The sequence below is a fragment of the Musca vetustissima genome, unplaced genomic scaffold (assembly GCF_032173495.1).
Source record: "Musca vetustissima isolate MV318-11 ecotype Yass unplaced genomic scaffold, APGP_CSIRO_Mvet_v1 utg82064, whole genome shotgun sequence".
NCBI lineage: Eukaryota > Metazoa > Arthropoda > Insecta > Diptera > Muscidae > Musca > Musca vetustissima.
The window spans coordinates 1-55,607 of record NW_026876430.1 but is presented as its reverse complement, the minus strand read 5'-3'; the positions used below and the strand labels follow the sequence as shown (position 1 = coordinate 55,607).

The 55,607-nt window shown below is 33.9% G+C and overlaps 2 protein-coding genes across 15 annotated transcripts; one reads left to right on the top strand and one right to left on the bottom strand.

Annotated features, from left to right (window-relative positions):
* The first annotated feature begins 13,977 nt into the window (after nucleotides 1–13,977).
* On the top strand, nucleotides 13,978–27,572 carry LOC133320986 (troponin I). 14 transcript variants are annotated; one of them, XM_061530086.1, is made up of 10 exons: nucleotides 13,978–14,039; nucleotides 14,500–14,599; nucleotides 14,672–14,739; nucleotides 14,934–15,062; nucleotides 15,130–15,253; nucleotides 15,694–15,794; nucleotides 24,883–24,926; nucleotides 24,994–25,135; nucleotides 26,881–26,922; nucleotides 27,482–27,568. In XM_061530086.1, the coding sequence occupies exons 1-10, from the start codon at nucleotides 14,025–14,027 to the stop codon at nucleotides 27,512–27,514; spliced, it is 798 nt and encodes a 265-aa protein (XP_061386070.1). In that variant the 5' UTR covers nucleotides 13,978–14,024; the 3' UTR covers nucleotides 27,515–27,568. The 14 variants fall into 14 exon arrangements, with proteins under 14 accessions (XP_061386070.1, XP_061386063.1, XP_061386065.1 ...); XM_061530079.1 differs by lacking the exon at nucleotides 15,694–15,794 and adding an exon at nucleotides 20,957–21,057 and having other exon boundaries at nucleotides 14,500–14,739; nucleotides 27,482–27,572; XM_061530081.1 differs by lacking the exon at nucleotides 15,694–15,794 and adding an exon at nucleotides 19,827–19,927 and having other exon boundaries at nucleotides 14,500–14,739; nucleotides 27,482–27,572.
* A 4,661-nt stretch (nucleotides 27,573–32,233) lies between these two features.
* LOC133320989 (E3 ubiquitin-protein ligase highwire-like) lies at nucleotides 32,234–42,958 on the bottom strand (the record flags this gene model as incomplete). The annotated part of the gene is made up of 10 exons (XM_061530094.1): nucleotides 32,234–32,728; nucleotides 32,804–32,997; nucleotides 34,427–34,891; nucleotides 34,951–35,289; nucleotides 35,348–36,378; nucleotides 36,559–38,191; nucleotides 38,419–38,591; nucleotides 38,653–41,641; nucleotides 42,558–42,666; nucleotides 42,845–42,958. Coding segments are annotated over 10 exons (7,531 nt in total), but the record flags the coding sequence as incomplete, so codon positions are not given.
* Nucleotides 42,959–55,607: the final 12,649 nt, after the last annotated feature.

Below are 55,607 nucleotides of genomic sequence, written 5' to 3'. Positions count from 1 at the left end.
AACACCGTTGGAATTTTCGGATTCCGATGTTCCAGTGAGGAGTTATCATGCCCGCCATCAAAAATAAGGACTTTTCTTTGATCACAAAAAACAACAACAAAACAACAACAAACATTTTTTGTAAATTATTTTTCTTTCTTTTTAAATCTTCAAATATATATGTGCAAAGTTACAAACCTTAACATGCATTGGTATTCATTTAGCAGCCCATTAAAAATCTTAAAAATAAAAAATCGAGAATGGGGGGGGGTTCCCTTAAATCTAATAATAACCAGTGAGCAGAGCAGTATAGTCGGACGGGACGACCATATGATACCCTACCCTATCCAACTATTAATGAAGTCTTAGATTCTGTGGATCTCTCTTGACCGATTAGACGTCAACAACTCCTCAGCGGCATCTTATACGAATCATGGTTTCCAGGAGTATAAAAATATTCCATAATATTCCTTTTTTATATTACACAAAAAAGTTTTGGTTCTTTTGACTCGATAAATATTGACGTTCCTCTATGAAAATTCGTCATGTTGGGCTTATAATTGTGGCATAGAAACCAAACAAAAATAATGTTTTCGGTCCATTTCTTTCACGAAATATCATCTGATCATCATCGATAATTAAAGGCATCGTCCTTGACCATAGCTGGAAACTCATGTATAATTTTAAAGCGATCAGCGCGACATTTCCGTAATGGTAATACTAACCAAACAAAAATATATACACATCTGCATTTATCTTAGTATAACTGACACAGCCAAATATATACGCCAATATAATTGGTATCAAATTTAAATGTCAACCACTCCTCTTGGATATACTATCGTCTATGTCCTTCAGTAGTACGTATATGGTAAATTACAAAATTCTTTTAAAATTCCATTAAAAAAAATTGAAAATTTTGTTTGCGAGCACATTTATGATTTTTGGTACATAGGTTAAGAAAAATATGCTGATTCGAAATCTGTTGGCGTTCACAAATTCGGATGCTGCGTACAAAAGTTATAGCGGTTTTAAATCTTGTATTTCAAATATAAATTAAATTAATTCGTATTTGATGTAATTCGCGAATTTCTTAAACACGTTTGTTTTCTTTGCATGCTTGTCAAATCACATTGAAAATATCTGAAAATAAATAAAATGAATTTTTGAATTGTCACAACATGTTTTTTCAATTTGCATTTTTTTTGGTATGGTTAAGATAATACGATTTAGTCTTGATCTTCTACAACACGTGACGATTTCTTCTACAAATTCTATTAGATGATTGTTAAATATCGGCAGATTCCTCTGTTAAGAGTTTTGACTTTAAAAATGACCAAATATATTGCAGTTACAGTATATGAAAATGATCAACATTAAAAAGCATACTGTTCGCGTATTAGTTGAAATCAGTTGTTGCGCATGCGGTTTTCGTATAAATCGAATCGATACCTTCCAATAATTATGCATGTTTCGCTCGATGCACTTTACTATGCAAAAACACTAAAAATTACTAAAAATGGCGCAACGTTCATACGATTTTTATGTGCATCCGATTTCAGTAATCTCCTATGACAATACACAAAAGGACATCTATTTTAAAAGAATCGGTTAAGAACGGCGGATGTGCCTCCACAATCGATTTTGGATAAAAATACGCATATGATTCACACATAAATATATTTTTGACCAATTTTCACACAGACTCGCGAATATGATAACACAAGAATCAATTCGAAGAAAATAAGTCAAAATAAGTTTTGCAGTTTTTCCCACATTCAATATCCGCCGTTTTATTGGGCGGAATTGAACATGGATGGTATTATTAGATCCCGCACGTAAAAAAAAACTAAAATCACGAAGTCTACAACAAGTGTTCGTCAACCAGAAATTACGCCACCTTAGTTTATGCCTTACAATCAGTGTTGCCAATTTAGCACTTTTAGTGCTACATTTAGCACTTTTCAAATTCGTTTAGCACCAGCAAAAGTGATCTAGCACCTAGAACCTTTTTTAGCTTTTTTATTTTTTCTGCAATTAGTTAAAATTTGGAGTATTATTTCGATTGATAAATTAAAATATCCCTACGTTTCACGCTATGAGCTTGATTTTCAAATGTTAAAAAATACCAGGGCATCTGTAAACAAGTAAAAAATCGTAAAGTTCGGACGATCAGAATTTTTTATACCCTGCACCATGAGGAGTGTATTAAAAAAGAACTTCGGCTCGATGTGGAGTTGCATCATCAACAGAGCGATTGAGCCATAAAAAGGCAGAGGTTCAGATAGTCCTCGACTGCTCACCGAGGAGTAAGTGAATCTTGAGTGCTCGTTGAGCTTTTCCAATGGGGCGCTGGTCGACACCCAATGGTGCACCATGGTTAAAGCCGTTAAGGCGGGAATCATGTAAAACCCACAGGATTCAACATCGCATGTTGGTAGGTTGTTTATTTGGTAAAATGAAAAATCAAATTAAGAAGGCGTTTGTATGGGAGCAGAGATGGCCTGTCAGAAACAGTGACGTAAATGACATACAATTCCGACGTATAATACATACGTCAGAAACGTCGGAAACCTGCCCAAATCAATTAGGTTTTTGACAAAGTAGCCATTTCCATTAGTCAATTTTGAAATTACGCATGCTTTACTCAAATCCACATACAATTTCAAAATTTTCTTCTCAAAAAAATTTAGAAATTTTTATCAGTTTTAGTAAGGAGTAGTCAGATATATGTAAAAATAATATATATTCTTGAAAATAACTGTATATGCTGATAATATTGAAATAAATGACGTTTACTACATTTATTACATTTTATACAGGTATATGACTTTTTCGACGTTTACAAGGTGACACTCGAAAACCTAAAAATTCGTAACACGAACCATCCCTGTATGGGAGCCATGTAAAATTTTTTTATAAATAACACCCACATCGGCGAGAAATAGATTGGATCCTCTATGTGCAAACCTTCAACTTGACAATTTTGTGAGGTTTTGGAGAATGCATATCCAAAACTCCACAAAAACCGGCGTTAATAGTTTTTAAAAAAAAAGTTTCAAATTATAGTCAATTTGATGGAAATACGTGTCCGACGTCCTTAAATTTAGTTTTCTAGGGCCTATCACGAAACTTAGACCCACATTGATGATTTTTGGTAGGGAACTTTTTACCTAATGAGAATCAAAAATATGAAAATTGCAACCAATTCGACTAATTTCTCTTATATTATATTTAGCACTTTTATTTGTCTCTTTTTAAAAATTTTTAGCACTTTATAGCACATTTTTAAACAAAATCTATCATTTTTTGTAAACAAAGTTTTGGCAAAACTGCTTACAATAGCAATCTGCTTACAATAGCAACTTTATAGCACATTTTTAAACAAAATCTAGCATTTTTTGTAAACAAAGTTTCGGCAACACTGCTTACAATAGCAAATTTTTTCCGGCTATTTTTGGTACAGCCCACATATAACGGTAACGACCCATAATCTGTATTTTGAAGGGTTTTGCAACATTTCCCAACCGATGGGGCTTTATTTTAGTATTAGGGGTTCTTGAAGGTACATACATATATACAGATAATCACTGGGTTATAATCATTGAGTTATATCGGTTCAAACCAAACCTTGCACATCCTATTATCGTTACCAAGCATAGATCAAGTCCGAAGATGGGACCCTTGGGCCATTCCTTATGGTACCTCCCCCACAAATGGTCAACATTTCAATATTTATAAATCCAATAAAAAATCCAATTATCTCTACCAAACCTAGAAGATGAGACCCATTGGTCCAGTCCTTCAGGCACCCCCCCACAAAATAATCAAGTTCTCCCCCCCGAAAGGGTCAGGGTAAAATTGAAACTACTCATGAACGGACTTAAATGAATAATCTATTCAACATTGACAAATCGGTATCGATCGTAATAAGATCAATAAGTTCATCCGAATAAATTAACTGATCTGACGTTTTCATGACAACTCTTTAAAAAACATTTATGTTTTATTTATAAATTTCAATTTTCATGGCATATACGTATATATCCGTACATTAAATATATCATTGAATGAAATTATTTTCATATTTTTTTAAATCCACAAGTTAATTAATATTAATATTAAGTTCAAAATGGTGCAATGATATGTACTATTATTATGTGAGTAAATACCGAATAAAATATCATATGTTTCAAAATATAAATTTTATTTAGCATACGTTTATCTCAAAAATATCATTGTGTGTCTCTGTGTGAGTGTGTATTTCAAATTTAGTACATAAAAAAAAAAATAAATAGATGCTGAACCAATTAATTTCGTTGTGCTGTTTTAGAACAAAACATTTAGAAATTTAGAATCAAGGAAAGTCTCTATACGAAATAAGGTGCAAGTTTATGTTTGACTTTACGAATCATTTCACTGAATACATACATGCATACAAACATACATACATATGTACATGAACACAAATACTATGTGTTCGACTGATGTGTAAACAACACAGCCCACAAGTCTATTGAAAATTAGAATAAAAAAATAAAAATAACAAAACAGTTTTTACAAAATGAAAAATGAAAATAGAAAAAAAGTTTAAGAAACGAAACAAATAAATTAATAAGGAAATTCTTTCATTGAATATGAAAGGGCATATTAATACGTAAATGCATGCATGCATATATCGTACATTACAACAGTTTAAACTGTTTGTCTTTTTTAATAATAAAATGCATTTACAACAAAAGATCAACTCAACAAAAGATCGAACAATGGACATAATTATCATTAATGTATTTTAAAAAATCCTTATCCATTCCAAAATTATTGTCTGAACCTTCTTTTGGTTCAAATAGGATAGTCCGTTCGCATAATATTATAAAACAAAATTTTAACAATTTTGTGTGGGAGGTACCAGAAGGGGTGGACCGATATTCCCCATCTTCGAACTTGAACTAAGTTTGGAAGAAATTATAAGATGTGCAAAGTTTGGATGTAATCGATTATTCCTTTTGAGATTTATCTTGCGGTGCCAGACGGACAGCGGACGGACGTCCGTCTGTCTGTCCATGTTAAATTGTAAACAAAGTACAGGTCGCATTTATGATCCGAATTGGATGAAATTTGGCATAGGTCACTTATTCGGCCCAAGGACGAACCCTATTGAAATTGGGAAAAATCGGTTCAGATTTAGATATAGCTCACATATATATATTTAACCGATTTAATGTAAACGGTCCCTATATATCTTTCGATTTGCACGAAATTTGGTACAGCCTAATCATTTAGGTCTAGAATGATGTCTGCCAAGTTTCGTGAAAATCGGTCCAGATTTAGATATAGCTCCCATATATAGTTTCGTCCGATTTCATGTAAATGGTGCACCAAAGTCCCTATATATCTTTTGATTTGCACGAAATTTAGTATAACGTGCTAAATTAAGCCTAGAGTGATGTATGCCAAGTTTGGAGAAAATCGGTCCATATTTAGATATAGCTCCCATATATAGTTTCGTCCGATTTCATGTAAATGGTGCCCCAAAGTCCCTATATATCTTTCGATTTGCACGAAATTTAGTACAGCCTAATCATTTAGGTCTAGGTCTAGGTCATGATGTCTGCCAAGTTTCGTGAAAATCGGTCCAGATTTAGATATAGCTCCCATATATAGTTTCGTCCGATTTCATGTAAATGGTGCCCCAAAGTCCCTATATCTTTTGATTTCCACGAAATTTGGCATAACGTACTGAATTAAGCCTAGAGTGATGTCTGCCAAGTTTGGAGAAAATCGGTCCAGATTTAGATATAGCTCCCATATATAGTTTCGTCCGATTTGATGTAAATGGTCCACCAAAGTCTCTAAATATCTTTCGAATTTTGGCATAACGTACTGAATTGGGCCTAGAATGATGTCTGCCAAGTTTCGTGAAAATAGGTCAAGATTTAGATATAGCTCCCATATATAGTTTCGTCCGATTTCATGTAAATGGTGCACCAAAGTCCCTATATATCCTTCGATTTGCACGAAATTTGGCATAACGTACTTAATTGAGCTTAGAATGATGTCTGCCAAGTTTCGTGAAAATCGGTCCAGATTTAGATATAACTCCCTTTTATTATAGATTGATTTTAAGTAATTGACGTACTAAGGAACCAATAGGAACAAAACGTTCTGAAATTAGTATAACCTAACCTGTGACAAGTTTGTTTGAAATCCCTCAATATTTGGATAGAGCTTCATGTTAGTCAGATTGACATCAAATTTTGCACAACTTACAAAATTGAGCATAGAATTACGTAGTTGCGTTTTCTAGAAGTGCAGACATAGCCCAACGGATGACCTATTTATATTTGTTTGAAGTCGATTGACATACTTTATGGATAGATCTAAGTAGATTCACATTTAGATAAATATCACATTTTTTTCATCCAATTTTATGTTATAGTCCTGTTTAATGTACCCATTGTGGTGAAGGGTATCATATAGTCGGCCCCGTCCGACTTTACTACTTTCCTTACTGGTTTAAAACGGATTTGTTGCAAAGAAACATGGGGATTAGAACCAATATTTCATTGAGGCACTTTTTCACCGTATCAAAGTGTCAAATCTCATTAGCCACAACTTTAAAAAAAAAATACAAGTAAAACGATGTAAAGGCCCGGCCGAACTTATTATGCCCTCCATCATAAGGGCGACAATCAAAATTTTTCATTTTTTCCCTAAATGAAAACTAATGTCATGATAGGACCTTGAACATACTGAAAAATACGTGAGAAAAAGATGATTGAAATTCTCAAAATATCTAATAGTGAGGCTACCGTTTTCTGTGGTTATAATAAAACGGAGATCAATATTGATATTTTTGGTAGTGAGATTTGACAGCCACTGAAAATACCAAATTACAGCCAAATTCGGTTGAAAAACGTGCCCAAAATTCTTTTTTTGGCACTGAAAGGGTTAATAATTCTTAGTGCGGATATGCGGTGATACCGTCATATACCACCACCAAACTCTATCAGACGGACAGATAGGTAGGCATGCGTAAATCGACATAGAATTTTATTCTGATCAATAATATACTTTGTGTGGTCTCCGGTGAATATTTCGAGGTGTTGCAAACGGAATGACAAATTTAATATACACTCCACTTTAAGGTGGAGGGTATTAAAAAATAAATCACTTCTGGTATACATGTATACACACACCTTACGGTTTATAACAAGACCTTCCAAGTAAATTGTGCTAATTATACATTTTGTAGTGCACCTCTTGATGATCACCTTCCCATCCAGTCATGACATTTCATGTGACTGGTAATATGTAGCGCACGATGCATTTACATGTTTGTGTACTCGTAAAATGCGGATAATTTCTGTGTAAAGTTCTGTTTTCCCAAAAACTCTAATCCATATCAGGTTCCTTATTGAAGTGCAACGATTCACAGAAAACGCCATTTTTTTCAAAAAACATTTTTTGTCAACTATCGTGTTTTTTTTAAGGACGTACCTACTTTGACCCGAAGTATGTGAAATGTATGACTTAGTTATAAACCGAGAGAAACAAAAAAAGACGCAAATAAACTGAATATCAATTAATCCTTAACTATAAAATTTTCTGATGTACTATAATTATTATCTACAATGGGTCAACCATGGCTCCAACAATGTAAAAAAAGTGAGCGGAGCAGTATAGGTCAGGGCTGACCACGAAACTCTAAGTTTCTGCGGATATTTAATACAAGTCAACAGCTCCTCTTCCTTACACTGACATATTTTCCGAATATTACTAATATTAATTTTCCAGATTCCCCTCACCGTGGGTTGTGTTGTTATGTTCGGCTTCTAATTGTGGCCTATAGATTGACTCAAAGAAAAACCTATTTTTGTGTTTTTTTTCCAGTCGATTCGGCTTCACTTCATCCCAACATTTTTATCTGAGCATCGCTGAAAATTATAGGCGTTGTCTTCGACCATAAATGGAACCTCGTGAAAATTTTCAAAGCGATCTGCGCTATATTTCCGCACTCTAGTTTGGAAATGGGTTACTAAATAAGATCTGAATACGTAGGCACTTCAAAATATTTAAGTATAAGTCCCACATCCGAGTACATACTACAATATAATTGGTACCAAGTTTAAGGGCAATTACAACCACTGGATATACTATCAACTTTTCGAGTCTATATTTTTCAGTAGTAAATATATACGTCATAGAATACAAATTTTGTAATTTTTCACACAAAAGTCAGGGTCCACATGACCCACTAACTAATGACCGATATTTATCAAAACAATATTATTTTCTCCATGTAAAATTGGCGTTGTGCGGGCCACAATTGCGGCCTCTGGAGCGACCAGAAAAACTGACAAAATTAAGTATTTGGTTCATTTCACCCCCTAAATATTAACCGATCTTTACCAAAAACAATAGGGGTCTTTATTGGCCGGAACCTATCCTACATGCAAAATTTCTTGAATATTGGTCTATAACTGTGGCCTGTATCGTGTTTACAAATGATAAAGGACAGGCGGACACACATGCCTAGGTCGACTCAGCTGGTCGAGATATGACGATCGGTATACTTATATGTAGGTCTGGGACAAAGCTATGATACCCCTACAACATAGTTGTGTAGGGTATAAAGCATTGCCCATAGACGTTTTAATATTGTTGTGCCACTACTCTTCTTACAAACAGAACGGAAGAGGTAGTCCTTGACCGTGTATAATCCAGTTGCTCCGTATTGCAGATCCCCATTTGTAGGTTAACGTAGTATTTTTCTGTAGTATAATTTAGACCTTAAAATTTTCAATAGGAATTTCTTGAAAAATAAGTTTCCGATTATTGTTTCTTTAAAACGAAACTAAACATATTTTCTCTCAACATTCCTGTTGTTGTTAGATTTATGTTCTTCGCGTTTGTTTAGATATTCAATACAAATTTTAAGGCCACAAGGCAGCAACAAATTAAACGAATATTTTATTTATACCAAACGGAAAAAATACAAAAACAAAACCAAAGTATTGCATTCTATATGGAAGGCGACTCGAGAAATTCCTAATGGATCACTGAAAGTTGGATGAAACAACAAACAGCACACCCATAGCCCACATACAATTCGAGAGAGAACAAACAGAAAAATATTTAAATCGTTTTTTTATATTAAAAACAAAAAAACAAATTTAAATGGAAAAATAACAACAACACTGGTGGATATTCTCGGAGAAAATTTTTAAATTTTTAATATAAACATTCAGACACACAAACACACACAGCGAAATAAATGTGTGGACTGCTATTTTTTTGTATCTATTTCTGATTGAAGGCTATTTTTAGCCACTGTGCCCAGATACATAAGCGATAAAGTTTGTTGTATGTACGATAGGAAGAAGAAGAAAAAAGAGAAGAAGAAGCAGAAAAAGATTAACACACACGGAAAATATACACACGGAATGAAGCAATAGAATGATCAGAATATAATGCAAAATAGAGTGAAGAAAATTTTTAAAAGAAATCTATAAAGAGAATTGAGAGAAATTCGTTAAAATCCTATTGTAGAAGGCACAGTGGGTCTTAGAGGCCGTAAAATGTCTGCAAACATCAATGGGTGATCGCATGCGCTTTGATGATGGCAGAGAGAAAAGCCAAAGGTAATGATCGAAGAGCTGCAGAGAAAGAGAGAAAATATCCTACCATGCAGCGGCAGCATCGCCAGTAATGACTTTCGTCATTGCCTCTGCCCATGGGGAAAAATGATCTGCTAACATCCATAGACCAAAATATAGTCTGCCGTTAGTCGTCGGACCGTTCAGTCTTTTTCGTTCGAACAGTGCTTAACGAGTAGTGTGTTAGACCGCACACCTTTTTTTAAATTCCTTTAAGGTGAGTGCTGATGCTGCTGGTTGTGGTGCCAAAGACTTCATGATATTTTTTTCATCTGACAAAATGGAAATATGAAAAAATATATTTAAAATAAAAGTGCAAAATTATTGAAATCTTAAGAGAAAAAAATAAAAATTAAAAAAAAAAAACAAAAAAGAACTTAAAAAAATAATAACTGCTGCAAATATAAAATAATGTATAAAAAAATATTCAAATGGAGTTAACAAAATATAATATTTTTTTATAAAAGTGTTTGAATTTAAAAAAAATAAGAAACTCTTAACTATGTTTATTAATAAACTGTTGGAAAAAATATTTTTATTTGAAAAAATATATATAGTGCTTAAAAATTATGTAACTCATGGTGTTATATTCGCATCGGAATTGAAAAATTTTCAAATGCTGTTATACATACACACTTGACGATGAAGCGAAAAAATAGAAGAATTTTTATAGATGTATATCATCTAGCTACGATTTTACAATATTGCCAGCTGCCAGAAAATCTAATAAGAATTAATCAAAACAATATTTTCCATATGGAAAAAAAATTATTTATAATTCATATTTAATTGAAAAAAATTGGAAATTTTTTTTGAAATTACATTTAAATTTTTAATAATTATTTTTTTTTTCAATTACAAAAAATTTCTACAAATTTTTTGAAAGTCTAACTAGCCAACATATTTAAATCAAATTTATTTCTTTAAATAAAATAGATTTTATCCCTTTACAAAATTCTATTAACTTAACCTGTGTGTATGTATTTGAAATCAAATTTCAAATACTATTTTTAGACCAAAAATTCTACGAGAAAGTATCTTATAACCAATGAACAACATCATCATACAAGTGAGAGATGTATGAATATATACATGTGTACAATTTTTTTTTTTTCAAAATACATATACAGGTATGCGTGGGGTAATCATTTTTTGTGTGGTTGTGTTTGTTTTGACCTACATTGAAGATCCACAAACAGAACACACACTACACCTTCTTATACTCAACAGAATTGTTATATCTTCTCATAGAACACCTACACATCTCTAACATTCTCAGAGTTCCTCAAAATTGCTTAAATATCAACAGGATTTCTCTCATACAAAACACCTACATAATATCTATGTTTTGATATCTCCCCCACTACATTGCAAAAGAGACCCCCACGCACATACATATACACATTGCCCACGCATAGCTTTTCCACTTTTTATATCACATACTCATTTGTATATGTATTTGATGTACAGAGAGAGAGTGAAATGGAAAACTCATGAGATCTAATTGTGTTTTTGAGAGAAAACATTTTCAATATCACAGCCTCAATTTGTTACATTGGACCTGCGCAATTAACACCTTATACTCTTCCATATACGGCTGTCAGAGTTCACGAAAAATATAAAAAAATGATTTGTGAAAAAGAGATGGCTATATAGTCAAGGAGATCAACCACAACAACAACAAATTATGATTTTGGAAAATTTGTATATATATATATATATATATGTCGTAGTGTTGATTTCCAAAATAAGATATTTTGTTACTTAGCCACATTTATTTATATACTATTTATATATATATATATATACATACATATGTATTAGTATATATATATATCATGGAAAATATGTTGTTTACATTGAAATTAAATTTATTTTGAAACATCTGTTCTGTGTATGGATTTTTTATAGACATTTTATAATAATTATAAAAAATTACGAAGTAATCGAACACAGTGGGGGTTATCCAAAAATAAATGGATTTTTTAGAACAATAAAATCTCTTGACCTCACATTAATTTGTTATCAATAAAGATAATTTATTGGAATTAATTTAATTTAATAAGTGAACCTTAAACCACAGTTGCACCGAATGGGTTTTGATAAACATTAATTTAATCGTCATATCCGTCATTGCCTTCGTGCTTAGTCAAATAAATAATTTGGTTTCCGTAAACAGGTTGTGTACCCTTAATTCAATATTTTAAACACTTCATAAATAAAGCCCGCTTAAATAATTAATTTATTTCAATTACTATTTAAGCGGGATATACTTTTTACCTGCTTAACCCACTATATGAAGATTTATTTGACATACATGCAACGGAATTGACAATTTAAACCCACTGGGTTAACTAAATCCAGTACAATGTAAACGTACTATTACTCCAAAATAATACTTTATATTAAAACTTTACTTGTATACAAAGTAGACTTAGACGGCATATACATTAGAACTTTTTAACGGGTTAACTTACTTTATGAGGGTTTATTTTACATATATGTAATGGAATTGACAATTGAAACATACTGGTTTTAATATTGCACATGGTTGGCAACATTGCACATCGAATTCAAGTATAAATTACCCACTTTAACAGTTAATCGAGACATCAGCTACGCTATATTATTTATTGTGCCATGGTTTATTTTAAATCATAATCAAAATCACGATACTAATAAAATGCAGCACTCGTTGTGAACGAAAAAATACTTCTTATTGGAAAAGATACCAAAAGTTACAACCGTGGAGTTTAGTGGAGTCAGGAACAATTGGAAGAAGAAAATCTAACATTATACCTTAGTACAAAATCGGAAGCAACAATGTAATCAGGCTTTTATGGTTGATCCATTTTTAAATTAATTTTGTGTACGTGCCAACAATCATCAGCTGATTGGTATTTATGGCATCTAATCGGATAGAGTTTATTTCGGGATTTCGTCAATCGACTGTATTTAAAAAAAAAACGAGTAATCGTATTGCATTCAGCAAATGCGATCCGGCTTTATGAAATGACAATTTTAATTATCTTTCAGAACCTGAAATGTCAAATATCAGATGTCCGCTTTAGGTTGGCAACTTTTCGATACAAGACATACAAAATTTAGTTTTAATACTATGAGTTCAATTCGCGATAATGCTTTATTGACACCAAACCGAAGTTACGGCTGACTTTACTGGTTGACAATATTATAAGACAATATCCATCTATTGATAATGCCGTAGGACATTATTCTTTTATCGTAAAGGCAAGGACATTTTTTCTTTTTAAATATAGTTTTGGATTTATTGCCAGAGTTTTTTTAATATTGCCCGAATAATTGCAGAGCGCAATTGCCGCCACAATTTTTTGTACACCGAAACGTACCAATGCTCTAAAAATAAAACGTGCGCCATAACGCCGGAAGTTAATTTTCATTGTGCGTTGTTGAGTACAGCCAAAGGGAGTTTCACATTGTTTAACTTTTGAAGCGTTGACGCATGACATAAAGCAACGCTCAACGGAAGCATTTTAATTTTTTTTTTAAATTTTCGAGCGAATGAAGCTTGGAGTTACAGACACATTTTCTTATCAGAATTTAATCGTCTCATAGTCTTTGTCTAGCTACAAATCAGCAGATCCATATAATTTACAATAAATTTGTGAAATCACTAACAAGAAATTGTTGTATGCAGTTGATATATCAAGAAGGTGTTTAAAATAAATATATAATAAATAGAAAAATATATTGGTTAATAAAACCACCAAAAATGTGCACTCTTCATTCATAAAAAAATGTATTTGACAGCTCTATGTCTATACAGCTGATGTAACTAATTTGACATATTTCTCACAACATATGACAAACAAGTGATTAACGTTAGTGTGATTTATACGTAAGGATTTATCTTTAAATCGTAATATTAAGACACGGCTAGAATAATGTCATCTAAATCTACTCGATTTATAAATCTATACTGTTTAGACTAGTATCAGGATAATAATATGTCAGTCATCTTATATTTGTTTATATTTCATTGGCAACGTAGCTTGGCAATATTATCAAAATTATAAAAAAATGAATTGCTCATCATCAGGTGTAATATAGTAAACAAATTTAAATTTAAGTTAAACACGTTTTAATGCATCGTTTACATCAGACGCGATTTGTGATAAATCTGCATTTAAATTGTCATTACTTTTGTGTGTACAATATATGACGTGTTCCAGAAATTGCGATCAGTGTTAATGAAGTATAATTTGAATTGAGGATATTTCTGGATTACTTTTTTATTATTAAATTATTATTATAATTCAAAGAATTAAAAAAAAAACATATAAATTAATCAAAAATCTTTGTATCTTTCCCCATTACAGACACTTCACCTAAATCACAAAATCAAACATGGCTGATGAGGAGGTGAGGTAAGTATCCATAGCCCTCAGAAAAGGGTATCTCATGAAAAAAGCAATGAATATAAAAATTAATTAATAATTTCTTTCCTTCTTTTTTAGTAATTAAAAATACAACAACAAAAATGCAACTGATGCAGTATCTAAGCGGGAAACATTGTGAAGGTGAATATCCAAAAGAGTTTTTAGTTCAAAATGCCTTTTTTCTACCAATGCTTAAAACCAAATAACTAAAGCTTTTTATGATTTTTTTTTAATTTCTTATCTTCTTGGCAAATAAGAAGAAATTCAGCAGAAACCAAGGTTTACCAACTTCACGCTCTAACATGTAACGCTTATAACTGAAATCAGCAAATTTTGTTAAAAATAAAATATTTATACTTTTTATGCTTTCTATCCTGCTGCTTAATATAATATTATTTATGAGAATTTTTATTAATAATCTTCTTTTTATTTTGTGTTTGCAGAAAAAAGCAGCGGCACCGGCACCAGCTCCAGCAGCAGCACCAGCGGCAGCTCCCGCCGCTGCTCCTGCGGCGGCACCAGCTGCAGCAGCACCCGCGGCCGGTGCAGCAGCACCTGCAGCCGGGGCCAAACCAGCAGCTGCACCCGCTGCTGGGGCAGCTCCTGCAGCAGGAGCGGCACCCGCTGCCGGAGCAGCACCTGCCGCTGGCGCTGCACCAGCTAAAAATGGCAAAGTCGATGAGGTATCCAGCCCTGAATGTTGTGTGTTCTAATGTTTACGGCGAAGATCTTTGTCTCTGTGTAGCTCCATTGTGTGTTTGTGTGTGTTGGTCCGAACGTTTTCATCACAGTGTTCCCCGTTTCAAATTCTGTATACCAATTGGGCTTGGGCAATAATTTTGAATTCTTCCCTCCCCCCATCGTCGTTTTTTTTTAGGCAAAGAAGGCTAAACAAGCCGAAATCGAACGCAAGCGTGCTGAAGTACGCAAGCGTATGGAAGAAGCTTCCAAGGCTAAGAAGGCCAAGAAGGGTTTCATGACCCCCGAAAGAAAGAAGAAACTCAGGGTAAGTTTTTTTGGAGTTGTTGTTCGTTAATGGAGTTGTTTATCTAATTTTGTGTGATCTTTTACAGTTGTTGCTCCGCAAGAAAGCCGCTGAAGAATTGAAGAAAGAACAAGAACGCAAAGCCGCCGAACGCAGACGTATCATTGAAGAACGTTGTGGCAGCCCCAGAAACCTTAGTGATGCCAGCGAAGGTATGTTAAATCAGATCCATTTTCACAACTCTTTCTCTCTCGATCTCTATCTCTCTCGACTCGATTTGGATTTCGATTAAAAACGAAACAATTTGTTCCACCAAAAACAACAACAAACAATTTTATCTCACATAAACCCAAATTGTTTTCACACTTCACACAAATTAGTTTTCTTATTTTTTGGAGTTTAAAAAAAATCACAAAAAAGTATTAGTTTTTTAGATTTTGGATCTGGCTTTTAGTTGAAAAAAAAATCTCTTCTACAACAAAAAGAAAAACAACTATTTTTTATAACTATTTCTAATTTTCTCTTATTTTTATTATATAACAACCCTACCTACCTACAAAAAAACAACAACTACTTTCCCCGCCCCTCGTTACCTTGTTGTCCACCCATCGTATTATTATTCTTGTTGTTATTATTTTTGTTGTCTACACAGAGCAACTTAAGCAAATCTGCAAACAATACCACGACAGAATTTGCAGTTTGGAGAACTCCAAGTACGACCTTGAATACGTTGTCAAGCGCAAGGATGTTGAGGTACACACACTACTATATATACATAAACAAACAAATACCACTTGCCAAATTACAACAAACAAAAAATAATGAAGAAAATTCTAAATTTTCTTACGCCACTGCCATTAAATTTAAAAAAAAAATTACGCCACTGCCACCGCGCGCCATTTTCTACCACAATTACTATTTTTTTTTACTACAATTCAAAATAATTTTCAATATTTTTTTTCTATTCTTCAAATAATGCCAAGCACTTTATTCTTATTTTTTCTAATTTTTTTATTCTCTATATCTAATTTTTTATATAATTTTCTTTAAAAAAAAAAACTAAACTTGAGTTCAATATTTTTTTTTTCGAAATGAAAAAATAATTATAAACAGAATTTATGCAGCAGCCAGACACTGTGCAGAGTATAGAAATTGGGGTATTGATAATGTGGGGAAATGAAAAGAGTAATTTTTAGATTTCAGATTTTTTAATATTAAAAAAAAAATATTCAATTGGGATTTTATTAATTTAATATTTTTAATTATTATTAATTTTTTTTTTTGTTTTTGTAAGGGAAGTAAGCGTGGTTCATATTGATCAGTTTTTCTAAGGAGATTTACATTCCAATAATCAGATTTATTTTTTTCTTTTAAATTGTCATATTTTTTTTTATTTAAAAAAATTTATAATATTTTTTTTTTTAAATTTTATAAAATCATTTTTTTCACACATTTTTTGGCTACATTGTCTGGCTGTTTGTTAAAATTATCCAATAAAATGTAACTCCTTTCTCTTTGGCTTTTAAGGCACAACTATTTGCAATTTTCTAATTCAACTTCTTCTCTTCTCTAAAATCACATATATTTCATATTAAAAACCAATATTAAGCAAAACTCAAACTCAAGTTTCAAGCACTGATTTTGTACAGAGAAAATTAAAAAAAAGTTTAAAAAATCTACAGCACCGTAGCCCTACAAACACTACACAACTGGTGGAAATAAATCATATTAAGGTCCTAATTTCTATGGGGAAGTTCTATAAAAAAATTATAAAAAAAAATATTATAAAACAAAACACATTACATACACACACCACAACTACACACACACTCTCACCACCTTTCCCAAAAAAATATATATATCCCCAAATAACCTCGTGGATTCTCCAAATAAGTTTTTTTAGGTTTCTAAATAATTATTTTTTCTCTAAGAATTTTATATATTTTTATTAAGAATTTTTAATTGTAAGAATTTTTTCGATTTTATCTCTTTTTGTGTGCCTTTAAGGTATTTTATATATGTTTTCCCACCTCCAACAAATTATAATTTTTTGTTTTTGGTATTGATTTTATTTCTTTGTGGAATACACGTTTCATTGTTTAGCAACCCTGATTCAAATATGTAAAGACTATCACAATAAGATTATCAAATTGGAAGATCAAAAAATTGATCTTGAATATGAAGTTGGCCGTAAGGATTATGAGGCAAGATTTGTTTTCATTTGCTCATTTTCATTTTATTTTTCTTTTTGTCTTTTCGAATACCAACCAAGTTTTAATAACAAAATTTTTTTCTACTACTTTTTTTTTGAGGCCAAAAAATAATGTAGATCTAATCATAATAATGTTTCTTCAAGCCGATTTTATTAAAAAAATATTCATAAATATGTGTGTAGTATAATTGTTGGTGTTCACATAAATGTAGTTAGTCAATAACCCCCCAATCCCAGGAAAAAAGCAAAATATTTTCCCCTTGATTTAAACCAGTTAAAAAACCTTTGCTGGGCTTTTTTTCTACAATTAAAAAAACAGATTTTTTCATTTTATTCTCTGTCCATTTTTTGTAAAAAAAGATATTTCCCCTTTTTTTGATGGTTTTTCTTTTCCCAAAAAGAAGAAGAAAAACCCTAGGTCTTAATTTGTTAATTTCCCACCAAGCTGTATATTAACTTCAAGTTCCATTTAATTGTTTATCATTCACCTTTTTAATTTAAGTGATTTTTGCTTCAAAAAAAGCAGCAGCTAACCCCACGTTTTTTGCTTTTTGTTACGTTTTCTTTTTTTAAATGTAGAAGCTTTAACTGAATTTTTGAAAAAGCTTTTACTAAAAAAATTTTACTCAAAAAAAGTATTTTTTTGATTTTTTTGGGAGCCACAATAAAAATTTTTCTTGAATTTTTGTAACAAGAAAAATTAAAGATTTTTTCCCCATAAGATTTTTTGAGATTTTTTTTAATAAATTTCATTAAATTTTTTTTCATCATAAAAACATTCATATATATTTTAGGGAAATATTTTTTGTTTTCTTCGAAATATTCTGCACACAGAACTATGAATATGAATAGGTTTTTGTTTTTCCTAAAATCCATGAAATCATTTCATAAACAACATCCCCGCAGTGGTATTCTAAATTCTTTAACTAACAACAAGAAATTTGGCAACTTCAAAATTCATCCAGAGATAATTTTTTATCTAATTCATCTTTTTTATTAACAAGAACCCCCGCCATCCCTAAGTCAAGTTACAAATCATTAGCAATAATCAAATATGGTGCCTACTTTAAGGCGCCTTCATATCATCATCACAATTAAATACAGTGAAGAACAATAGCAAAAAAATATCCCAAAAGGTTATTGACTTATCCATTCACAATAGTGTTTTAAATTAATAAAAAAATACATCTTTGCATACTTTCAGGCGTCAAGGAATTAGTTAAGCTACATGGCCACATATTAAATTTTGTGTAGTAAATTTGTAAGGGTGTTAGGTCGCAAATTAAATTAGGTCGTATTGGTGGGATTAAGATCGGTATCAAAACCGAAGAAATGAAAGACAAGATTCACAGGACTGTCATAAATTATTAGATTTATGAATTTCAAAACTTTATTTAAAAAATAGATTATTCTCAATTTTTTCAGTCGAAAATCTTTATTCGAGGGATCTTAAGGACCATACTTCTCGCTTCCCACTTCTAATAAGCCCCTAATACATTTTATATCGAATATATTGGATATTTTCAAATAAACCTTTATAATCCTCTTTGAAGGATCGATAATCACACAAATTTTCTTAAAAATATTTCAGGATAGGTCAAAAAGTTATTTTATTGTTAAGAGATTGTTTATTATTTGTTCCAGAAAATATTTTTGCCTATATTTATTTTTTACAATTGGGTATTCGTAAGAAGCCTGGATTTTGTTCCAATGACCTTTTGAAAACATTTATACTTCTTCTTAAAAGACTTATTTAGGCTAGTATATTTGATTTATTTATTATAAATATCGCTTATTTGCTGCAAGACAGACATAAATCGTAGTTTTGGAGTTTTTGTGTAAAAAAATCAGATGAATATCTCTTACACACTTTAATTGAGAAGCTGTAGAAGTTCCTCTGTCACATATAAAGTGTGAGTAAATTGAAGACTTAAAACACATTTTCTGTAAAATCGTTTTTTAGTTATGCCTGTCTTGCTGCAAATTAGCGATATGTATCGAATTTAAATAATGTCTTGAAGATTTTTAAACCTTGGCTCAATCAGCATCCAAGTTCGGAAAATTATATAGTATTTTTACCTAAAACTACAATGAAGCCAGCTTCAATTCCTCTGATATATTTTTAGGCAGCATTGCCTACTGTTTGGTAGTGGATTAATTTAGAAACAATAAAATTGAAATATGTGTTGTCTTCTTTAGCCATTTTTTATAGGAAATAAATTCCAACTTTTTTAAATAAATTCCAACTATTGATTTAAAATGTTTTATAATTTTAAATGCAAACAAGAATTTATATATTTGTATTGTACTTTCCTCAGATTTCCTAGTAATATTCTTGTTGAGAGATTTATTTCCCCCATCTTCTTTAGAACTGAAAACCAACCTCTACAAATAGAGAAAAATTTTCCTCTAAAGATTCGAGACCTTTCTATATTTTTGTTGTTTTCTATTTTTATATATATATTTAAATTATTTATGAGCAAATAAAAAATTTCAATTAATCCTCTATATATATGTATGCCTCCTCCCCCTCATTGAAACCAAAAAAAATCTCTGGGTACAAAAAAAAACAGCCGAACTACAAACTGTATGCAAAGAATATTGGCAACGCCTTTACAAATTGGAGGGTGATAAATTTGATTTAGAGCATATTCAGAAAATCAAGGCACAAGAGGTAATTAAGCCAAAATTTGATATTAAAAAAAGAAATTTTGGTATTGTTTTTTTTCTACATATATATATTTTTTTTCTTATAAATAATCTTAATAATAATATTGTAATAATTTTAAAACCAAACTTTTTTTATAAAACCCCAAATATTTAAACAAAATATATATATTAAAACCCAAAATGAATTTACAAAATAATGAAAGGACATTTGTAAAGGAATTGCAATTATTATTTATGTGTGGTTGACATTTTATATAAATATTTTCTTTTTTTAAGTTTTAAAAACCAATTAATGTATGGCTACAACAACAATTACTGATTGTCAGTGTGTGTGCCTGTGTTATTTTGCAGCTGCTGCCCAAATTCCCCAATTACAATACAAAAAAAGAAAAATGTCAATACCATTCAAGACACCACACTCCAATTTTATTTTATTTTTTCTTGTGTAATTGTTTTTATCTTCCAAATTCTCTTACACTCTAGAACACATAACATGCCTTCTATGTTTTATTTATTTACTCGATATGTAAAACAATTTATCAAACCAACAATATAAATATGAATTTCAGGTGAATTAGTTGAAATCTGTGAAGAATACCATGAACGTATTTATTATACTGAAAGTTCGAAATTCGATTTGGAATATGAAGTCAGAAAAAAAGATTGGGAGGTACTGCCACAAACAACAACAAGAAATTAGATTCTTCTAATTTATTTGTCATATGAAATAAGCCTTTGTTTCTTTTTCTCTCTCTGTCTGTGTTACGTGTGAAGTAAAATGTTAGATATGTGTTGCAAGAAGAATTTGTCTAGGTTGTTAGTGGTGAAATTTTACAAAAATCAAAACTCCATGTGCAACATACAACATTATGTTTTCAAACACCATTATATATTATTATGTTTTTTTTTCTCTCATTACTTATTCGTAAAATTTGTCTTAACTCAATGAACATTTCCCCTTTATTTTTGTAAACCACCTCCAAAAAAAATTCAATATATACGTACGCATCATGTGTGTGTGTGTTATCCACAGCCCAATTACAAAAGATTTGTCAAGAATATTACGATCGTATGTATACTTGCGAAGGCCAGAAATGGGATCTGGAATACGAAGTCAGGAAAAAAGACTGGGAGGTACAGCTATCTATTATATTATTTATTCAGCAACACTATTTAGCTATTAAATACATATATTTTTGTTAACGTTTCCTTTTTATTAAAAATCTATATATAAAAACATGCTAAAGTTATTAGTTTTCATATATATAAATATTGTATTGATGAAACAAAACTCAATATTCCAACAATATAGAAATATTAATTAGCTTTTTTCAAAAACAAAGATACACATATTTCACCTTTGATTTTTGGTGAAAACCCCAATCCACACACACACTTTTCACACACAAGCTGTTCCCACATGCACAAAAACCAAATTTATACACAAAAAATATCCCACACCTTCAGCACACTTTCCACATTTAGCAAACACACGTTCCATGCTGCAAATACCAAACAGTCACCAAGATACACAAAATATCCCACACTTTCAGCTAACTATCCACTTTAGCGCTGAAAAAAAAACAGCCAACCAGTCATCAATACACTTCCCATAAATCCAAGACACACTATCTAATTTAGCCTTGCAAATACCAGCCAGTCACCAACACACTTCCCATAAATCCAAAGTCCACTCTTAGCTAGCCGTAAAAGTTATCCACTTCATTTTTTTTCTGACAGACCCACAAAACTGTTCCAAATCCTTCACTCCATCTCAGTAAAGCCTGGATCACATAGAGTCGATTTTTAGGCCATAACTGAGATCTACGCATCAGTCACAATCATTTGATAAAACAATAATTTCTGTTTAATTTTATTAGAGGAAAATAGTTTAATTAAATATGCAAATATTTTCAGATTCTGAATTACTCTTTTCTATAAAAAATTCATACCTCAGTGTTGTGAGATTTTCTACAGAGGAAAATATTTTTTATTTTATACGAAATCATTTTATTTTGAATCGACACAAATTTCCCAGCTCTTAATTGTCTGCACAATATTTCTCTTAAATTGTTTTCCACCTTTTCCAAGGTATTTTTTAGAATCGCAATTGAAAACACAAATGTGCCAGGACGATAAAATATTACAGAAAATTCACAAATATACTTACGACCAAACTCCTTGGTTTTGAAAAATATGTCATTTATTTTTGTTTTGAATCAGAAAAACTTTATAAACATAAATAAAGGTTTGGTCGTAAGTCACTCGAATTCGTTCGTTTGGAATTTTACAAAAACAGGCTGTTAGTATTTTATAATCTACTGTAGTCAATTCATATGAACCTCAAATAGTTTTTTCAAGGCTATTTGTTCATATAACTTAATTTGAATTCACACTAATTTAATTATTGGAAAATTCAAGAAGTTGATAAAGAAACTTAACAAAATTCCATTTTCAAATTCCAATGGTTAGATTTTTAATTTTTTTGTAATAAAAAATTGCATTAATTTCAAAAAATTAAGTCAATCATTCCCATCTCTGCATTGAAATCATAATTGTGAATTATTTACTATGTGAATTATTTATTCACTATTGTGAATTATTTACTAATTATCTCTACATATTATCTTGTTGATGATCAATATGTGTTGCCTATTTTTAGGCTCATTATATCAATAGAGACGATAGTTTAGATTAAAGCTTTGGATAAACAATTCATCTAGGATTATCTTTAGACAGTTACAAATCATATAAACTTATCTATACGAAGCATACTTTTAGGGATAACAATTATATTAATTGATAACAATTATAGAAAATTATTGTTAGAAGTTTTTATGAAAGAAAAATAATTAAAAAATAATAAAAACAGAATCATTTAATTAAAAATACAAAAAATATATATTTTATAAATATATTAATTATTTTTAAATATTAAAATAATAAAAAAAAAAATTGATTTATTTAAATACAAAGTAATATATTATTCCATCTTCCATAATTTCAACACCCTATCATCAATGCATCATCATTTCACAACAATGTACACCAATACATTTTCAGAAACCCACCCACACAACACAATTATTAAATTTAAATTCAAAATTAAATTTCAATATATATATTTTTTTAAATTACGTCCAATCCACAATTCCTCTTCCATAAACACACACATGCACACCACCCGCCAAAACACAAACAATTCGATTGCAAAATTCTTTTAATTGATTTCGAAACAAAAAAAAAAATTGTTGGATAATGACGTTTGTTTTTTCTATTCCTATATATTTTCATAGATGATATTAATGCAATGTGACATTTTATTTATTTTTTTTTCATATTTATATATAAATATCTCAATAATGTTTTGTGTTTTTATTTGTTTATCAAGAATTTCGTTTTCTCTAATTAAAACCAACAATAAAAAAAACTACTTTGTAAATCATGCTATTCATGAAATCAGAAAAACCGAATGATAAATGAAACACAGTAACACCAAGCACACTTGGCTTTTTGTTTTATTTTAATTAGTAATTTTTTTAGATAAAATCTATTTTAACAAAATCTCAAAATGAAAAAAATCTCTTACGCCACCACCCACCGCCATTAAGATCCATTGTTGTTCTTTTACTTATTATTTTTTTTTTTTGCACAAACAGAAATCTGTGACAAAAGATTTTTGGTTTTTTTCTTTCATTTAGAACATGCATACATAGTACAAAGCAAAGAAGAAAAAAATTATAAAAAAATACTTAGCACTAAAACGAGACATTCATTTATTTATAAATAAAAAAAAGAAATGCAACAGTATGGCGCGCATAGCACAATAATTAAAAAAATTATATTTAAAAAATATGTGGAATATTTGTGTTTTATTAAAATAAAAAAATCTATGTGTGGTTTTTTGTTTGTGCCTTTAAGCCCTTCTTTTGGTTAACAACAACAAAAACAAAAATCCAAAAAATAAATCAAACCAATCCATTTTGTATACAATTGGCAACTAGCAACACTTTATTTAACTACAACAACAGCAGGAAAAATAAATTTGAGAAACTATCCCCTACAAAAAAGCAACCTCTACTCCCCCTATTCCTATGAAAAACTGTGTTGCAATTGGCGAGTTAGAGATGCACTTTAATAATTGATATTATTTTTTTCATATTTTTTGATGGAAACACACAAACAAATAAAAACACAAATCATTAAAATTTCCGACATAGCAAATTCTTCTACTGGGATTTTTTTTCAAAGGGACAACACCAACCAACCATATCAACAAATATTCTTGTTTTTTTCTACTTCAGCGTAATTTTTTTGTGTGCCATACTGTGTGCAGTACCTCGTTTTTTTAATATAATTTAGAAAAAAATTCAACTTCACCAAATATTCACCAATTTGTCACGTACTTTTTTGTTTAACGTTCACTCACTTCACTTCACTGTAGCAAAAAAATTTTGTTTAATTCTCTACTCTTTTGTTTTTCGTAAACCAACACTTTAATGTTTAGTTATATTTTAGTGTTCGGTACACATTTTGTTTCCATGTAGTATCAGTATTTTGAAATTACAAAAAATGTTATGCTGTTCTAAGTAAAAAAAGAAAAAAATAATTAGATTAAAAAAATCAATCCTTAGATCTCCCTTTAACAATAACTTTACATTTGAGTAAAAACTGAATTCTATTGTAAATATGTATGTCAATTACTAATCCACTTAGCTTAGTTAAAATAAAATATATTATATATCTCTCTTTTATCTGTAACTAAGCTTTTGGCATGCTGTAGCTTTTGTTTTGTCCTAACAGAAAAAAATAGAAAAGAAAAATAATGCATGCTTTTGTCTAATCACAATGGCTTATTTTTTGTAAAAAAATCAATTGTCTTGTATACAATTATTCCAAGATATTAATCAATTTTATTTTTTTGTTTCCTTTTAAACAAAAATTATTCCTTAAATTTAGATCAACGATCTCAATGCCCAAGTTAACGATCTTCGTGGCAAGTTGTAAGTATTTTTAATAAGTTTACCAACATATCTGTCAAATACTAATTCAATTGTATTTTTCTTGTAGCGTCAAGCCTGCTTTGAAGAAGGTTTCCAAGTACGAAAACAAATTCGCCAAGCTCCAAAAGAAGGCTGCCGAATTCAACTTCCGTAACCAATTGAAGGTTGTCAAGAAGAAGGAATTCACATTGGAAGAAGAAGAAAAGGAGGTAAGTTCATTGATGTCAATTAAATTTATATAAAACACACATATTTATATAAAACAACAACAACAACACACGTTTATATAAATAAAATAAACAATGTAGTTTAGTAAATTCCCAGTAAATATTTATTTATACACAAAATACACAAACAACACAGATAAACAATATTTTTATACTCTTCTCTAACTAATTCAAAAGCATATGAATGATATTCACATCCCACAAATACATTATTTTCACAAAAACACGTAAAGAGAGTAAAACCATGAGTGATTTCAATAAAAGACTTAAGATACAAACTTGGTTATTAGAGTTATGAACAGTAAACAACAAAGGTAGAGACAAAAATAATCATGTTAAGCTGTGAGAGTAGATAAAGAACATAGGGAGAGAATGAGACAACATAAGCCGTAGTGTGTTTTTACAATTAAAAGCTTGCCATGTGAAACTCCATCAACGGGATTTAACATTTCCTCTCTCTTTCTACGTCTCTCTCATATGCAAGCATTTAATCATGCATAAAGAATTATTAAATGATACGAAAGACTTAAGACACAAACTTCATCACATAAAATGAAAGCCATATAAAACTGCTCTCTTCTCTCCCAAATGATTGAGAGAACTCCCTAGATCGTGCCTGTCTAATACAAATGACCTAAGACACAAACATTTTTTTTAAAACCGTGATTGCTTTTCCGCAACTAAAGACTTAAGACACGAACTCACGTCTTATTTGGATTAAACAGTTCTCTCTCACACAGAAGGAGAGAGGGAATAAATTAAAAAAATAATTTATGAAAACAAAATCAAATTAGGAAAAAATATTAAAATTAATTCACTTACTCGAAATTAGATAAACAAATAAATATTGTAATATAAATATTATTTAATTTAAATAAGAAGTAATGACAAATAAAATAATTAGATAAAATATTAAAAATTGGCTATAAAATTAAAATAAAAATTTTAAAAATTAACTATTAAAATTCAAACCATTCTCAGGCTTCATACACCAAGACAGAACATACATTACAAAACACACAAAATTTATATCTAAAAACTGTAGTTAATTCCAAACCCATTTAAAATATTAAATCCAGTATTTAGAAACATTTCACTTTTCTATAAATACACATTTTTCTCCTTTCCAAACCCATTTAAAATATTAAATCCAGTATTTAGAAACATTTCACTTTTCTATAAATACACATTTTTCTCCTTTCCCCAACTATTTTTTCTACACCTCAACACAGTAAAGTAAACTCTGTTTTTTATGCCACAACATACTAATGCTAATTTTTTATTATTATTATCATTATTATCTATAGAAAAAGATTAAAGATAGTGTATTAACTAAAGCCAAAAAGTGTAAGATATAAAAAACTAAGTGTATTGAATGTGAATTCAATATGTGTGTGTGTCTGTTCGTGTGTCAAAAACCAACATTTCACCAAATATTGATTTATATAGAACTTGAGAATGATTTGTGTAGTTTTGTCACCTTAGTCAAAAGCAATGCACAGGATTTTTTTTATGTTTTGAAACACTTTCCAGCACCCAACAAAAGAAATGTCCTTTATACTTATTTAATTTAATAGGTCTCTTAGGTTTCAATACCTTGTGTTGTTTGTTAAATAGTGTAGTTATTTTTACTGTCACTTGTTTATTGTTTTTTTAATTATTTTTGTATATTTTATTAATGTGTTTTTTTTTGTTTTCCTTCCATTTTCCCTCCACCCCCTTTGCAGAAGAAACCCGACTGGTCCAAGGGCAAACCCGCTGATGCCAAGGTAAAGGAGGAAGCTGAAGTTGAAGCTTAAGTGTTCCCGATTTATACTATTTTGACCGTATCCCGCCCTAATTTTTAAATAAATCATTTATAATTTTTTTCAACAAATATGTACATCTAAATTTATGAAAAAAGAAAAAAAAAACGTCACAAAAAAAAATTCACAACATTTTTATTTTCTAAATACAAACATACAATTATTTAAAAAACCAAGAACAACAACAAAAAGAAATCATATTTACATATATAGCCTTTCCAATGAACTCAAGAAATTATATAAATATATATACATATTTATTTCCATTCTGCCCCCGCCACCATATATACCCACACACAAAAAAACTTTATTTAGCATGCACATGAATGATAATGAAAAAGGAATGCAACCTGGCACAATTTCTGCGGAAAATTTCCACCCAAGTGCACCGTGGTCCTTGTAAATATCTTTCGTTAAGCTTGTGGCTTCTCCCTTGAATTTTTTAGATGATTTGTAAATAATAGATATTTACACTTTTCTTTTTTCCACCAACAACAAAAAACAACAACATTTTTGTTTATAGGAACATGCTCCAGAAACACCGGCTCCAGCTTAAATTGTCTTCAATAGGAATTGCAAATAGAAAAAAAATATTTTCATTATTTTTGTTTTGCTGTATTCAGTGCAAATTATTTGATATTTTTAAACCACACACACAAGAATATTTATTTAAAAAAATTTAAAAATAAAATTATATTTAACAAAAAAGCCAGAATGATATGTGGTTTTATTTCATAATACGGAATCTGAGATGGGAGATATATATGTGGCGCCTATGACGAAATATTTACAATTTTCTGTCACACCACAAATTGTCTAACCAGATTATTTATAAAAAAATTTAAAAAAAAACTTTAAATGGGCCGTTACCTGAAATTTTTAATAATTCCCACAATTTTTTCTCAGAAAAATTATACATATGTCCGAAGAGCTTATCAACCTACACACCAATAACGACCGATATCGATATCCTAAAGTATGTATATCCAAAACTACTTCCATATCTCAAGACTACACACCAATTCTAAACGCAACAATACTACATTTGGTATCATCTATTACCTTTTGTACTCTAGTTGTATTTATTTCCAAAAATCTTTACCTAAAACCAAAGCTTTCCAAATGTGGTATCCATTAATAAAATAGAAATCTTATTTCCCAATTTCAAGATTCCAACCCTAATGGTTTCCAAATTGTACCAAATTTAGTGCACATTAATAAAAATTTCTATTTATACCTTCTTCAACAATCCAATAGAAATCATATTTCCAAATTTTAAGATTCTAGATTCACATAGGTACGAATTTCAACAGTGGTCCTAACTCCAAATTTCAGTATTCTAGCACCATCGATGTACCCAAAAGTCAAATTGTACCAAATTTAGTGCACATAAGTACTATAAGTGGGTCGATTATACAGCCATAACATTGAAGAAACGGGCTGCAAACCATTATAACAGAGCACGCATTTTTATAAAAAAAAATCAATGATTTGAAAGGGTTGATTGTTTGTCTGACTATTCATCGTTAAATTATAGCCCGAACTGAAGAAGTTAGGCAGTGAAACAATACACAAAATATATGTAAACTATTAAAAATAGTGTTTCCAAAAAGATAATAGCTAAAAGATCACCCTTTATAATTGTAAATATATGGAATGGCAGTGTGTAATAAAACTTCAGAATTTCCTCTAACCATATCTGGCAACTTTATAAAAATCGGTTTAGTTGTTGCCGAGATATTTGTATTTCAATTCAACGATGGTCCGAAATACACCTCCTGCTTGATTCTTGTCGCCTAATACCTGAAAATGAAAAACCACACAAAAATCGATCTTTTAAAGAAGGCAAAAATTGTTTTCATAATGTCTGCTGCTGTTGTATGAAAATTATAGCATACTTGTAGGGGCAAATGGCAGTTCGAGGTGCATGCAATTTCTTGTTGCTTGATATGTAGGTGTGATTGTATGGGATTTATGCATATATGCCATGTAAAATATATTTACTCACACATACACACACTGTAGCTGTATGAAGAAAAAATTTCCATTTTTGCAAGATCGATATTTGTGGTGTTCTTAATTTTTTGGTAATAGGCGCCCAGCATCGAACAGAAAGTATATTTCGGAGTATGGTAGAATTGAAATTCGAATAACTCCGGAAATAGTTAACAGATTTTTATGAATTTTGCAGCAATGGTTAGAGGGAATTCTGTAGTTTTATTACACAATGACATTATATATATATATTACACCTATAAAGGTGATCTTTTAGCTATTATCTTTTTGGGAACACTGTTTTTAACAGTTTACACACATCTCGTGTTTTGTTTTTCTGTCATACATCTTCAGTTTGGTCCATATTTTAACGATGAATTGACATACAACCGATCAACGATCGCTTTCAAATCATTGAATTTCATCAAAAATGCGTACTTTGTTAAGAAAGTTCATTGCGCGTTCCTTCAATTTTAAGGCTGTATAATCGATCCATTGAAGCGGCTATTTGTTTACTCCATTTCATATAGATATATATATATATATATATATATATATATACCGATTTCAATTTCCTTTAAGACCATACAATTTGGCGAAATTTCATGAATGTAGAATTTAATGTCCTGGTTTTTGTCCCATAACTTTGGAACTACTTGAGGTATTGTAATAAATTCGATGAAAGGTAGGAAGTCTGACTATTTCGTGATCTATTCAAAATATAAAAAAATGTGAAATGTTTTATTTGAAAAATTATGTAGGAGGATAAATTTGTATGTTATTGCCTTACAAAAGTTTTCAAAATACAATTTGCCGATTCTATGTCAAATACCAATATTATTTATCCTTTTATTTGTGTTATGAGAGCTAGTTCAAAGACATAGAAACCGTAAAGACTCGACAAAATGCATTTTGACAAAATAGTTTGTGAAAAAATATCCAGGGGGAATCAGGCATAACAGAGGCATGTTAACAATAAAAACGCAAATACGCGATAATGTGTGTATAAAATATAAATAAAATCAGAGATCTGTACTCAAAAAATCTGTTTTTATTTTGTAAGCTTGCGATATAGCGTTTAAAACGTTTAATATTGTTTGCTCTGTTGTTATGATATCGTAACAACAGAGGAAAAGCCATCTATTGGAAATTGTTTACGTATCGATTGTCCTATCTTTATACTTTTATGTCTTTGGCTAGTTACAGGCTAGGGATAAGTAAATCGTCTTTCGGCTAATCGACTTTCTGTACTGAAAAGTCTAAAAGTCGACTTTTGATCTATAAAAAAATCGTAAAGTCGAGTTTTCAAGATCGACTTTCGATTCATAAATACTTGGTTTTTTATAACAAAGCTCAAATTGCCCAAAAAATCACTTTCCGGAACTTTACTTTTTCTATTCAAAATAAAAAAAATCAATTTTTAGTCGATTTTGCAGAAGTCAGTAAAAGTCGAAAATCGAAAAGTAGACTTTTTAGTCAAAGGCTAAAATCAAAAAGTCTAAAAATCGACTTTTTGGTCAGAGGCAAAAATCGAAAATTCGATTTTTGCACTCGACTACGTATCCCTATTACAGGCCATGGCAAAGACATAAAAGTATAAAGATAGGACAATTGATACGTAAACAATTTTCAACAGATGGCTTTTCCTCTGTTGTTACGATATCATAACAACAGAGCAAACAATATTAAACGTTTTAAACGCTATATTGCAAGCTTATAAAATAAAAACATATTTTTTGAGTACAGAACTTTAATTTTATTTACATTTTATACACACATTATCGCGTATTTGCGTTTTTATTGTTAACATGCCTCTGTTATGCCTGACTCCCCCTGGATATTTTTTCATAAACTATTTTGTCAAAATGCATTTTGTCGAGTCTTTACGGTTTCTATGTCTTTGGCCATGGAAGACATTTCTGAAGCAAAATATTTTGCTGTTACCAATCATTCCTTTCAATAGATGACGTTCATGTAGGGTCTTGTATGGTCATGTCGTCAATAGATTTGAGGAATTACTCCTCCGTGCGATCAAAGAAAGCTATTAATTTGTCAATCCTCAACACTGTTTCCATAAACATGATAGTGCGCCATAACGTCGGGCTCCATATCCACACAAATAATTAGATGGCTAAACCAGAAACTGCAGTGCAAAATATTGGTGTTGGTAGAGCAAGTTACCAGAAGGAGTGGGCCGATGGGTCCCATCTTCGAAGTTGATTTAAGTTTGAAAGAAATACTACGATGTGCGTATTTTGTGTCAAATAGGGCATTCCGTACGATTGATATTGGATAACCAACTTTTCAAAATGTTGACGATTTTGTGGGGGTACTAAAAGAAAGCCACCGATGAGATCCAGCTTCCCACAACATGCAGGTTTGGTAAAAAGATTATTTGGTGCAAAGTTAGATTCAAATCGGATAGTCCTTTCACACAGAATTACAAATGTAATTTTCAACAAAATTTTGAGCATTTCGTTTGGAAAGTACCAGGAAGAGTGGACCAATATTCCCCATATCCGAACTTGATTTAAGTTTGGTTTCTCCCATCGAGAGTTATTGTGCGCACCAGTCAGTAGCACAGGCTCAATATGGTTTCCATAAGCAGGGTAGTAACACAACAACGTTGGGCGCCATCTCCATACAAATAATTAGATTACTAAACCAGAACAGGCGTGGTGTTGGTGGTGTTTTACCTTTTAAAATAATTTGATTGATCCGCACTCATATGCACCCGGTCATTTCTTATAATACTACCGCAAATGATTTTCGGCGATTAAAAAATCATAATAATTGTCAATTTCTTGATCAATAATCGATTCAATTTTATTGTTTTAATTTTTTTATAATATTTGGTTTTTTTGTTTGGAATAAAATTTTTGCATTTAAAAGTAGATTCGAATATAAAACAAAACATATTCTTTAAGACATATGTTTGTGTGTATATTTGCAATTGCAATGCTTTCGTAATAATAATATAAATATGTTTATGTGTGTGTTTTAAATATCAATGGATTACAATCAATATTGCATATAGGTGAGTATCATGTGTATATGTATTTTAATAATTTATATAATTGTTATCACTAAATTCTAAAATCATGACTAGTCATAGTCGTCATCATCACTGGCCTCCTCTTCTAGCTGGAGACAATGACGATTATCCAATTCTTCCAATTGCACTTCGATAAACTCCTCATTACCAACAGCAGCATCACCGGCAACAATCATTTCGCCTCCGCCACCTGGCATTTCTGCGCCTTCCAAATTTCCACGCTGATCAATGTGATGCTAAAATGTTTGGGCATTACGGCAGACACCACACCCTAAGGCAAATTCCTCCCCCGTGGGTGGATGTATAACATGCAGTGGGCATTCTTCACCCATCAACTGCTTAGCCTTTGGTCCAGCCGGACATTGGGGTAATTTATTCTTCGGTATATTTGTAAGACGCTGAAAATCGTCGTGGCATGTATCACAGAAATGTGTAGTGCCAAAGCAGAAGAACACCGCCACCGAACAGCAATAACGACATTTGTATTCCAAGAAATCGGTACCATGTTTGGGACACATTTGAGCTCGGGCCACGTCGGAGCAACCACCGCATACCAACTCCTCGGGATTGAATTTCTCGCCAATTTCCACATCACAACGAGCCTCTCCACCATAATAAGCTTTCTGGCATTTGAAACACACATAGTAGGCATAACGTTCCATTGCCAAATTGGTTAAATCGCGATTTTCGGTATCCTTAACAATGCCCTCGTATTTAATGCTGCAAGGAGGAGGAGAATGGAAGTATAATTAGGAAATCGAGTTTGAAATGAGGGTGGAGATGTTGGAAACTTACCGCATTTGGGCTTTGCGTTTAACATCCTGCTTGAGAGCATTGATGGGTTCCAATATTTCTGCCAACATGGGATGTTTAATGTCTGCCTTGCAAATGGGACACAGGGAGAAACCAAATGTGATACGAGGACCACTCCAACGTTTCTCCAAGACGGCTTTACAACAGTGATAATGGAAAACGTGACCGCATTCGAGCTAAAAAACAATAAAGAATTATGACAATTGTAAGAGAAATAGTTAAGTTTTGAATAAATGAAATAAAATAAGGTTTTGGGATATTTTTACTGAAACAAAACTGAAATAAACAGAACTCATGTTTGTTCAACATGTCTATTTCACTCAGCGGTGTATCGTGGCAATATATACCCTATCTCTTTCTCATACTCAGGAAATTTATTAATTTGTAAATTATGGAGATTTCCGTAAGCAGGATTGTACTACAAGAACGTTGGGCGCCATCTCGATCGAAATGACCCAACACTGGCAATTAATTATTCGAAAGAAAAAAATCAGTAAGTATGTTTACGTTTTGACGCTATGGTACTCATTATGTCGTTAGTATGGCCAAAGCCTTGTAAATTGATAGTGTGGACCCACACCAGAATCCAGGAAAGAATGCCAGGCCAAAGGAAAATCGTGCCGACCGTTTTTATTTTTGATACAAGTAGAAAAGACTGTTGAGGACTCTCCATAGGATCAGGGAAAGCTATTAATTTATTAATCTAAAACTTTTTTCTATAAGCAGGATAGTAGCTCCAAAACGTTGGGCGCCATCTCCACACAAATAATAAGATGACTAAACCAGAACTAGAACTAGTAGCTCCATAACGTTGGGCGCCATCTTCACACAAATAATTAGATGACTAAACCAGAATTAGAACTAGTAGCTCCATTAGGTGTTAGTAAAGCTTGACCTATAAAAAGCCTCTGATATCGCCATTTAGATTTGGACAATCACACTCCTAAAGGGGTTCGATCTTATTCAGTTCGCTTCGCAAAATGAACTAGGTTGTTAAGTAAGTTCCATAGTTCCTTTTAATTGGCACACGTCAATTAATTCAGCTAATGAACGCAAAGATCTATGTGAACGTTGGGATCCACAGGAATGAGAGCTAACGGGACTAAATGAACGAATGAACAGGACTAACACCAATCGTTCATTATGAGGAATAGTTCCTTTCAACTAGTTCGTTACGGAACGAAACAATTCCGACTTGATTTTCTTGCGAGACAACAATTTTAAACCCGGTACAATGAAACAGGAAGTTCCTCAGGGTGGGATTATATCTCGAATCCAACAAAAGGTCGATGGAAAAATGGGTTAGAATTGAATTATTCTATGTAAATTTGTTTAGGGTATTGTAAATCGCAAAAGATCTGATGAATGCTACTATTGAATATTGAGGGCTGAAGGATAAACAAAAATCATCTGAGGAAAATTATTCGCATTGACTAGGGACACAATATATATAATAATGAACCAGCAGATTATTTGAACGATGTACGTCCTCCGTGCGATTTTTGTTTTTGTAGCAGCCATATAGTTTCTACACAAATCTGAAGTCCCGATGTTTTTCATTCCTAAAAATCTAACAACAACATGCAAAAATATATGTTTTCTTACCTGTATCGATGGGGCACATGCCAATGCCTCGACAAAACAAATCATGCACATATCATCGGCGTCCTGTGTCAGTTTGGGTTCATTCAAACCATCGGCCATGTTATTTTCCCGAGCATGGCAGACATGCTGCAAGCAGGGTAAGCATTTCTTTTCATTGACTACACCACCACAAACATGTCCGCAGGACTTGGTTTTCATACACGAATTGGCAGCATATTCCTGGCACTGGGCATCTGCACAAACGTTGCCAATTTCCAAGAGTCCTGAATTACCCGTTATGCCACAGAAACGGCAACGACCCACCGAATCTTGGGCACCCGAGATGATGGTATGGCTGCCATCACGGAATTCCACCATTGCTTTGAGAGTCTTTGAATCGGCCAATGCCAGCAGCCAAAATAGTTTGGTACGGCCACAGGACTCATGTAGTTCTACCCGTATAGCCTCCTCTTCTTCCTTGCAAACCTGTAAGAAATTCAAATTATATTATTTTTCATTTCTTTTAGACTATTCCAAATCCTTACCGTTCTTTTGTGAGTCCTTGTTTTGCGATTTAAATGCAAGAAGCGATCACAATCCCCACAAAGGGAACCACAATTTTCGCATTGTATAATAGCGGAGGTTTCACCATCATCATGATTGGTACACATTGGACGAGTATCTGATATGGTCCATTGGCCAGATGATAACTTCTCTACATGATCATTGTCTAGGACACATAAGCTGGCCAAGGCCAACCATAAAGTGGCCGTTTTTACACAATTTTCGGGGCTGCGGAAGATCTCATCCAAGCGTGTCAAGTTTAAGACAGCCTCAGCAATGGCTGCCTTGGTCATCTGAGACCATTTTTCACCCAATTTACCCTGGAAAGAAAGGTTAATTAATTATTTTGTAATTTCCATAAAAAAGTGTCTCACTTACCGTTGCCAAATCCCTTATCAACGAAATAATACTCTCCGCCTGTTTGGTGGGTATGACACCATTCAGGAACCACCTTTGATTTAGATTTTTCGGAGCTTCTCTTTTTATGTCTCGACTACTACCTCTTCCTGCTTTCAGTTCCATTGAACGATCATATTCAAAAGTGTAGTCGGCACGTGAGAAGGTGTCTTCCACCTCCTCATTGATATTTTCCGAACTCATATGCATTTTCACCGGTTTGAGGAGATGTACCGATAAATCCAAGGAATTATAGAGTCTTACAAACGAGGGTGTCTTCTCCATATTGGATTTACCTCCTGCACTTTTAACCTTTACCTGCAATTGCAACGACTTGGCTATGACCGCCAAAAATATATCCAAAAGCCCCAGGCTATCCATATCAAAATCTATAGCAATTTGATGGGCTATATTATAATCCGATGGTGGTAGACGTTGCACACTCAAAATATCGGCAAATGTGGCTGGCGATATTTCCGGTAAGATACGCCTTAACAAAGCTGTCACCTGTCTCTGTACCCTATCACTTCCCGTGTGCAGCAGACTTAGTAGATCTTTGATCAGTCCATGTTGATGCGATAGATATGAACGTCCCACAACACTGCCCGACAATGCCAATACCATACTCAACATTTCAAAGCAATAGGTATCAGCGGTACGTCCACCACGTTCCGAATTGCTGTCACCTTTAGATTCCTGACCATTTGACCCGGTTCCATTAGGATCACGCAGAGAATTTGCCAAATTAACAGCATCCCAATCTTCTCTTGCGCGTCGGGCTTCTTTCTTTATGGCATGCACTATGTGGACAATCACCTGTTTTTGTAGATGCGAGAGTTTACTTCGTGAGAACAATATGCCAACCATATGTTCCCGCAAGTCGAGAGAGTCGGCCAATATTGAATTGGCACTTGAATCCATGCCCAGAGCATTTTGTGAATGACTTTTACCCAAAACGCCACCACTTTCATCGCTTGTCGGCTCGAGGCTTATCAGTTTGCCAAAGACTTGTCCTGCAAAAGAGAAAGGGAAAACAATTAGTTACTATTACGAACAAAAATAATTCATCGGGATTTCTAAGTAACAAATTCTAAATGAGGATTTTTAGGTGGTGTACACAAGATGCCGAACAAGACCACTCGAAGTGAAAAAATATATCCCTGAAAAATAAGTATTAAGTATTTTTAACTCACCTGTTATCAACCGGAACACCCTCAACGTCTCCGCCTCGCAGATTTGCTGTTGTATCCTCACAGCATTTGTTAGCTTCATATTATATTTAAATGCCTGACCTTGAGTGGTGTTGTTCACTGCTAAATCATAAGGATTTGTCAGCTGATCTGCCGAACCACACATTGCAGCGGGTAAACCTAAAATTTTAATTTGCCTCACACGTAGAGTATTCTCCGGGCCGGTAAATTCCAAACGGAAATGAGTGAAATTGTCATCATTAATTTTCGTTGATATCCAGGTGCAAGCTTTAGCATCAACTTCAACGGTTTTAATGAGGCTTGTATCACCCAGTGACTGACCGCCATAGAAGGCAACCGAAGACACTTTATTTTGTATATCACGACTATTGTCGATATGAATGAGTAGCATTTTACAACAATAGGTCAGTTTGTTCATGGATATTTCCACAATTTTACTTTTGTTGCGATCCTCTTCATCACTCTCCCAAAACGTTTCCGTGGAATTGTCAGTCAAGGACTCCGCCATGGCCTGGCGTGAAGAGACCGTAATGTCGAAGTGACCATTTAAATCGCTGTAATAGATTATTTTGCCACCAGCATCAGGTACGGAATAATTATCCTTTCCCAATAACTCCTTGCTTTCTGCATCTTCGGTCATACCAAACACCCCGGGAGATTCATTTTGTTCATCCGATTTTGATAAAATCTTCGAAATGTTACCAAAAACATGGGAGCTGTGCAGAAATTGATGATCCGTTTGACGGAATCGTATACCAAAACATTGTATGGCTATGCGTTGCAGTGGCGATCCGAGGGGTAGATGAAGAGTCAGATCAGCCACTGACTGCAGGAATGTGTGAAGACTCTCGGTAATCATATGCGATAGACGTCCACTTATTTGTGTATAGGAAACTGGATGCTCCAGTGCTGGTTCCAATTCATCAAATTTACCATCCATGGGATCGGAATTAGCCGATCCCGAGATACTTAGCGATGACACAAACCACCACATCAGATCATGCAAACACACACTTTGTGTTACCGAACGCAGTAGCCAATTAAAGGCCTGCAGGGAATAATTACGACAGGTTGCAATTCGCAGACTTCTTTTCATGGCACTCCGCAACTTCTTCAAATCATGTTTTTGTGTCATAAATGCCATCGCCGGCCTCTGCAGCAAGGCATTGACCTGATTTACCGATTCATTATCGGAATTATTCCTTTGATTTTGTTGTTTGCTTATTTCAAAATCAAATTTACACTCCTTGTTCGGATCATTGCCCAATGAATCTCCTCCAGCTTCAGGAAGATTGCTGCATTTTTGTACCACAGATGTTGCTGTTAGTACATGTTCGGGTACCAGACGTCGTAAATTCTCCGAAGGATAACAAATTAGCAAAGATCCATCGGAATCAATGGTTGAGTTACGTTTACGAAACACGACTTTAGGATAATAGGGTTCTTCGCGCACATTACCACCTCCCGATTGTTGTTGAACTGCACCCCATCCCTGGCCCATGGAATAGCTGCGATGAAATTTCGATAGTGTCCCGGTGCTGGAGGTCATACAGCTGGGTGGATTTGGTTGATCGAAGTTGGGTAAGTCCGATTCATATGAGATTTCAGAAAGGGGCTGGAAAGAGAAATATGACAATGAATAACTTCTTTGCTATACTTTGAAAATATTTTTCTAAAAAATATGTCTTTAGGATAAGCCCATAACTATGAAAATATTTTTTGACTGTATCTTGAAAAAATATTTATTTAGGATCCCCTAAGCCTATAATTATGCCCTGAAAACTATATTTTAATAATCCACACCTATTAATATGCTTTGAGTAATATTCGTGAATGACTTACCCTATCAAATCCGCCACCACCTTCACTTGGTCCCATGCCAAATATTTCATAAGGCAGATCATCTTTGTTTGCCGAGCCAAATGTTTCCAAGCAGGCAAAGGTTTCGGGTGCCAACCAAGGATGTTCCGGAGAGCAGGATCCACCCGTGAAGCTCTTACGCAACAATACATTTGCTGAAATACCAAAAACAAAAGTATTTAAAATCTTCAAATTCCCAACCTCAACCCGTCTTACCTCCAAATTTATTATTAATTCTCAGACCCACACGACTATGTCGCTGCTGGGCCGTATCACCCCGACTGGTACTGGGTTTATTCATTTCACTCATACTGAAATGTTGATGTTCCACAACGACGGGCATTTGTTGAGGCGATCTCTTGCCAATACCCAATCCACTCGCCGCATTACTTGGATCCGTTGGTAAGTTTGTGATATTCGAAGATAATTCCAATAGAAATGTGGCATTTTCCCGCATCGTATTGTAAATATCGGAATTTGCTATTAAGGTAGTGGTCTTAATCCCAAAAAGGTTCAGCTCATTACAGGGTCCTCCGGAATTGGTGTTATTCAAGTTATTGGTATTTTTATTGGTGGAAATATATTTGTCCCGACAGGCATCACACATCAGGAACCAACTGGAAGCTCCCTTGCCACCCTCACCACAATTGCCGGCCCAGCCTTCACAGAAAATACCCACGCTGTTATAACCTTTACCCTTGGCGGATTTACCACAGCCAGGATGGACAATACGCATGTGATAGGTAACCGGTATCGGCAGGAATACTTGGCAAATTTCACACCAGGACCCATCATCCTTTTTCTTCTTCGATTTCTTGTTTTCCTTCTCCTTGTTAGTTTGTTTTTCCTTTGACTCTCCACTGCCCTCTCGATTGGAGAATTTCTCTTGGCTCAGAGAATTCGATTGCACGATGTGTACACAATTGGAACAAATGTGTTCCCAAAGATAAACGAGGCTTCTCAAAGCAGGCGGCAGAACTGTTACCACCTCGGGCAAAGAGTGCAGCTTTTGTTTCTCACCCACCTCGCCATCTCCGGCATCATTTGACAAGCCTTTACGATATTTTCGATTATTCACAGAAAAATTACCCGTCTTTGTTAGGGTTTCCAATGTGGAGGGTCGTATATTCAAATAGTTTCCAGCATTTGCCACTTCCACAGAATGCCTTTGCTGGGCTTTCTGCTCCTTCGATAATTGCTGCCTACCCTCGCCATGATCCCGCCGTGTCACAACTGTTGTACCCTCCTTGGGTAAGTTGGGATGGAATTTCAGGAAACTTGCACAAGCCATGGCATCATGGACAATACCCTCATGCCAAAGGAAGGCGGCGAACACCGCCCGTATACTCTCCGCAAATGAAGGTGGCATGGCCCTCTTTATGGGGCCCATGGTTGTTTTCTTTGTCGTCGTCTGTGTTCCATGCGATTTGAAGAAAGCATTTTGTGTTGCATTTCCGGCGGCAGCAGCAGCCGCCTCCGGCCATATAGGTGGACTAGAATTATCCGTACTAGCAGTAGACTGTTGGGCGCTGCGAGAATCTCCAAACACAATTTGATCTTGCAGGACCACGGTACCACCACTGCTTGTGGAGGATGTGGTAATTTGCATTAAACTCATTTCATCCTCCAAGTTGGAAATGTCCGATTCTTTCAAACCTCCTCCTGAATCATTTGCCAGGCTTGAAGCTCCCAACGAAGTAGTAGATTTCCTGGAGCCTCCCACACGTCGTGGTGAGTGTTTTGGGGTACTCAGCAAAGCTGCAGTTTGACTTGGGGTAAAATGAGTCTTACGCATACTGACGACATCAAAATTGCCCACATCCACATTGGAACTATCTTGGACCAAGGAATTATCCACATTTTCCGATAAACGTCCTCCACCCTCTTCTGTGGCATGTTTTATGGGGCTACTTGAACGCTGAGATCCATTACCATTACTGCGGGTGTCTTGGCCACCCATTACTCTCACCAATTCTCTGACCGATACCGAAGCTATTTCTCCCACATCGGAGGGTTTAAAGGAATAATCCCGACCAGAATTGGGTTCATTATCGCCCTTAAACCATTTTTGCAGGGCTTGCAGTTTAATGGCCCCGCCACCAACTACTCCTGCAATGGCTGAACCAATGGGATTACTGGCCCCAGCACTACCCGCAGCAAACGGATCTTCCTTTTCACCATCACTACCACCACCACCGAATGGATGTTGTTGCTGCTGCAGATCATTTACCGAGTTCTTAGATTCAGTATCGGCACAAATAAACGGATTTGTAGAGACATGAGGAAACTCCGCCGGCTTGGGAGGATTTGCAGCAAAATCAAATACCTTCTTCGAATCCGCAGACTTGGCATTGGGTGATGGCGATTCCAAAGTAGCATTTACCGGTTCCAAATTATCCAAAATGTCACGTTGCCTATTCCGACTGACATCCTGCACTGTGGGCAGCGGCGACATAGGTTGGCTCTCCATACTCATATCATTGGTGTTACTCTCTCTGTTCGCGACGGAAGTATTCTCCACGACAGGATGCAGCAACGTTTTACCCAAATGCTGATTATACTGCAAACACCATGCCTCCGTCGGATACCAACCCATGGCACAATGTTGCCTTATCGATTCGGTTGATAGGCGCAACCACACCCCGTCGTCATTTTCGATTTCATCGATAAACGAAATTACGCCATTCAGCTTGATCACACCCACTTGTTCCGATTGCAGGGTAGGATGGGAACGTATACGTAGACCAGCCGTATTTTCGGTATAGAATTTCCTCAACTTATTTGGGGTGTGATGATTTTTCATAACCATTTTATGGGCCGGTGGTGGTACACTACCCTCCTTAACCTCCACACGATAAACCTCTTCCAGGAGGATACCATCAATGTTGACCGTTAGGCAATAACTACCCACAGCATTGGGTGTCCAGTGGACACTAAATGTACCATCTTCCATATCTTGGGCAAAGAGGGTCTCTGTAACTCGGGTCTGTATGGGGCTATTGTAACGTAACTCCTCGAAGGAGTAGTTGTTGTAGGGTTTCATGAAAGTAATGGCCTTGAAACACATTTTCTCTTTAATTGTGGGTTCGTAATTTTGTCGTGGCGGTGGTGCCACACCGCCGAAGTAGTTGTCCGATTGGGAGGCACGACGTAGCTTAACATTACCATTCCCCATGGATCCAGTAGGTATGGCTTTGATTTCGACCTGGAAGGGAAAGGAAAATAATTGATAAGGTAAGCTGAACATGACTTTTAATTTGCTGAATACTCTTTTCAATACGAAATCTTCAATTCAGCCTGGCTGAATAAGAGTTTCTATATGAAATCTTCAATTCAGCCTGGCTGAATAAGAGTTTCTATAGGAAATCTTCAATTCAGCCTGGCTGAATAAGAGTTTCTATAGGAAATCTTCAATTCAGCCTGGCTGAATAAGAGTTTCTATAGGAAATCTTCAATTCAGCCTGGCTGAATAAGAGTTTCTATAGGAAATCTTCAATTCAGCCAGGCTGAATAAGAGTTTCTATAGGAAATCTTCAATTCAGCCAGGCTGAATAAGAGTTTCTATAGGAAATCTTCAATTCGGCCAGGCTGAATACGAGTTTCTATAGGAAATCTTCAATTCAGCCAAGCTGAATAAGAGTTTCTATAGGAAATCTTCAATTCAGCCTGGCTGAATAAGTGTTTCTATAGGAAATCTTCAATTCAGCCTGGCTGAATAAGAGTTTCTATAGGAAATCTTCAATTCAGCCTGGCTGAATAAGAGTTTCTATAGGAAATCTTCAATTCAGCCTCGCTGAATAATAAATTCTATACAAAATCTTTAATTCAGCCTGGTTGGATATGAATTCCAATCTGATATTAAACCAGACTGAATGATTGAAAGATTGGTTTTTTAAATTTTATATTCAGCCTGCCTGAATTATTTTTTTTTCCTGTGGGAATTTTATTATTTCCTTTAGGAATTATATAGGAATTTTATTATATTTTACAGCTAAATATAATTTTAGAATAATTTTTTTCTATTCATTTTGAATGTTTCGTGACAAGTGCAACCATTCAAGAATAGCTTACATCCGGAATCCCCAATAGCACATATGTGTGTTAGTGCGTGTTCAACTTACCTTTAACTCTGGTACCACAATTGCATCCCCATATTGATCCCTTATGGTCACTGTTATCTGTGTGGGCCAACCATAACGCAACGGTTCAGTGATTGTATTTAACTCACATCTATAAATAAAGAGAGAGTGGGGGGAGAGCGGGAGAATAATTATTGCTATTGTTTCCAAATGAATATTTGATAATGTGCCGTTAACACGTGTAACGGATTGAAAAGCAGGGGGTGGGGGGTTACATTGTCAATACACCACAGGTGGTGTATTGAATTTGGTAGCAGTTAGAGACTTACTTGTTGGGATCTAGGCGAGGTTCTGGTTGCAGCCATGCAGCTAAGCGAGCTCCCGATGACCCAGGAGCACCACTAATGAAATCTTTCAAGAATTGACGTTCATTTGATTGAGAACTGTAAAGATAATAGAAAAAACAAAACAAATCAATTTAAAAGTCATTTGGAGAGGCATAACAAAAAAGAGATTAAAAATAAGATCCGATGATGTTTTGAGGAATATTTGGGGAAAATATATAAAACCTAAATTTAGGTAAGAACAGTTAATCATTAGCTGAATTGTAAACAATATTTTTGTTACAGAAAAAAATAACCCATGACAACAACAGCACCGCATAGGTAACAAATATTACCCAAGTTGAGTTACCACAACTGTCACGAGTAATGCTATCAGTTATTGAACCCCTTTCGACTGCAACTCATTTTTGTTTGTTGGCTTCCCTGCGGCCGCTGATGACTGGCATGGTCTGATGTGGTCGATGTGTAAAACATATGGTGGTCGGTCGGGGTGGAATAATAGATAAATGGATTTGTGATTTGTTTTTCCCGAAGCGACTACCTGTTATTTGTTTCTCTCTCTCCCTGGCTCGCTAGATCAACGAGTCATGTAAAGTCATGTTTACTTTGTCAATTTGTTTTCCGTCACAAACGACTGAAAAAGCGTATGAATGAAAAATTTTCTTATTGTCTAGCTAGGCCAGTAAGACAAACAACCAAGCAAATATGTTTGTAACAAATATGTCTATATTTAGTTAAAAATCAATAAATACCACAATAACAACAACAATAACGTTTCGAGTCTTATCTTGAGATAACTAAATAGGGGCCATTCATTGAAGCGTATAATGCAAATACAGCAGGCATGCAACTTCTTTGGACGTCGCCCTTTTTCGGCTTAAGACAATTTCTGGGTGATAAGACTATCATAAAAATAACAAATATTTATTTCCGAAAGCGAGAAAATAACAACAGTAGGCTTATGGTTAAGTAAATATGGAAACAAATGAAAGTTTTCCAATAGAAAAACCACCAATTCAGCCAAGCTGAAAAAGAGATTTTCTGAAGAAATTCATATTCAGCAAGGCTGAATTGAAGATTTTATATACAAAATTGCTATTCAGCCAGGCTGTATTGAAAATTTCCTATAGGAACTATTATCCAGCAAGCCTAAAATTTAATTTTCCTATAGAAACTATTATTCAGCCAGGCTGAATTGAAGATTTCCTGTAGAAACTCTTATTCAGCAAGCCTGACATTTAATTTTCCTATAGAAACTCTTATTCAGCCAGGCTGAATTGAAGACTTTCTATAGAAACTCTTATTCAGCCAGGCTGAATTGAAGATTCCCTATAGAAACTCATATTCAGCTAGGCTGAATTGAAGATTTCCTATAGAAACTCTTATTCAGCAAGCTTGAATTGAATATTTTCTTAAGAAATTCTCATTTAGCCAGGCTGAATTTAAGATTTCCTATAGAAACTCCTATTCAGCCTGACTGAATTGAAGATTTTTTATAGAAACTCTTATAGAACCAGGTTGAATTGAAGAAACTCTTATTCAGCCAGGCTGACTTGAAGATTTTCTATAGAAACTCATATTCAGCCTGGCTGAGTTGAAGATTTTCTATAAAAACTTTTATCAGCCTGACTGAGTTGAAGATTTCCTATAGAAACTCTTATTCAGACAGGCTGATTTGAAGATTTCCTATAGAAACTCTTATTAAGCCAGGCTGAATTAAGGATTTTCTATAGAAACTCTTATTCAGCCAGGCTGTATTGAAAATTCCCTATAGGAACTATTATCCAGCAAGCCTAAAATTTTATTTTCCTATAGAAACTATTATTCAGCCAGGCTGAATTGAAGATTTCCTATAGAAACTATTATTCAGCCAGGCTGAATTGAAGATTTCCTTTGGAAACTCTTATTCAGCCAGGCTGAATAGAAAATTTCCTATATAAAATTGTATTCAGCCGCTATAAATTTAAATTTTCCATTATCAAAGTTTAATTTTTTTGTAAGAATGTTATTCAGTTAGGCTGAATTTAGCTTTTAATTAGGATTGAGAATAAACTGTAAAATTTTGAAAATATTAGCACAAGGTCGATTATAGAGAAAGAGATATGAAACCGGCCAAGTAAATACATACAAATACATTTTGGGTGAGATCATGCCAAGAATATTTGCAAAGTTTGAACATATTTGTATGTATGTGTGTGTGTCGATGATGTATTATTAACTAATTTGTATGCAACTCATTGACGGCATGTGAACTCATATTAATTGCCTTCAAAATAATGTTGACTCAAACTTTTTAAAATTTTTAAGATTAGAAAAATAATAACAATAACAATATTAGATTGGGTCGTGTTGATATGGTTGACAGCTAGGATTTTCTGATTCCTCACATCAACAAATTCTGAAAATTTCTGCGAAATCAAATCATGATTTAGAAATGTTCTAGGAATTTTCTTCAATAAATAAAAAACCTATTTGAAGAACCTTCGCTCTGTCTCTGTTTTTTATTGAATATTAGATTATTTTACATTCTTTAATATTAAAAAAAAAACTATATAAATAGAAAAAATCAACTGCTGTCCGTGTTATTAAGTCAAAATTATAGAGAAGGCACAACAGACTCAGGCAGTGGCTGCCAGCCGGCATGCTAATGTATTCAACATTTCCCTGCACTCTAGAACATTGAAATTTACATGATAATTATAGCATTAATAACTTTACAAAAGTTGAAATAAACAGACATACACACACATACAAAGCCAACCACAACAACACAATCAAACAAATGCTTTTTTGTTTTGTTACAGCGAAAACCCCGTTCAAGCTTTGGGTGTCTGAAAGGGTGGGCAGCTGTGAACTGATTGTTTTATAATGACCCCATCTAAAGCTATTAGTCTTCGTCTATGTGTGTGAGTGTGTAACCATAACAACACACACTCACAATTCGAGCAGTATTCAATCACAGTTTTGACTTGACTTCACTTGTAATCATAGAATTCAAAATACAAACAACAACAAAAAAGCAAGCAGCTGAATTAGATGCATTCACTTGCTCGCTGTCGATTCAAGTACAACAATAAACAAGAATTGTTTGAAATCACAGAAGAAGAGGAAAAAAAGCTGTTTTGAAAATAAATGCGGATGCATTTTGATAAAGTTTTTGATTTATAGAAATCAAAAAAGAACAAAACTGAAAATAGCTTGAGCAATTGCATTGGGGTGATTTAGTGATGTCAGAGGAATTGAAAGTGAAATGTCTAATGAAGAAAGCAAATGGGAAAACCAAAAAATAAACAATTTTGAATGCCATAAATTTCAATTCAGCCAAGCTGAATAAGATTTTCAATAGTGAAATTTTAATTCAGCCTTGCTGAATACAATTTTCTATAGAAAATTTTCAATTCAAGCCTGGCTGAATACAGTTTTCTATGGAAAATTTTCAATTCATCCTGGCTGAATAAGATTTTCTATAAAAAATTTTCAATTCAGCCTGGCTGAATACAGTTTTCTAAAGAGAAATTTCAATTTAGCCTGGCTGAATACAATTTTCTGAAGAAAAATTTCAATTCAGCATGGCTGAATACAATTTTCTAGAGAAAATTTTCAATTCAGCCTGGCTGAATACAATATTCTATAAAAAAATTTCAATTCAGCATGGCTGAATAAGATTTTCTTTAGAAAAACTTCAATTCAGCTTAGATGAATAGACATATTTTTAACTCTTTTGAATTTCTTTATTATCATCTCCCATATATTTGTTTTATTATCCCTAATCCTATTAAAAATGTTTTGAGAAATAAAATATTATTTTTACCACCAAGACAAATTGTCGTTGACAGGCAAAACCTTTTGTCTCCGAACTCCCCTTGCCCCCATTACAACTAATTAAAGACTTTATTTAATTAACTTCTTACGTTGAATTGCCATGAAATGAATACGTCATCATTAATGAAATTGTGTGTGTATCATAGCAATTATAGAACAATTAAAAATAATGAATTGCAGGAACATCGTACAGCGGAATAGTTTATTTACTCACTAGCTCTGGTATGTATGTAGATCAAAAGCTATTTAAATAATTGCAGGAAATACTAGAATATAATAATAAGAAAAATAATATACCTTAACTTGGAATAACAATAACTTTGCAATTTAGCATGGCTGGATAAGAGTTTATTTAAAAAATCGTCAATTCAGCCTGGCTGAATAGGATTTTCTATAGGAACTCTTTAACTCAGCCTGGCTGAATAGGAATTTCTATAAGAAATTTCCTGTTGAGCCTTGCCAAATAGGACTTTCTATAGGAAATCTTCAGCCTTGCTGAATAGGATTTTCTATAGGAACTCTTTAACTCAGCCTGGCTGAATAGGAATTTCTATAAGAAATTTCCTGTTGAGCCTTGCCAAATAGGACTTTCTATAGGAAATCTTCAGCCTTGCTGAATAGGATTCTATAGGAAATCTTCAACTCTGCCTGGCTGAAAAAGAGTTTCTATAGGAAATCTTCAATTCAGCCTGGCTGAATAAGAGTTTCTATAGGAAATCTTCAATTCAGCCTGGCTGAATAAGAGTTTCTATAGGAAATCTTCAATTCAGCCTAGCTGAATAAGATTTTCTATTTCTAAATCTTCAATTCAGCCTGACTGAATAAGAGTTTCTATAGGAAATCTTCAATTCAGCCTGGCTGAATAAGAGTTTCTATAGGAAATCTTCAATTCAGCTTGGCTGAATAGGATCTTCTATAGGAAATTTTCAATTCAGTCTGGCTGAATAGGATCTTATATAGGAAATATTCAATTCAGCCTGGCTGAATAGGATCTTCTATAGGAAATCTTCAATTCAGCCTGGCTGAATGAGAGTTACTATAGAAAATATTCAACTCAGCTTGGCTGAATAAGAGTTTCGATATAAAAACCATCAATTCTCCTTATGATGGAGTTTCAAAAATATTAAAATTTAACATAGACAAATATGCCAATATTTTTTCCCCAGTTACTAAAAATCTTTAGAATTAATATTTCATCGGAGGTGTGACGGGGGGGTTGGGTGACAGTGATAATAACTAAAATAAACAAATCGCTTATTCTGAAATTTCCAAAAAATCTGTTGATCATTGTCGTGTCCATTATTAACATTGTCATAAACAAAAAGTTACAAATCAATGCGTGTGTAGCAGGCAGCAAGCGTCGGCATCGGCCCATCACCGAACAATGCTTACAAAAGCCAGAGAATTCCACGAACAGGTTATCGCCTTGTCTATGAATCGTTGCGGTGCGTTGTGGTGGGATGAGAACAAATAGAACATTTACTTCACATCCGGAACAAAATGTGATATCACAATAATCAATAATTCAATATTCCGCGCACATACAAACACTAACATAATTACACATAAATAAAAGTAGGGAGTAGCTTCTCTAGCTTCTTCTTCTACTTCTCTAGAATTTTATTTCAAAATATAGAATAAAGAAATCAATCAAGTCATTTATGGCGTTAAAATGAAATCTTTACAGTTCAACAGCCCGTGTGTGTATGTGTTTCTCTCTGTCCTCCGTCCGTCTGTCTGTCGGTATTTCAGTATTTTCTACTTTGATAAGGAAACGCAACAAAAGTGGTAGTGTTAGCGATGAAGATGATGATGGTGGTTATTAGAAAAAAATGTAAACCAGTTTCATTGATACCCCTCAACCATCACATCTGGTTGTTACTATCAAAGTTATCTTCGGCCAGTCAGTGTCACTCCATCCATATCTCTCTGAATGATCCATTGAATGGTGTAATGAACTCTCCAATCACTGCACTTTCCAGCTTATAGGTCGATTGTCTGATGCTTTTAATGGGAAAAACGACAACAATGAAAAGAAATAAAGAAATGACAATTCTGTTTGGTTTTGTTCACCATCCGCCCAAATAAGGACTGTCCTAAATAGCTAGTTAACTGGTTTGGGCTGCAGATCTAACAATGAAATAAATAACCTAATAATGACAAAAGTAGATAGTGGAATGGTTACAAAGCAGTTATGGAGAAATTTTGTTTATTTATTAAAAACAAAAGCGGATCAAAGGCCAAATTTATAATTTATAAACCAGTGATGAATGTAAAATCGGGACATTGTCGACTTATCACATAAATTCCGGTGGTATCGCGATTTCGGCATAAAGCTTGGAGTCCAACTCCGAAAAAAAACTTGTGTAGCCGGAATAAAATATAATATTAGGAGAACAAATATTACAGATAGCCGAACTTTTCATATCTTCTACAAGAATGTTTGCATTCCATACACATACATCGAATCAGCAGGGTCTCTTTTATGGGGGCTATGTCAAAACATGGATCTGCATAAAATATTGTCTAGCAACTTTTCATCCTCTGTGACAGGGAAATATCTTATTATCGACACAAAGGCTGGAAAATTCGGCTATGATCTTTAAGATACCGACCCGATTTTCGGACCTTTTTATGGGACAACCTCGACTCAGCAGTTCTGGATGGTACAATTTATTGAATATAGGCGAAATCATGCAAATATATATTATCTTCTGATAAAATGTTAAACATGGAACCTCTGGGAACCCGAAATACGGAACTAACATAAAAAAACAGTTTTTCGATCTCTTCCATCTCTAGTATTTTTGGAGCAGATCAATTGTCTAAGGCAATCACAAAAGATTATATACCGACAATCACAGATCAATTACGAAAACCCAAGACTTCGAATAATGTTCCCTGTCGTCGACCTTTGTCTTGTCGATTTTGTTCTCGGCTAAAATTGTGTATATGGACTGGGATATAAGAGTTTGTGTTGCATCGGTCCTTTTTATAACCCCAGCCTTCAGGCACATTTTACCTTATATGAAGCGAATAATACAATCTGTGTTTTATTCCGTAGACCTACGCAGTAGGCTTAGGATATGTACATATTTGTCGGCACTCTATTTCTATTTGATTTTGAAACTGGGACCCATCGGCCCACTCCATCAGGTACCCTCCTCCCTTCATTTGAGCTAGTGAACGTGATCGGCCCACTCCTTCAGGTACCCTCCCCTCATTTGAGTACGAATTTATTCGTGACGCAACGTTCGTAGTGGACCGACCAGACTTTTGCTTCGGCTTAAGTTCTGGTTTCTTACTTACGGGGCATGATTCTCTCAAAGCGTTAATGTATAAAAGAGGCCTGTCCCAGACGGATTTATGTGGGTGCGGGATAACTGAGGACTGGAAGCATATACTGACGGAATGCTGTTACTATGAAGACACTAGAGATTTAGCAAATATGGGTATATCGAATGGAGGGGCGGGGTGGGATTTCATTAGGGTGGATGTGGATGTCGTGACGTCGGTTTCGTTGAATGTTTGTATTGTGATGTCCGTTGCCGCGGTCCTTTAGGCCCATGATTAGCAGCAGATTTTTGTAATACAATGTAATTATAAAAAGCAATCGAAATGGTGAAGTATTGAAGATTCGGATATTCCAAAAGTGACTAACTGGCCTACTTAACCTATAGTACCCTTTCATCCTCTGAACTCAAGGACTTCCATATAAAGATATCCTTCTATGAATATTTTACAAATCTTATCCCAACGATGTTTTTATTAAATAAAATTGAATTCTTTCTCCCTTAAGGTCACATTTCACCCATCACAGACCTTATAGGTGGTGTTTTGTAACCTTAAAGAAAGTTCCAACGAAGTTATACCTCTTGTCGAATAATATTTCTTCTGATTAAATTACAAGTTATGAGTCGCGACAACAGGAGCAGCAGTAGCAGCGATGAGATTCTGTAATTGGGTGAACAATTACCTAGAATTGGAGATGTCAACATGGCTGTGTTTTGTTGTCCGGATGATCGGCCATAAAGGCATTTGTTGTTCATTCAACACACCACATCCCATCGCACATAATAATGTGGACAATAATGCAATTGTTGTTGCTGTTCCTGTTGTCACATTATTCCTATTGTTGTTGTTGCCATTGTCGACAATGATTATGGTGTCTTTTGATGAGTTGACAAAAGTCTGGATTTCTTGCGTATTGTAGCTGGGGGTTTTTTGTCGTGTTCGGACTTGATTGGATTTGATGTGATTGCATTTTATTACGTTTACATTTGATTAAATACAATACGGAGTATTTTATGCTTCTTCTTCGACGTCGTCATCTTGTTCGAGCAATTGTTGGACAGACATACAGGCGGAAAGGCACTTATGTTTGTGTCTCCCCATTTATGCAAAAGTTGAAAATTATGCCTCCCCGGTTTTTCACTTCGATGTGGCTGATGTGTGTATTTTTTGGAAGCTCAAAAACTTGCAACTTAATTTCATCATCATGTTGGTCGTGGTTTGCTCTCAGCTGGGGGGGTTGATTTTCAATTCCCCCCATTACACAAGAGAGTGGCACATGTAATTCATGGAGACTAGAGCGGAACGGAACTGAAGTTGTTGAAAAAACAAAAATCATGAAAATGAGATGTAATTACCACCCGAATGCCAAAAAAGCTCGTTCCATGTTAATGACTCTCTTACAGCACTGCCACAACCATGACTCCCAACCGCTCTCTCTCCCTTACAAAGTGCAGAGAATTGAACCGTACAAAACTAAACTATATATCCGCCAACTACAGACTGGACGACGGTATGGGACGAAACGTTTCTCAAACAATTCAAATTGACAGACATTGTGTCAGTCAGTGTTTTAAGCAGCCCATTATCACGTAAACGACCAGCGACGGAATGCAAAAATAACAATAACAAAAGATCCAAAAAAGAACGACGTCTACAACAAAGAAGTAGAATAGAACAAAAGATCCAACAACCGAACGAACGAACAACGATGATCAAACATCACCACAAACCAACAATGTTGTTGTTGATTTTTTGTTATTGTTGTTGTTGTAAAGAAAAGGGCAAGTGAAAAATTATCACCCGACAAACTCACTGCTCCAACGGAGTGCCAGGCTGGTTGGATGACAACAAGTGGAGAGTCTCTGTTCGTGTGTGTGTGTGTGTTGTTGTTGTCGTCATTTGTTATTCTTCTTCCATTGAAAATAAGGAGAAGAGTACGTGCGTGTTGTATGCTTTTGCTGTTGTTGTTGCTCTTGTTGTTAAATATGAGTATGTGACAATGTGTCGTATTCGTCGTCGTCGTTGTGATCGTACGTGTGTCCCCCTGCTGCTGATGGATTTTGTCTCATATTTTTCGTCGTTGTGTCTTGTTGAATCTATGATCAATAAATAAATAATATTAACGAGGTGTAGCATGACAAAACAAGAGAGATAGTGAGAGAGAGAGTCACACAAATTAATTACCTCACAGATGTTTTTTTTTTTCGTACAAATTACCGAAATAAAAATGAGTAATCTGTGATGTCTTAAGTAAACAGCAATTATATTTGGTTAGGTTGAAGGATATTAATACAAGAAAAAAAAAATCGAAATTCAATTAAAAATTAAGCAAATAAAGATGTCTGGACAAATTACAATACAGAACAAAAACAAAGAGAAAATGTGTCAGGATTTTTCGGAATAAGAAATCATTTTATTGTCTTTGATGGTCACTAGTTAAATATTGAGAGTGAAAACGTTTTGATCTCTAAAAAATCTCATTTGTAACGCATTTATCTTTTTATGCCTAATGTTGGCTTGGGTTACGAAAAGGGTATTGATAATGAAAATATAACAGATTTTTTAAAATACCCATTATAATATTTTATCATTCGATTTGTAACACCTTAAAATGTTCTCAGAGCATCGAAAAGACGCCAGGTCTTTTCAGCTTAAATAGATAATTTTTTTTTTCTTAAACTATTGAAAATGTAAAGCCTGCAGTTTGTGAAAAAAAACTCAAACTCCATTTAAATACTCTACATAACTACCATATGTTTGGTGGGTCCAAGGGTTTGTAATATGAAAAAATATTGGTATTAGACCCGCCAGTTATTACCTTTTTTATGAATCAACATATAGACCGCATCTCGTCAAGAAATGTAAGTAGGTTCTAATTTGAGCTACTGACGACACCTACAGTTTTTGGTAATCATCAGTTAGTATTTATGGACCAAAAATCATCTTGTTGCTCTAGAGGCCAACGTTATGATTCGGCCATTACGAAACTTGGTATAGAGAAAGGGATCTTTCTCTCTAAAATTAAGTGGGTTTAATGGACCCAAAGCTATATTTATATGAAAATGCATTAATTTTTTCATTCAATGGAGTATATGTTTAATCCAACAATTAAAAAAGTGTCAGTCGGTGTTGCCGATAGATATATATCCTCAGCATAAGGCTTGCGGAGATCTATGGAATAAAGCACTGGTTTTATTATTCCCTTTATATAAGTTATTTTTTTAAAGAGTTGACCCCCTTTGGAGGGGTTCCAAATGAGGTTGCCCTGTGAACCATATCTTAGAATTTAATGTAGGTTTGGAAAAATATTACGAATAGCAAAATTTGAATAAAAACAGACCTTCTTGATATTAGATTACAAATTTTCAAAATGTTGATACTTTGTTGGACAGGTACCAGAAGGAGTGGACCAACGGGTCCCATATTCAATGTTGATATATGTAAGGTAAATATATCAGCATGTGCAAAGATTGGATGAAGCAGTGTATACTGTTTGTTCCCTATGAGATTTACAAGTTTTAACAATTTTAAACCTTTGTGGGGGAGATTCTGGGAGGAGTTGACCGATAACTTCAATACAGGCATGTTTAAAATATTTGGCTGTGCAAAGTTTATTTCAAATTGGATATTCCGTTCCGTTGCGACCATTTTGTGTGGGAGGTACCAGAGAAGTGGACCGGTGGGTCCCATCTTCCAACTTGAATTAAGTTTGATAGAAATATTACGATGTGCGTATTTGGCATCAAATCGGACATTCCACGCCATTGCCATTGCATTAAAAAAATTTCAAAATTATGACCAATTGTGGGGGAAGTACAAGAAGAAGTGGACCGATGAGTCCCATCTTTACATTCTAGGCTAGGTAAATATATTTCCATCACTTTAAACACAATGTTGACCATTTTGCGGAGGATGTACCAGAAGGAGTGGACCGATTTTCCCCATATTCGGGCTTGAATTGAATTTGAATGAAATATTACGATATGCACAGTTAGGATCAAGTCAGACATTCCATTAGCCTAATATTGGATTTATAGAGAAAATGTTTACCCTTTCTGTGGGTGGTACCAGAAGAAGTTGTTCAGTTCGGATAGTCCGTTCGTATAATATTATAAAATTAGTTTTCAGATAAATTTTGACCACTTTATGGGGAGGTATCAAAATAAGTGGATTTATATTCCCCATTTTCTAAATTGAACTTGCGGTATCAAAGTGTATATATCCGCATTAGTCATAAGGCTTGGGGAAAAAATATATAATTCGGAGAAGTTTTTAGTGAATCCAAGTGGAGTGTTGGAAGTATGTATGTTCTCAGATATAGAGTTTATTATCTCATTTTCTTTAAATTTTGAATTTTCCAAGCCAAGAGGCTATAATTTGTCATTCCGGTTTCTTGGAGGGTGATTAAAAATCGTCGCAGAACCGTTTTAATATGGCTTCGTTTTGACATAGCCACTATAAAAAGGCCCTCCCCCAATTTTGATATGTTTAAGGACATCTTGGCAGAAAAATTTTATTATAGGTCCAAGTTTTTCAAAAACAACTCTAGACTATCCTTCTAATATCAATCCCAATTTTAACCCTACATGTTCGCTCAATACCTATGCTACAACTCCTATTTTGTACCTTTAAAGGTGCTCACCCGAAAATTTGTAGAAACCATAACTACAATCATTTTCTGAAAATTATTGATCTACCCCTCGTATTGAAACACAAACGCCACCAAATGTAATTTCACCTTAATTTTCCCCGTGACCCTCGTATTGCATCGAAAAACGCATTTATAAATATTGTATTGAATCCAAAACCATGAACGCTGTTTGCGTGTGGATGGATGGATACATTTGTCGTTGTAATGCCCCGGATCGGAACGTCAGATGGATGGCTGGCGGGCTGGACAATATTGAAATCTTAATAACAAAAACAAGTTTCTGTTCTCTGCTCTAAAGTTCGTTTTACAGAGGGTTTTTGTTGTTGTTACGATTTGTGGGGTACTATTGGTGTTTTTGTTGTTGCAGAGCTCTTGTTGATTACAGTTTCTTAGGGGGATTACAAAGGGGAACTGACTTTTTGTTGTTGTTTTGTTTTTTTGTGGAGTTCAACATCAACCACTGGGCAGTGAAACCGCCACAGACAGCGGTGGTGGTGGTGGCGGCGTTAAACAAAACGACAAGCAAAACAAAAAAATAAAATAAACAAGATCAGCTGTAATAAAGGAAGAAAGAATAACTCAGAAAACAAATATTACAAAGAGCCGGGGCCAGACAGTCACGACACGCACACTCACTCACACACACACACACCGAAAACAAACGCAACAAATGGTGGTTTTTATTCTTGAAGTTTGAAACGCCAACAAGAAAATCACTTGTAAAATTGGGGATATTTATTTTAGATGACGGAGAGCAACAATCGAAAGAGAGTGAGAGTAAATTACACGCTTACCCAACATAACTTTTTGGGGAGAGAACATTAATGACCCGACTAGCCGAACACCACAACATTGCTGTAGCACGCACTTGAAAAAAGCACGACTTTATTAATAATGCACTTCTAATCTAATGAAAAAAATTGTTGTTACAACAACAAAACCGTCAAAGAGAAATAAAATCAACAACAATTTCAGTGTCCA

Coding starts and splice junctions, on each gene's coding strand:
- LOC133320986 (XM_061530079.1), top strand. Junction 14,740..14,933: donor AAAATGGCAAAGTCGATGAG/GTATCCAGCCCT, acceptor GTTTTTTTTTAG/GCAAAGAAGGCTAAACAAGC. Junction 15,063..15,129: donor AAAGAAAGAAGAAACTCAGG/GTAAGTTTTTTT, acceptor GATCTTTTACAG/TTGTTGCTCCGCAAGAAAGC.